The sequence below is a fragment of the Thamnophis elegans genome, chromosome 1, assembly GCF_009769535.1.
Source record: "Thamnophis elegans isolate rThaEle1 chromosome 1, rThaEle1.pri, whole genome shotgun sequence".
Taxonomy (NCBI): domain Eukaryota; kingdom Metazoa; phylum Chordata; class Lepidosauria; order Squamata; family Colubridae; genus Thamnophis; species Thamnophis elegans.
The window spans coordinates 50925567-50986514 of NC_045541.1; the positions used below are offsets into that span (position 1 = coordinate 50925567).

At 40.3% G+C, this 60948-nt stretch overlaps 2 protein-coding genes across 2 annotated transcripts; one reads left to right on the forward strand and one right to left on the reverse strand.

The window, feature by feature from the left end:
* The first annotated feature begins 7727 nt into the window (after positions 1 to 7727).
* Positions 7728 to 17754, forward strand: TMEM37 (transmembrane protein 37). Its single transcript, XM_032234957.1, has 2 exons — positions 7728 to 7982; positions 14505 to 17754. Exons 1-2 carry the CDS (start codon positions 7962 to 7964, stop codon positions 15075 to 15077), a joined length of 594 nt encoding a protein of 197 aa, XP_032090848.1. The 5' UTR covers positions 7728 to 7961; the 3' UTR covers positions 15078 to 17754.
* Positions 17755 to 22333: 4579 nt separating this feature from the next.
* Positions 22334 to 60270, reverse strand: SCTR (secretin receptor). The gene is made up of 13 exons (XM_032208904.1): positions 60169 to 60270; positions 50275 to 50404; positions 46426 to 46536; positions 45306 to 45424; positions 41918 to 42015; positions 40318 to 40453; positions 38460 to 38613; positions 37733 to 37793; positions 34046 to 34112; positions 33731 to 33822; positions 27188 to 27326; positions 26457 to 26498; positions 22334 to 22516 (listed from the first exon to the last, which is right to left on the reverse strand). The coding sequence occupies exons 1-13, from the start codon at positions 60268 to 60270 to the stop codon at positions 22334 to 22336; spliced, it is 1434 nt and encodes a 477-aa protein (XP_032064795.1).
* Positions 60271 to 60948: the final 678 nt, after the last annotated feature.

Here is a 60948-nt window from a genome sequence, read left to right on the forward strand (position 1 = left end):
TATTAGCTTTTAATGATCTTTGTGCATGCGCGCAACCATTAACAGCAAACTGCACATGGGCAAGCAATGTGCAGCTGGCACGCCGCACATAAGAGTGAACCAGTACTTGTTCACATAGGAACCCACCCCCAGTAATACTGCATAAAAGTAACAAGATAATGAAATAAACATACTGCATTAATCATAAGAAAAAAATCAGACAAGCATGCAGATCTACTATTTTAGAACAACAACAAAAAGAGAATGGCCAATTCTGAAAGAAAATAGCAGAAAATAAATGCATTATTTATGGCACAATTATATGCATATGTATTCAGGACTCTTCCTTGGGCTAAACTACGGTGCTGTCCACACTTTCTTGAGCCAGCAGAAAACTATCAAAACTGAACATTTGCTAATCCCAGTGACAATTCCTATCCTGCCAGCATAACATCAGCAAGGGCTGCTGCTGTATGTATTTATGGTGTAGAGGAGACACCAAGAGAAGGGACTGGTGGATCCACCTGGTTTTGTGTTCCTCCTCTGTTATTGGATACCACTATCTGGCAGAAAAACATCTACCAGTCACTCACCTTCAGGTGGGAATCTTGATAGGTAGCTAGGTTGTCAGATTCAATTTTATTCCACAGAAGCACTAAAATCCATGTTGCAAAACTGCAAACTGATAAAGAAGATTGCCGCCTGAGACCTTGCCTTCTTCTCTCCCACTTCTACTTTGCTGGGCAGTTCCTTTCCAACTGGCCAGCTGCAGTTCCAGTCTGCAAACTGGGAAGAGCCCAGTTTGAAAGAATACAACTTTCCACACTGCCCAAAGCAGAATGGCCCCAAGTACCTAGGGATTGGAGGAGAATAGTGGTCAATAGATGCTAGACTCATTCCACCCTATATGGCCCACCAAGCTGTGCCACTGACAAAATGCCTGGACAGTGCATGAGATGGTAACTAGGGATAATATAAGGTAAGGATGAGCTAAGGCTTTCTCCTGTATGGGCTGGGCATCCCTTGAAGACAACATCACAGCAGACATAAAAATTTGGAAGGGCATGTTGGTGCTGACATTAGCTGCCAATGAGGAAATGTTCTCATATACATTCTACTGTAATATAATTCAAAGGTCACAGAATGTGAAGCTCATGTATTTTTCATCACATCCACATTTCATTGCCGAAGTCAGATGGAGGGGGAAGGGTTGTTTCCTTTCTTCTGCACAAGATCATTGAGAAGGGAAGTGAAATGTGAATCCACATTCAAATTCTCATTAGTTTTCAGGCCAGCCTGGCTTAGAAGGTTCTTCTTAAAGAGGATAAAATGAAATACTCCACATATCCTACCCCTATATTCCCCCAACCAACCCCTAATGATTGGTTTAAAGATATGCTTCCCAAGATAATAACAACAACACTTAGACTTATATATCACTTTACAGTACTTTACAGCCCTCTCTAAGCAGTTTACAGAGTCAGCATATTTCCCCCAAACATCTGGGTCCTCATTTTACCACCTCAGAAGATTAGATTAGATTGTTTATTTGTATGCCGCCCTTTTCCCTGGGGGGACTCAGGGCGGCTCACAATCCAAAGGAAGTGGGGGAAAACAGACTTTTACATATAAGACAGTACATGATTAAAACGCAACATTCATACCATTCGTGCGGGTTACAATCTTTAGCCCCAGGCCTGACGGGATAACCAGATTCTAAGGGCTGTGCGGAAGGTCTGGAGGGTGGTGAGGGTACGAAGCTCCACGGGGAGATCGTTCCATTGGGTCGGGGCTACCACCGAGAAGGCTCTCCTCCGCGTGGTGGCCAGTCGGCATTGGCCAGCGGATGGAACTCGGAGGAGGCCTAAATGATGAGATCTAATGGGTCGTGTGGAGGTGATCGGCAGTAGGCGGTCTCTCAAGTACCCAGATCCACTACCATGAAGGGCTTTATAGGTGGCAAGTAGCACCTTGAAGCGTATGCGGAGATCGACAGGTAGCCAGCGCAGCTCGCGGAGGATAGGTGTTACGTGGGTGAAGCGAGGTGCACCCACAATCGCTCGCGCTGCTGCATTCTGGACTAGCTGAAGTCGCCGAATACTCCTCAAGGGCAGCCCCATGTAGAGCACATTGCAGTACTCCAGCCTAGAGGTCACAAGGGCACAAGTGACTGTTGTGAGAGCCTCCCGGTTCAGGTAGGGGCGCAACTGGTGCACCAGGCGAACCTGGACAAATGCCCCCCTGGTCACAGCTGACAAATGGTGTTCGAAAGTCAGCTGTGGGTCCAGGAGGACTCCCAAGTTGCGGACCCTGTCTGAGGGGTATAATGTTTGACCCCCCAGCCTGAGAGATGGAATATTTGCCAAATTGGCGGGAGGGAAACACAACAGCCACTCGGTCTTATCCGGGTTGAGCACGAGTTTGTTAGCCCTCATCCAGTCCCTAACAGCTTCAAGTCCCTGGTTCATCACGTCCACCGCTTCATTGAGTTGGCACGGGGCGGACAGATACAGCTGGGTATCGTCCGCATACTGGTGGTATTTTATCCCGTGCCGCCGAATGATCTCGCCCAGCGGTTTCATGTAGATGTTGAAAAGTAGGGGAGACAGGACCGAACCCTGCGGCACCCCATATGTTAGGGGCCTAGGGTTCGATCTCTGCCCCCCAACTAACACCGACTGCGACCTGTCCGAGAGGTAAGAGGAGAACCACTGCAAAACAGTGCCTCCCACCCCCACCTCTCGCAGTCGTCGCAGAAGGATACCATGGTCGATGGTATCGAAAGCCGCTGAGAGGTCAAGGAGAACCAGGATGGAGGCATGGAAGGTTGAGTCAACCTTGAGCCAGTGTGATTTGAACTGCAGCTAGCAGTCAGCTGATATAGCCTGCAGTGCTGCACTCTAACCACTGCACCACCCCAGCTTTGATGATCTGAGAACAGAACCTGCAGCCCAAAGGAACTCTTGTATAAATTTATATCCAAGTCACAAAGGGTGGAGAAACTACAGTACCGAGAATGGTCTTATTGTTCCATCATCATTTCATTGCATAGGCAAGAAGTGCTCCTATTTGATTCAAGCAAAATCTCCTGCTTAAGCAGAGGATTGCACTAGAACTAGATGACCTCCAAGGTCCCTTCCAACCCTATGATTCTATGTTTATTTGTTTCCTTCATTCTGTAATTCCTGGATAGTTAGTTCATATATCTAGCTCATTTTTTATTGTTACACAGAATATGGGGTAGGATATGTGGAGTATTTCATTTTATCCTCTTAAGAAGAACCTTCTAAGCCATGCTGGGCTGAAAACTAATGAAGATTTGAATGTAGATCTTGAAGGATTATGTTCCATGCACTTTCCTTACTTGTTCCAACTTGTGAGCATAAAGGAAAACGTAGAGGAATAGCAGAAGTTTGGTCAGGGATCATCTTAGCATAGTAGTGATGCCAATTTCATGGAAATTAAAAGTGATCAGCAAAAGACAAAATGCAGGGAACCCAAAATGGGTTCCAGTTTTTCCAGAGTCGCTAGAATTGCCCAAGTCCATATTTCTCTTGTGTCTTCTAATGTTATGTGTTGTGTAATTCTTGCTGGGCTTATCCCCTTGTTGAAGAGATGTTTTATAAGAAGGGATAGAAATTGGTAACATTGTAAAGACGTAGCAAAGTAAAGCTTTGCAGACTCATTCAGCTATGAAACATTTGAAATGCTTTCCTCAGTTGAAAGGTTTTATACAAATAGGTTTTGAGATACCATAAAATCTGATTTGGCATTTGCTTCATTGTTGCAGGCAAGGTATTAATAAGCCAATAAAACAAAATAAGGGGGTTAGATGCAATTAGATGAGATGCAAGAAATAATTGGTTAATTTCTCTAACTCAGCTGTCCTCCTACCTATCAAAACACATCTGCCAATAACGCTACTGCAGTACAGGTAGTAATTACTCACAACCATTCATTTAGTGAGCATCTGAAGTTACAATAGCACTGAAAAAAAGTGATTTAAAAAGTGACTTATTTTCACATTTCCGACCATTACGGCATCCTCATGGTCACATGATCAAAATTCAGGCGCTTGACAACTGGCACATATTTATAGTTGCAGTGTCCCAGGATTGTGTGATCGCTTTTTGTGACAAGTGGGAGAATGCAGATTTGTTTAACAACCGCACGATTCACTTAACAACTGTAAGTGATTCAGTTAACTGCTACAAAAAAAGATTGTAAAATTGGGGACAACTCACAATTGTCTTACTTAGCAACAGAAATTTTGGGCTTAACTGTGGTCATAGGTTGAGGACTACCTATACATATGTGGTGGATCTGCTTGGATTAATCTACCATATCTACACTCATTTGTTTGACTCCTCTTACTTCCCATTTTCTTCTTATCCAAGTTGAGCAAAGTTTTTGTTTGTTGTAAAAAAAAAAAAAAAGACAGATTAGAGTCCTGAAGGGAGCTGAGTCACAAGCAGTACTATACTTAGAATATTTTGCTCGTCTTTATCTTTGTCTGCAGACTTTGATCCAGGAGGCTGAGCTTGATTATTTGCTTGCTGATATTTCATCACCAGACTAGGTAACATCATCTTCAAGAACTCCTCAGAACTACATATATTCTCTTCCACTGAAATTTTATATAATTTGCAATTCCTATAAGACGTTGATTTCATGAAGAAAAATAAACTATTTTAAAAGCAGTACAGCTATGGATTGAGTAATTAAACTGCTTTACTCAAAGGAGACAAGTTATTAGGAAAAGGCACCCTCCACCCAAAAACAAAAATTAGTCAATAATTCTGGCCCTGGTTAGTTGAATGTAAAAAAAGGTATTTTTAAACCCAAGCTGCCATCATGAAATGTTTTTTTGAAAAAGGATGTTTAAAGGAAAACTGAAATATGGAGCACCTGAATTGGAAATGTTAGCCTGGATTGAGTCACACATTAGACCAATGTTTTGGTAAACTCAACCAACATAATTTAAATGTAATGTTTTAAGTAACAGTGGTATAGCTAAATATTTAGCACGTCTCCTATTTATTCAGGGAATTTCTGGGAACACATCTGCTATTTTTTCTATCTAACTTTGCATCAATCCCATCAGAAAAATCAGAAAAATCAAATTGAACAGATACTAAATGGTCAGACAAGCAGCTCTGAGGTTGAGATAAAATTTGCACCCAAATATTTTTATTCCCAATGTGACATTCTATCAACTAAACATTGCTGTTCCTTCGTTTTGTTCTTGTAGGATTTACACGTCATCCAGCAAAATTAGAGCATTACACAGTGTTGTTTTCACTTCCTTCAAACCTTAATTTCCACCTCCTGAGCATAGTGTTTGATGCATATAATTTAACACTGCTCATCTCATTATTACCAGGAGTCTAATCAATCAAACACTGTCAGATGCATGGCTGACTCAAAAAATATGTTTAAGCATATTCCCACCCTTTCTTTCCACCAGTTTGCAGATAATAAGTGAACAAACAAAAATGCTAAAATCAAGGCATTCCCAGAATCCTGATTTATTTTGTTTTCCTGCATGGATATTATCTCAATTTTGCTGTACTTCAGAATGGGTAGTATCTTCATGATACACCTTGTTCACGCAAAAAAAAATGTCCTGAGAATGAGAAAACAGCCTTAGAGAATAGAAGGACAAGGAAGAGAAAATGCAATTATCTTCTTGATATAATGAATAATTGAATGGGTAGGACACCGTTCCTAGCCTGACCCTATAGATCGGGGGTGTTAAATTCATGGCATCACATTGTCATCACATGATGTATCATGACTTTTTTTCCCCTTTGCTAAACCAGGGTGAGCGTTGCCAGCAGGTGACACACACTGGATCTGCGGCCGTGAGTTTGACATCCCTGCTATAGATATACAGATAATCCTCAACTTATAATCATTTGTTATCAAAAGTTATAACAGCACAGAAAAAAGTGACTTATGATCAGTCCTCGCATTTATGACCATCATGCATTCCCACGCATTATCAAATGTGACTTGGCAGAATTGAGTGCTTGGAATCCAATCTTTATTTATGACAGTTGCAGCACCCTGGAGTCATGTGATCACCATTTGCAACTTTGCCAGTCAATTTCCAACATGAAAGTCAATGGGGAAAGATGGCCTTGCTTAACCACGTGCTTCACTTAACCAATGATTCACTTAACATCCGTGGCAAAAAGGTTGTACTACAGCAATTGAGAGATGGGTCTTTATCCTACCTAATTTTGCTGGCTGGGTATAGCATTTTGGATCAGCAGGGTAGGGCAGAGCAGGCGATATCCTTATTATATTTTAATTACTCTGATATCCTGCCTTATGTAACACACTGACCCAGAAAGTAACCAGAAAGGCTGGGTTTGCACAGAACTGCTTATTAAATGAAAAGGTAACTGGGTTGTGCTTTAGAGACTCACATAACCCAGTCACTGATTGCAGTTAAAAAGCAGAAACTCTCCACATGTTCCCATTTCCACAATTAATCTACAGTTGGGATGAGGCTACCAAAAATGATCTGGAAAACTGGCAATCACTGGATGGAAAGATGGGCAGTAAACTCTCATCTCTTTGTTACCATTTGGTGACCATCTTTGATTTGGAAGTGTTTGCCTTTGTCACCAGAAAGTCAACATGGATGTGATTATACTGATTGCAAGTAGCTGAGTCTGACTGCAAGAAGATGAAATCTTTTGGGGGGAGGGGAGAGGGGTTGTGGGCTTATTCTAGCCTCTCTTCTTCTGGCCTTTAACCCTCTTTATTTGTCTGCTTTTAAAGAAGGATAAACAGTGAGTGTCACTGCCCCGCAGTTCTTTCCCGGCATTGAGTGGGATGCAGGAAATAAGATGCTACTCAGGCGTTGCAACATCCTGCTTCCATTTGCATAAGATATTAATCTTGATGAGTTTTTAACTTTGCTCAGATTGTTTGTGTTTGTTTTCTTTGTGGCAGCCTATTGTGCGCAAACCCATTCCGTGTGATTAGCTCGTGGTCTCTTGTGCAACCTTCTCAAGTGATTGGGTTAACTCAGGTTCCTTAGTTCCATTACTGTAATCAAGGTCTTCAGCCAGTGGCAACGCAGTACAACCTCGGGGTCTGGATGACCCACTGACCCGCTAACCCCCAAAGCAGCCACCCTTATATTAACTCAGCCTAGGGCAACACACACACCGACACACTGGTTCCCTTTACAGCCCAGCGTGTGGTGGCAAATCTAGGGGAGAGAGGGAGAAGAGAATGAGAGAGATAGAGAGAATGAGAGTGAGTGAGGAAGGGAGGGAAGGAGAAAGAGAATGAGAGAGAGAATGAGGGGAGAGAGAATGAGAGGAGAGAGAGAGGGAGGGGAGAGAGAGAATGAGAGGGAGGGAGGAAGGGGAAAGAGAGAATGAGAATGAAATTGAGGGAGGGAAGAGACAATGAGAGAGAGAATGAGAGTGAGGGAGGGGAGAGAGAATGAGAGAGAGAATGAAAGAGAGCGAATGAGATTGAGGGAGGGAGGGAGGGGAGAGAGAATGAGAGAGAGAAAGCGAGCACCGCCTTCTTGGAAGAAGCGGGGGGGGGCAAGGGGGATGTCTTGCATTAAGTATCGACCCCCCCCCCCCAATTCCGCGAGGTCAGCGCAGCAGGCAGCAGCCCTTCCCAGCGCGCCTTGTTTCTCCGGAGCACTCCGCCTCTGACCCCCCCCCCGCCTCTGCCCGCCTCCTCCTCCTCCCGGAGTCTCTGGGCTGCTGACTCAGCCGGAGGGAAAACTCAAAGGGCGCTCCGCCGCCCGGCTTGCCCGCCTTTCTCGGGGATGTCGCCCGGGGCCCCGCTCTCTTCGCAGCTCTTGTTCGAAGCCTTCTGGCTCTGAAAGGGACGCGCGGAGCGGCCGCGGGAGACTTTTCCCGCCAGCGCCGGGAACAAAGCGCAGCGAAGTTGCCCTCTGGTTTCCTCCTCCTCCTCCTCCTCCTCTGGGAACCCCCGTCACCATGACAGCCATAGCAGCTCAGGTAACTTGGGGGCAACGGGGGGTGGGTGGTAGGGCCGCGTCCTGGGGGCGGAAGGGGCTCTCTTTGGGTCAGGGGAGCGAGATGGGGGGCAGGAGGAGGGGGGTCCCATCCCTGCAAGCCTTGTGTCGGCCGGTCCTTTGTTCTCCCTGGTTCGTCCTTCGCCCTACCGGCGGAGCGGTTCCTCTGGGTCTGGTCGACCGGCGGACTCACCTGTTGCTCTTCGTAAATTTTCTCTCGAAACGCGGGAATGGGTGGGGGTGGTGGAGCAAGAGAGCCCTCGCGTCCCAAAATCGTAAACCCCGACCGTTGCATTTTCTCTTGTAGACAGAGGGCTTCCCTAACCGAGAGCTCAAATAGTGGAAAGTTGAAAGTCTTTGATCGTGCCACCTGTCCTCTCCCCGCTCCCCCAGAAGTTGACTTTTAAATCTGCCTTCCGAGGTTTATTATCGCCCAGGGATGACACATGTCTCGCTTCTTTTCTTTTCTTTTCTTCGGCGAGGAAGTTGCACAGCTTGGAGAAGGGTTTGAGGAGAGGGAGTGGGGAGTCGGACATGATTGAAGATGGGGCTTCAAGTAATGAGTGCCGGTGCTCATTTGCTCTAGTTCAAACTTTCTGGCAATCCATCTACTGGGTGACTCTCCCAAAAGTGAACGGAATGAGATTAAAAAAAAAAAAAAACCAGGGTGGGTGTGATGGGAGAAGCTGGCAAAAAGAAAGACTAAATTTCCCAAAAGGAAAGCAAATCTGCTTGGAAGACAATCTTTCTGGAAAAAAGACACATACACAGAGAGGGGGAGGAGGGAGAGAGGAGGCAGCTGAGAACACTGTTGTTTAAGGGTCCATTCTTAACCTCCTCTCCTAGTCACATGACCCAGGGCAGAGCAATTAAGGCAAACAAAAGTAGGCATCCTCTCTTTCAAGATGGAAGGTCATGGGGTTTAGAGCCGGCCCTATGCTTCCCAGGGCTTACATACACTAAAACAAGACAGATGCAGCATGATGGGAGAAGGTGGGGGGATGATAGAAACACAGATACCATCACCCTATATGCATCAGCCTGATAATATTCTGAGGGGGATTCAAATAAACATATGTGAATCCAACTAGTGGGGTGAGGAGAAGCATGCTGCATGCCAAAGTGATATGTTTCCAACCCAACAGAAGGTTGGAAAGAAATTCTGTAGAGAGATTCAGGACCCTGTCTGTCTACTCATGCAGAGGATATCTGTCCAAACATTGAACAGAGTTAGACTAAATCTAAGAGGGGAAGCCAACAAAAAAAGGTGGAGTTTAAAATGGGCCAGAGTTGGCCAAAGACTGCAAAGAAAGGAGGGGAAAATCTGCCCTAAGGATGATCATTTGGGTATGTTCACAGATTGCAATTAACTATTGCATTCTAAGCCGTTTTTCCTTTTCTCTCTCCTGGTCATGTGAGCAGAGTAACTGCATACACGCACACTCATGCAGACATTACACAAATACAGACAAGAGGTAAGAAAGAAATCACACTAACCCAGAGAGATGGAACATGTTACTTCACTATACAGAAGCAAGCTTCCTCTAGCTATTGTTAGTAAGGAGCTTGGAACAAATTAAATAATTTAAGCTCCATATTCTTTCTCTCTCTTTTTTTTAGGGGTGAGGCGAGGGTATCCAAGAGCCAAAGTAACTCAACTTGCTCAACTTCCTTTTTTCTTAGAATGCAATGAGTTGTTTACAAAGATCTGCAAATCTGCCTCTTGCTGACATGGTGTTCCTGATGTTTCAGCAAAGCCAGCTCATACACAGCAAGAGTGACTTTCAAAACAAAGTGCACCACAGGAATGACAATTAGGAGAAACAGAAATCTGGGGGAATATTTCTTGGTCAATACTTTTAAGAGCTAAATTTCTCAGAAATGGGACAGTGCTGATTAACTTGAGAGACATTTCTCTAGTCATCTTTAGTATTTATGTATATTAGAGTTTTCAATACCTCTAAATCCAAGGATGATAAATCATTAGTCCTCCAAATATTGCTGACCTTCAGTTCCCAGCATTCCACATAATTGACCATGACGTTTGGGAATTGGGGAAGTTTTAATTGAGCAATATCTGGAGAGCTACCGTGTGCCCATTTTGCTACAGTGCACTGCTTCTTTATTTTCTCATATTTTTCCCAAAGTGAAATGCGCAATCTCTTATCTCCTTTTCATATTTTTTGACATACAGTACATACATCTTTCCTTCCTTCCTTCCTTCCTTCCTTCCTTCCTTCCTTCCTTCCTTCCTTCCTTCCTTCCTTCCTTCCAAAGTTTTGCCATTGCTTGCCAATTACTGCTGCTTGTTTCTCTTGGTCTTCTGTTGTCTTCTTTTCATCCATCCGTGTCTATCAGATATTTAGTTCACTGAAGGTTTAGAATTTCTTTGCTATCTTCCCTTCAGCCCGTGTTCACATTGCATGTTTAACTGGGTCAAAGAGGGTATTAGGGGGAGTCATGTGAACATCATAACATAGTGAAATAAACCTCAGTCAATGTTAATGCCAAAAAGAGAGAATTAATTTTAGCTGGAAATAAGTCCCAAGTTGTTCAAAGCCAAACTCCCACTTAGCTATCTGAAGAAGGTAAGAAAAAAAAAAGAAGAGGATAAGATAGATAAACTCCACACAATATTTTTAGGTGATCATTCACTAAAAAACCCCCAAATCCCACAATAGCTGGATGACTTCAGAAATGTCCACCACAAGAGCATCTCATGATCGAGTGGTGCTATGAGTGAGTGAACTGATTGCCAGCTGAGCAGCTGTCACAGAAGTGTCATCCATGTAGATCTTGCAAAAGTTCCTTATCTTTGAAATGCCTTCTGTTGCTTCATCTCTCCAAGCTGATAATTCCAGCCAGTGGTGGGTTGCAGGCGGTACGCCCCGGTACGGGGCGTTGGAGGAATACCGTTGCGGTACGGAGCTCTGGAGGGCCCGTCCACCTGCCCGAGCTCCTTACCTGTCTTTTAAGGCTTCTGTGCACGCGCATGGTGCATACAGCACCTGTGTGATGCTCTGCGGAGCAGCTGGAGCATTGTGGAGGCTCACGGAGGCGCTAAGATGCATGCATGCCCTGCGCATGTGTGTACACGCACTGAGTGCGTCCATGTGGCTGCCGCCATGCCTGTTTCAACCAGTTGGAATGGGATCCAGAACCCACCACTGATTCCAGCATATCTCTTCATGTCGCCCTTACTTTACAACTCCATCGATTCTTCTTGAAATGAATTCTCTCTTGGTATCCCTGATGCCAGAAACTTTTTTTTTTTTAAAAAATACTTTCCTCAAACTCACCTCCCCTGAAAAGCCTTGGGATCCCTCTCTCTACCTCAATACTGTTTATGTTATGAGCAAAACCGTGTGGCCTGGGGTGGGGTGGGGTGTACCTGTTCTTTCTTGCTATTCTGTTTTCTTCTTTTTGGGGAGGAGGGTTGTTCCCTGGACTGTCTTAGACTGCAGTCCTTTGGAATTAAGGTGTTTCCAGCCTGTTGCTTGTAAAATATAAAGAATACAGGTAGTCCTCGACTTACAACCATTTGCTTAGTAACCATTCAAAGTTACTACAGTGCTGAAAAAAATGAGCACTTTTCACACAATCATTGCAGCATCCCCATGGTCATGTGATCAAAATCCAGATGCTTAGCAACTGGCAGATATGAGGGCTGCGGTGTCCCGGGGTCATGGGATCACCTTTTGTGACCTTCTGACAAGCAAAGTCAGTGGGAAGCCAGATTCATTTAACAACTGTGATTAATAACTTAATCACACATGCAGGGATTCACTTAAAAACTGTGGCAAGAAAGGACATAAAACAGGGCAAAACTCAGTATCTGTCTTGCTTAGCAGTGGAAATTTGGGATCTGGTCGTAAGTCAAGGACTATCTGTATTACAAAATGAGTAGAGTATTATGCAGACGATGGAAAGCAATTGAAAAACAAAGAATGAAGGATTGCTTCTTTGGCTCTGTCAGCATACCTTATAACAATGGCTATGGTGTCCTGTTTTATATTTGCCCCTTTTGGTTAACTACTTTTTAATGCAGTGGTGGGATTCAAATCATTTAACAACCGGTTCTCTGCCCTAATGACCAGCTGGATAGGAGTGGCTCGGTGGTCATGTGACCGTGTGGGCATGGCCAACCCAACGTCACTCACGTCAACAGGCGCTTCCCCTTAGCTGTTACAATGTAATAAGGGTTAACTGGAGAGGCAGTTTTTGTAAGCAGGACAATAAAGATTAGGCTAGAAGTAACACCATAATGTTTCCTTCCTGCCTTCCTTACAGGATTAGCCGCGTAAAGTGGAAAAAACAAAAGGAGATTTCTTCCAACAACCGGTTCTCTGAACTGCTTAGAACGTTAACAACCAGTTCTCCCGAATAGGTGCAAACTGGCTGAATCCCACCGCTGTTTTAATGCCAGATAAACATCAAGAGCTAGCACTATATTGTGGTCAAAGTGTTGGACCAGAACTAGGGAAGCCCAGGTTCTAATATTTTCTAGCCAAAGAAACCTATTGGGTGATTTTGCATCAGCCACTGTCTGTCAGTTCAACCCATCTCACAAGGTAGCGCTTAGGAATTAAAATTCAAGATGGTCCTACTGTAAGTGAAATAAATATACATAGTTGGAGGACACCAGGATGAAAAAGCTGTTGCCCTTGTGGTACATACCTGAGATAGTCCGAACAAGCTCTTTCTGGGATTCAGAATGTACTAAGGTTATTTCCACAAGAGGTGAAAGTAGAACCTTGATATTGTTATGATGAGGAAAGCTGGAGTAAAGGCAAAACATGTCTAATCCTGCAACTTTATTTCCTGTTATTCCCTTTTCAGCGGGGAAAAGCAGCACGTGGACAAAGTGAGTTGGATTGTGCCAACTCTCTTCTTCCCAGTTTTGCCTTTGTTCCATTAGTTTTCCTCAAGGATGTAGGAGGAAAGCATAGGTCTTGCATGAGGCTCTGCAGACCAAATGGGCCAGGCAGATTAAGCCTGTGGGAGTCAAGAATGTTTGCTTGAGATATTTGTAGCACAGTCTTAAGCCAAATAGTGCAATCGAGTTAATCAGAAATGCTTAGGTAAATAAATCTGTGCTATCCACAGAAATTTTAAAAGCCTATTCTGTAATGGGGGGGGGGGGGATTTCCTGTGAATATCAAGCATCAGTCTCAACTCTGTTTGCAAAATGCATGCTTCCAGCTATATCCGCTGGCATCTGTATCTTAAGACTTCTTTGAATAGTTTGCCTGTCAGGATGTATATACAAAAAAATTCTAAGAAGGAAGTCACATTAAAATCACTGTTTTGGTTGAATTTCCTTGGACAAATTACAGATAATGTTCTTTATTTCCAAATATTACATTTCTATAGAAAAACTAGTGGTATATTTACTAGTGCTTTTATTGTATAGAATTCATGAAATACATCAAAATTGTTTATTATGCATTCTTCCCAAGGCACTTTCAGATCAATTATGTATAATTGGTCTTTAAAGTATATTTAATTGACTTCAATTAAATGGTATTTATTGGCATGCCAAAAATCATGGTTTGTTCATTGTTTAAAAGAGATCCAGTGTGGTAACGTTAATACAACCCTCAGTCTGTTTTCAGAAACTTTGCAAGTGGGCAGTTTAGAGCTTCACTAAGAACAGCCTGCCTTGCCATCTTAAGAGACAGAAAAAGAAAGAATAGCAGAAAAATAAAAAAATAGAAAAGGAGACAATAAAAAGACAATATGAATGAGGCGTCCTTAGTGCTCTCTAACCTTCGTTGTCTTCTTGCAGTGTTTCATTACCCAAACTAGGTAACATAATTAGTGCACTGTAACGTTACCTAATTTTGGTAATGAAACATCTGCAAGAAAACAACCAAGCACAGAGAGCACCAAGGATGCCTCATTCCAACCGTGAGATACAGATATTCTCCTTTATCCGTAGAATATGCATGGCCTGGCTCCCTTTGGAGTTTGGCTGCACACCTACTCTCTGTCTTGGTTCCGGCCATCACAGGCCCTGTGACTTTGAAAAGATACTGTATTTTCGGAGTATAAGACGCGCCAAGGTTTTGAAAAGGCAATTTTTTAAAAAAAAAGATTTTTGCACTCTGCAAACCTCCCCAAAACACCCCGTTTTGTTTTTTTTTAAAAAGGCATGAATAGCCTTTAGGAGGCTTATAGAGTGCACCTTAGGGGGGGGGGCAAAATTGAGCAAAAAGGTCCATTTTTTGCTCATTTCTGCCCTCCCCAGCCCCCAGGAGCTCTCTCCTAAAGGCTATGCATGGCCATTTTGGTGAATGGGCGGGGTTTCGGGAGGCAAAAAATGCTGTATTCAGTGTATAAAACACACCCAGATTTTCAACCTCTTTTTTGAGGGAAAAAGGTGCATCTTATACTAAGAAAAATACGGTAATCCTGAAGCAATATAGCACTTAACAAAAATGTTCCACCTGAACTAAATCTATGTTTCTTTTTTCTGTTTCTTTTTTGGGAATTTCTTCTGAAGACCCAGTGGTTACTTACTCGTAGAAGACCAAAGAAATCATTCTTTGAGACTTTTATCAGGAGCTTAATTATCCTCTGTGTTGCAATTGCCATTGTTCTGTTGTCCGTTGCGGTATGCGATGGCCATTGGCTTTTTACAAGAGGAAAACTCTTTGGTCTGTGGCATTTCTGTACCCTTGGAAGCAACAGCACCTTGAAATGCACCACTGATCTCTCTTTGACCAATATCAGAGGGATAAGCATAGGAATGATCTATGTAAGAAGCATGGTGTCTTTTGCCGTTGTTGTTGCAATCTTTGGTCTGGAACTTCTCATGGTCTCTCAAGTCTGTGAAGATATCAACTCAAGGAGAAAATGGTCCATGGGCTCAGTCCTCATTCTTGTCTCATTTCTACTGTCATCGGCTGGAATGGTGAGCTTCTTAATCCTCCTAAGAGACTACATCACGATCACAAGTTTTACGTTAACCTATTGGTGTGAATTTATTGCAACATTCCTTTTCTTCCTTAATGGAATCAGTGGACTTCACCTTAACAACCTAACTTTTCCATGGAACAGAGTGATAAAAAATTAAACATGATGAACCAAATATCCCAAGAATATATTGCAGCTCATTAACGTTCTAGAAACCTATCAAGGGAATTGTTTTTGAGGGGAATTGTTTAGTTTGATTTTTTTTTTTTTTTTGGTAGCATAAGGTAAAAGATTTCTAACAGCTTGCCACTTTCTAGAGGATGTCTTCAAATTAAGTTGGTAATGGATGCTGAGTACTGGAAATGGGAAATTATAACCTGTTGGGATTTTAAATAATGCATCTAACCATAGTAATGGAATAGCAAAAAGCAACTTGCTTAATTTAAAACTCAGTTCATAAGCCTCAACATCCTTAGTCCAGTTCCAGTCATTATCTTTTAAGTGTCTCACTGAAATGATTAAGACAACCAATCACACTATTTTTATTTGAGTTGGGTGGGAACCAAATTCTATAGCCAGGTAAAATAAGACATATGCTGTGTGATTGGGTTTGTGCATTTTTATCACTGTGTTTTTCATATCAGTAATTTGTATCACTAGAAATATTTGTACTATGCAGGACATAGGGCAGTAACAACTAGAACTTCACTTTCTAATAGACATAAATAATTTGCCATTTCACATTGCCATATATAAGCCATGATTAAAATTTGTGCTTTTATCATATATTATTTGGCAAATATATGATTTATAAACCATGCCAGTACTGTGTGCATTTTCTACCAAAGATCCTTTACTGCTGAGAAGCAAGCTATCCAAGTAACATCTTTTTAAATGAGATTTGTGCTATTATAATTTAATGAACGATAGTGGAGAGTCAGCCCCTTCCTGTGAGCTAGAAGTAATTTTTCATAGAGACATCTCAACTCTGTATTTCTAACCACAGAATTTGTAACACAAAATGCCCAGTTAAATTTATTTCCTGATTTTCAAAATTACAGAAAATAAGTGCATTCTTTGCTAAGAATAAAGGGTCAGGCCATTATCATAGAAAGCAGTTACTGGCACATATGTAGTGGTAAAGGTGGAAGGAGGCTCCTATACTCCTTTCTGCACATATAGCTTATATGATTTCAATCCTAAGAGACACCCTGTGGTATAAATGAAATAAATTGTAAATCAGATTTGGTGTAAGTTTAGAGCATGAATTTTCTATTGTTCAGTAATAACTTGTACTCTTCTCTGTATATGTATTTCACAATATTTTACTACAACAATAACAAGTTTCATAAACTCAGGACAGTTGTTACCATTTTTAAAATTGTAAATGTTTGACTCCATCCCTATGAACTTTCTATGTCTAAATATCCTATATTATTAATCCAAATTGTTCATTATTGTCAACAAAAAAAGTTAGTAGCTTAAGAAATGCACAGATAAGCTGTCAAATTTTCTATGGAAACCACTGCACTGATCATAGTTTTTGAGAGAACCAGTGTTATTTCATTAAAGCTGCATGCTTGATTGAATTCTAGGTTCTCTAATCCTTATTTATATTTGTTTCTTTACAGCTAACCGTAAGACTATTTAGGAATGCCCTAATTATTCTACTAAGTTTTTCTCTAAAACGTTTGTAGAAGTTTCCAAGCCATTTACTTGGAAATAAAGTAAAGCCACTATGTTGGCAGTCTAGCCAAGCTTCCCCAAATCTGGTGGGGTCATATTAAATGCCTAACCCCAACCAGTATTATATAGGCTGCTTTGGGCAATGGGAGTTGTAGTGCAATATATTAAAAAGGACCCCAAGTAGAAAGAGTGCTTAATAATTAACTAGACAGGTTATGATATCAGTAGAATCAATAGATTCACAAGCCATCATATACTTTTATATGTTTACCATACCAAAAAGAAAAGATACTCCATTCCTTGTCTCTTAGGAAGATCTTGGCATGTCATTCAACTTGCATTTTTATTATTGCCTCTTATGAGTTGTTAAGACTTGCACGGTTGAAGAATACAATACGTTACACAGTGAAGTATCGCCAGACTGAGGGGTGACCTGCTATTAGCAAATCATACCTACCTGTATTGTTTTGTAGTCTGTATAAATTATTGTATGAACCTGAAGAAAGAAAGATTTGCTTGACTAGAGTTTTGAAGTTTTCATGTTGAGAATATTTTGAAAAATCTATAGTATTTTCCCCCAGTTTAGAACATTAATTCTCTATTACTGCCTATCTAGAAGTCTATTATCTTGCTGATTTTATTCAATAGTTTTCGCAACTATCTAGTGAAGAAATTTGATGTCTTCTTGAAAAAAATAATGTGCTAAAGAACTGAACACAAATTTCTGTGGATGTATCAAAATTGTGGAATTCTTGCATAGAATTTCATCTCATGTTGAGAAGGTGGAACACTCTGTCCTCATGGGCTAAATGAATGACCATCATCTTTACCTTTCAAAAATGATGGTTCTTTAGGCCTTCAAAACTATCTAACTGTAGAGATCAGTTTTGAGCTGATGTTCTATAAAAGTTGTAAATACTGTTTAGTGTTGACTCTTTTTCGTCCTATTAAAGGCCATTTGCCAGTAAATGCCAGAAAATGTTTGTTTAGATTAATAATGATTGTTTTACTAAGTAAGTTATAACATGTAAGATTTTCTAAACTTTAATAATGATTGTTTTACTAAGTAAGTTATAACATATGGGCTTTTCTAAACTCTTTTCTATGAACTATAAAAGGAAATTGGAAGATATCTAGGATCAAAATGTCAAATGTTCAATAAACTACTTTTTGAAATGGTAATTCTAATCCCTTATAAGTGTCACAGCTGGGAGACATACAGCATGTGAATATATATGCGCATACATATAGTACACCCCAGTATATTTGCACTAAATGATAGAGAAAAGGAACTAGAAAAGGTTCTCATAGAAATCAGAATGATGAGGTTGAATTAAGAAAAAAAAACCAATTTTAATTACTCCATAACTCTGTATTATGATCAGGATAGAGAACCATCCAAGGACGCTGGGAAGATGTGTGACAGCTCTTCCCCTTTCCTATCTTGGGGTCTGTTTACTGATCTGTCACCTCGGGCTAACAAACAGGTTGCTTTACTTTGAATTTCTGTTCAGGTAGCCAAGTATATCAACATAACTTTCTAACAACAAAACAATTGTACATGGCATTACCAGATAGCAGTTGATATTAACAGAGCCTAAAGCCACTAATGATCTTGCAACAAAAGCACCAAAGATAGGGGCATCATAAAGATCTTGTGACACAAGAACAGATAGCCAGAGGCCATTCTAGGGGGTAAATTTATTTCTCGCCTTTAATTTCTATACATATCTTAAGATGACAAACCCACACAATACTTCTTCCTCCTATTTTCCCTACAACCACCACCCTCTGAAGAGGGTTAGGCTGAGAGATAGAGTGACTAGCTCAAAGTCACCAAGCTGGTTTTTCATACAAAGAACGGTTGCAGGAATTGGGTTTAATGAAAAGAAGGATTGGGAGGACATGATAAGAAGCAATGGGTAGAAACGAATCAAGGAGAGAAGCAACCTAGAACTAAGAAGAAATTTCCTGACAGAACAATTAATCAGTGGAATAACTTGCCTCCAGAAATTGTGAATGCTCCAATACTAGAAGTTTTTAAGAAGAGATTGGATAATCATTTGTCTGAAATGGTATAGGTTTTTCTGCCTGAGCACGGGGTTGGATTTAGAAGACCTCCATGGTCCCTTCCAACTCTCTATTCTATTCTATTCCATTCCATTCCATTCCTGCTTTAAGATTGAATGAATGAATGAATGAACGAACGAACGAACGAATGAAGCAGCCATCTCGACGAGTTTTTTTCTCAAACTTGCCAGCACTCTAAAATGACAATTTATGGCCTCTAGCTATAAAATTAATGAGTTCATTGATGTTGGATAAGAAAAAAAATACCACTTTTAGGAGTCACCAGGGTTAATTATACAGTATATTTATATTTGAGAGTTATAAGGCTATGCAACAGTTATGCTTGCTATATACAACAATTCTCCATTGACAACTCATGTAGGTAACTTGAGGAGAAAAGCTCAGAGTAAGTTTTGATGATGTTCCCATTTTGCTTATACAAACTTTTTTTAAAAATGTGTTCCCTCTCTTCTAAGTTACTTGAGATCCTTAGTAGAGAGTTTTGGATCAGAGTTGTCCGAACTGTTTACATTATACTTCGGGCATTAACCTGTGGGAGAATGGGGCTTGATTTATTTTTATGCTTTTACTGAGTGAAACCCTGTAAAAGCCAAACATACACAAAGGAACTGGTTCTTTCACCCCCAGCATATGCAAAAGCGGGGGTCTGGATTAAATTATCTCCAGACATTGTGGGCATTAATTGGGGTGTGTGTGGAATCTTAATGGTAAAACTGTTCAGTAATGGATCAGTGGGCTTAAGACAGATTTTCTCTGCTTACTCTAAAATTTTCATCTGTTCTCCACCATAACACGATAAAAATCTATACTGACAGTTTTCAGCAGTGTAATGTGTGAACTCAATCATAGAAAACCAAAATGGGCAGAATATAGCTGTGGGCTCTGTGGGAGATGTCTAGATGTTTCAGGAACATCCAAGTATCTTGGGCAACAACTCTCACCACCATGTACATACTGGCTTGAGGTAATAATCTAACATACCCAGAGGCCACTTGCATAGGGCAAGCTGGTTTAGAGGGGAAGAGAGTCCATAAAAGTCATTGTTGGCTCTGGACACCCTCAGAAAAAAAGTTGTGGAGGGTTGGTTTTTCTTTTTTCTTTTTGCATCATATGGCCCAGAAATATTATATTTGTGACTTACTATTAAATACAATAGTACTTTCACTGAAGTGACACTTGGCACAGGCAGTGGGTAAACTAGACTCAAATTCAATAATATGAAAACACAAGCTTAACTTTCACAATAAGATGATTTCCCAAAGCCACTCAATTGCTTTTACTACAGAACAATACTGGTAATTGTCAATTCAAGCCACTGCCAATAGCAATATTCACTGATGCAATTCATCACAGCAAACAAAAGATTGACATGAACTATCTACACTGGTTTGAACATTGTCCAACCAATGTAAAACAGCTAGAGCTTTGGCACGTTTGCAGTAGCTGTCTATTTTTTGTGAAAAATTCTTTTCTTGAGAAAGAGTTTTTCACAAAAAAAGCACTGATGTGCTGATTATTACTAAGGTTTAAGTAGCTAAGAGAGCACTCTTGAAACAGTTTGATAAGATCATTGTAAGATAGTATATAATGAGAAACATTCAATGGAAGACAGGAATAAGGAACCCCCCAAATCAGTCCCAAAGGTGCTTTTTCAGGAGGCAACTGAATTTTTCTTGTTTTGTCTTTGAAGGCATTTTGCTTCTCATCCAAGAAGCTTCTTCAGCTCTGAGTGGATGGTGGGGAATGGAAGGATTTATATTCCTTGCAGACAACTGGTAATATGTATACTTTTACAGGGTTATTGAGGCACTTGGAGGTTAAACTGTGTCCTGAGGGACGTAGCCATGTATGGGATGGGATGAAGACCCTTTGAATGGTGTAAGAGTATGAACGGATTTCCAGACGGAAAAAATTGCAGACCACAGGAACCATTTGCACTATGTAGGTGACCCTTAGGATACAGAGAAACCTCCAAGGGCCTCACCTTCTCTAAAAGGATGCAAATAACCAGCTGTCTGCAAGTAATAAAATCCTTCCATTCCCCACCATCCAGTGGGAGCTGAAGAAGCTTCTTGGATGAGAAGCAAAATATCTTCAAATAAAAAACAAGAAAAGTCCAGTTGCCTCCTGAAAAAAGCACCTTTGGGGCAACCATGACCTGGATGACTAAGAATCTCCATAGACCTCCAAATCAGTGTTTTGCAATCTTGGCATCTTGGTGACGTGTGGACCAACTCAGAATTTTTGGCTCACTGGGGAATTCTGGGAGTTGAAGTCCACACATCTTCAAGTGGTGAAGGTTGAAAAACACTGCTCCTAAATTCTGTCTATTATCAGTTCATGACAGCATGGCTAATGATCAGAGATGCTTGAAAATGTAGTACCTCAGAACTGGGAAGAGGCATAGATACATAAAGCCACTTTGACACTTGGCCAATAAAAAATTATGTTCTGTTCTGAAGTAGTTAAAATGTCAGGTTAGAAACTGGGAAACTGAGTCCTTCCTTAGACATAAAACCAGCTGGGAAACCTTGAACCATTTTCTCTCTCTTAGCCCCAGAAAGGACAAACCAGTTCCAAAATCTTGCCAATAAAACTGCAGGGACGTGTCCAGGCATCACCAGGTGCCAACACTAGTTGAAGGCACAGACACACAGGTATATGCCTGGCGCCTCCCAAATTCATTGGAGCTTTGTGAATCTAAAGCAATCTCTCAAATTAGGCTACAACAGGAAATTGTGTCAGAAAAATGGGCATCTTTCTAATCCAACTTCTGTCTTAGATGAACTGAAGATACACTGCAGTCTCTCACGGAGTGAATTGCTTTTAGCTAGCTTCCAGGTGGCAGCCCCAAGTCCCACAGAGCCACAATCAGCTCTCAAGATGAAGTTGCAAAGGCCTTTGTGGCAGCTGAATTGCCAAGACTCCTAAACAGCAAATTCAAATGTCCATAGACAATGCCTAGAAAAATCCATCGATCATTTGTGGGCATGGGCTTGATACCAAAGAGATATATTTTCTCTCTGCCAAAAAAATGTACACTCTATCATATTCAAACAATGCAACAGTTACTGAAGATATATAACAAAGGGTGGGATGCTATCGGTTTGGCCCGGTTCAGGCAAACCGGTAACTCCAAAGATCAGTTGAGAGCGAATCGGTTTGCTCCGACCTTCAGGTGGGCCTGCCCCCCCCCCTGCCCCTAGGCTATACCTATCTATATTTCCTTGTTTTTAGCCCAGTTGATAGGCACCACAGAGCGCTTGCAAAGCACATGCTCAACGAAACATTTGTTAGACCAGTTGAATCACACCACTGTGTATAATCAGTTTATAAGTCAGTCATATATAAAATGGCAATATTGTTCAGAATCCTCATTCCAATAAGGAACCAAACAGAGAAGAGAAGGTAGATTCTTTTGAAGTGATAGATTCCAGAGAACAAAACCAGCAAGTTGAGAGGGATGAGCATTCCATCTGGAAATTGCTTTTCACACATCATCTTTTCACAAGAATCCACATGATAGCAAGTCAGTTTCCAGAGCCAACAACTAGCTTTTAAGTCCTGAACCACAATGCCCGATTAGGTAATGCAAGTCTCCTCTGAGTTTTATCATGTTCTTGTGTGCCGTGGAAACATTTACAGTTTGCTCAGAATTGGGTGAGAAGGTCGCCTTTCCTCCTGGGAACCAGGCTTTGTCAGCTGCAAGACTTGAGTGAGTCCGCTTACTTCATTCGGAAACAAAGAGCTGTGGTGCTTATGGGAACCGAGATGATTCCTTAAATGCCACTGCCACCATTTTCTGTGAAGCTCCTGCCGGACCTGAACAAAAAGTTTCACTTTAGTAAGAAGGCTCATGGTTTTCTTAAGAGAAAGAGGACACCCTTTCCCTGCCCAGCATAGGGGCTCAACCTCTGCAGTCAATAACAAGGATAAATCATTCTCAAGCAATATCCTGCCCTGATGGCATGTGGTCAGCCACTACTTGCCTGCAGAGGAAGGAAGCAAAGCCAAAATGTGGACAGAGAAAATCAAATGTAGTCTCGTGGGTATGCAAATAGAAAAGGGAAAAGGAAGATCGGAAAGGCCAATAAATGGAGAAATGTGGTGAAGAAACAAGTAGAAGAAGAATGGGCTGAGGTAGCAAGAGAAATGCCCTGCATTGTAAAGATTTTAAAGACTTGACAATCTGGGACCCATTAGATCACCCTTCCAGAGATACTTTCTTATTTAAGCAGAGATGGAATGATCATAGGTAGGGCAAAACAACAGTGGGAATAGAAGGGACTTCCAATTTCCTGCTGGCTTCCCCATTGATACTGCTTTTGTAAGAAGCTGGCAGGAGGTATCAGAAATCATTCCTCCTCTTTCTCCTTGACTGGCACTTGGAACTGCCTACCACATCTGGGAATAAAGGAATAAAAAGATTTGTGGACTGATAGAAAAATGGCACCCTTGCTTCCCATTCCATTCCCGAGGGCCCCCTTGCTCCAGGGAGGAAGAATAGCAATAGCAGTTAGACTTATATACCGCTTCATAGGGCTTTCAGCCCTCTCTAAGTGGTTTACAGAGTCAGCATATCGCCCCCACAGTCTGGGTCCTCATTTCACCTACTTCAGAAGGATGGAAGGCTGAGTCAACCTTGAGCTGGTGAGATTAGAACTGCTAAACTGCAGATAACAGTCAGTTGAAGTGGCCTGCAGTACTGCACCCTAACCACTGCGCCACCTCAGCTCTTCCTAAGGCACACCCATCAACTGCTGGAGACCCCAAACTAGCCCTACTTGCCAACAGGCATCCAGATTGCTCCCTCACCTTGTTGTCCACCATTATTAAGAGATTTGAGATTTCAGCCTCAGTTCCAAAGCAGCCAATTGCCACTTACTTGTTGGGACTTGCTGACAGCTGATTGGCTGCAGGGACCAGAGGAGGTGAGAAAAAGGGTGGGGGTATGGCCCTCCGATCTTCTCACTTTTTCTCCACACAAACATACCAAGAAAAAAAACTAAGATCAAGACTATTCTGGATGCTGAAAGAGAAAACTAAAATCTTTAATCTTACGAATTTTCCCTAATCCCAATATTCCACTTTTCCTTCCTGTTTCCCTTAGGTTCCCTCATAAGGCACATTATCTAGTGAGACAGTCTGGCAATTCAACTAAACTGATCCAAGTTCTGCTTTTAGGAGGGAGTATGAGGCAAGAACTCCAGCAAATGAGAAAACAAAGTGTCCCCAAGCCCCCGCTCCCGGAGTTTCAGAGATGGTTTGACCATTTGATCGTTAAGATCCATGGTGGCCCAGTGATTAGAATGCAGTATTGCAGGCTAATTCTGCCAACTGCTAGCAGTTCGATCCTGACCAACTCAATATGCTGACTCTGTAAACCGCATAGAGAGGGGTATAAAGTACTATGAATCGGTATATACCATGTTTCTTCAAAAAGAAGGTTGGGTCTTATTTTCTTTTGACCCCTGAAAAAATGGCTAGGTCTTCTTTTTGGAGGGTTCTAATTATTGACTCACCTCACGGCAGTGGTACCAACAGCCCTGCCCAACAGGAGCCCACTGCTGGCCCACTTCTTCTGTGACTACTTGCCACCATTCACATGCATTGCCTTGGCCTCTGTTTCGCCTGCATGAAGGTAGCTCCACCCCCTCATCCCCACCCTAGCTTATTTTTTACCAGTGTGCCTTGCCCCACCCCCTGCACTCCAGGGTGGGTGTGGTCTTAATTAGGGCTAATTTTGTGGGTGGGGCTTAATTTGATTGCATGTGCTCAAAACTATGATAGGGCTTCTTTTCAAGTCTTTTTCGAGAAACACGGTAAGTCTAAGTGCTATCACTATTTCTCTTGTTTGCTGCTGATGGCTGGAATTAAATCAACAAAGCTACCCAGCACAAAGGCTGCTGTGAGAATATAGCTGCTTTCAAAGGCAGGCAGAAGCCTCTGTGGAAATCTCCACAGCTCCTCCCTGGATTCTTGGCTTCCTGATCTGAAAGATTTGTACAGAAATAATCCCCTACCCCACCACAATTTTTTCCTCAGGAGATGCCAGTCAGCTAGAGAGATGCTTGTATAGAAAAATCTGGGGCATAATTCCATATCCCAATCACTGTACCTAAACATTCTTCTGGTTTGAGAAAAAAGTTTCTTTCCCATCAACCAGAATGACATTGATTTATCAAGCACTTTAAGGAGAGGCAACACAAGAAAGGAGAAAAGAAAAGAGAGGGAGTCCCTCCATTTGATTTGCAACTGGAAGGAAGGACAGATCTGAATAAAAAAATTCAGTAGCCTGCAGTGGAGTCCATTAAGAAAGATGACCTTTGAAAAGGCATTAACTGTATATTGCTAATGTGGTCCAAAAGAGCAGTGGAGTCACCTTTTTTTTCAACTAGAACGGGAACTCATCAAGTTTGCAGACAACACAAAACACATTAAACACACACATACACACAATCCCCACAGAAGTCCTGAACCCTGCTGGGTCATCTAGAATTTTGAAAGCATCTTAGGGCATTTTCACAAAATGACTTTGGTGGTGGGAGCAATAGTAACTCTATGACCACGAATAAAGTGATCACACCATTAATCACCATCTCTACCCTCTTAAGATCACTATCATTTCCATTTATTTCTTTTTCTTGGACAAGTGGACTTTCCTTATCCCTGACTGATTTTATTTTCTAAAGCTATTTTGGGATATGTGTGGGACTTGAAAGTAAACTAAAGCTGATGTTTGAGATGAACACTTCAGATTGCAATATACTAGCCTCCCACTTATTCTGTTTGTTAGAAGGGTCAAAATCAATAATATAAAAATTAGAGCCCAAGAGGCATGCTCATAGCAAGAGCAAGAGCATGTAGACCTTTATACCACTTTGCACTGCTTTACAGCCCTCTCTAAGTGGTTTACGTAGTCAGCATATTGCCCTCAACCAGGGGTGGATTGCTATCAGCATTACTGCCAGTTCAGCGCGCTCCGCGTGCGCGCACAATTGCCTGTAAATAGGTCTGTGCATGCACAGAACATTTTAAAATGCCCCCCAAAACATGCCGTGATGACCAAGGAACCAGTTCGGAGGCATGGCCAGCCTGGGCAACCCAGGTCAACATTCCACTACTGGTTCACCCGAAACGGTGTGAACTGATAGCAACCCACCTCTGCCCCCAACAATCTGGGTCCTCAGTTGACCGACCTCAGAAGGATGGAAGGCTGAGTCAACCTTGAGCCTGAGGGACTCAAACTGCTGAACTGCCAGCAGCTGGCAGCCGGCAGCCAGCACTCAATAGAAGTAGCCTGCAGTACTGTATTCTATCCACTGCTCCAACAGTTCTTGATGTCCATGGATACCATGTTGGTAATCCATTATTTAATGCCATGGGTGAACAAGGACTTAAACTAGATTCATAAGGATTCCTTGCTCCTATTTTTAAAAGTTAGATGTTGCCATTACGTGGATTAGTAGCTTTGTTGCATGTTCTCCATTACGAGAATGATAAACAGATAAGAATAAAATGTTGAAAACTACATAGGGTGAAGCTAACTATTTGCTCTTATGGCTATATATTATATCTATCTCAGTATCAGAAATAGCATGCCCCTTCATGCTGATTGATGGGGAACTTATGGTGAAAAGTGCTATTGTTCTCCAGCCCTGCATTTGGTGGGCTGCCATGGGAAACAGGATGCTGGGTTAGACAAACGTTTGATCTTATCCAGCAGGATTCATGACTAAATCTCAGTCCATGGGAAGCTCACCTCTCCATTAAGAAAACAGTAAAGCACAGCCACAGCCAAACCCTGAAACAAAACAAGCAAATTATTCATTATGAAATACACAATAGCAAATGGCAGACTGCCATTCCAGAAGATGGAGCGTCATTTTTTTTAAAAATCACACTGAAATGTGATGCATGTGGCGAATGGAGACTATTTTGTCGCTTTGGTGGTTCCAAAGACCAAGGTGGAGGATGGGATGTTTACATTAGGCTGAACCTGCTGGTGGTTTGCAGCATCCTACATGTTCTATATACAAAATACCAATTATGCTGGCAAACACATTAGGAGGTTTGAAACCAAAACAGCATGAAGTAGTTTGAATCAGAAGATAGGAGTTATTCCAGTACTGACCTGAGTGTGAACTTGTAAACATGGTAGGACAGCCTCACCCCCACCCCCACCCAACATGCACCATTCTAGAAGTTGTAACCCTAACACATTTAAGGGTTACTGGCTTGGGTAAGGTGGCTTCACTACTTTTGTGCTTACCTGCATTCTCTGAGATCCTAATTTAAGTTCCAATCGAAGGTCCAATTTCATTTTAAATCGTATGTTATCCAATTCCATTTCAAATTGTTTTTATCAGATTTTAGTAATAATTTATGTCTGGAACTCTGCACTTTGATATGGCCCAAAGTCTAATCAATAAAGTAAACTAATTAACTAAGTATCTAAGGAATTTTTCATCAGAAGAACTATACCCTTCTTACCTGGAAAGATCCTAGGGCTTTTTCAAACAGAGCTTGAACTTCCATGGTGCCATTTGTGGTATCAAAAGGGAAAAAAGCAAAAAGAATGTAATGGATTCCAAAGAGAGGGATGAGCACAAGTGTTGATTTAGCAAGCCTCCTAAGAGCAAAGAAAAAGAGAATGACGATGATGATGATGATGATGATAAACAGTGATATCCATTGCCATTGGTACCACATCCAAGATTTTTACAAAGTACGTAAAGAAATTGCAGCTTCCTGCAATAACACCAGTGGAACTACAAAAAACTGTGCTACTAGGAACATCATATATTTTAAGAAGATACTTGGATGATACATAAGACACTGGCAGCAACCCGTATCAACCATTAGCACCAGTCAATGGTATTTGTGACACATCTTTAAATGTTCAGTTGATTGTGTTTCATGTTTAATGAATAAAAGAAATGATGATGATGATGATGATGATGATGATGATGATGATGATAAATTTATCAGACTTGAACATTCTGATTCTACAAAAAACAACCATACTTGGAACAGCTTATATCCTCCGACGTTACCTTAACAGTTCCTAGGCCCTTGGTTAGGAATCGAGCTGTTGAGCTACCAACCAGCCCCAAAGGCTGTGAATCCCACCAAAGATTTGATGATGATGATGATAATGATGATGATGATGATGATGATGATAATGGAGGCCTTTTAAAGACAACTAAGTCAAAAGCTGAATATAAGAAATTGAGAAGCGAGCTGAAAATTGGAAAAACAAAGCTATGCATAGCCAATACTTGATCAGAAGCACTGAAAAAATAAACAGAAGGCTTTATTTTGGCAGCTCAATAACAAGCCTTAGCCACAAACTGCATGAAGGCAAAAATTAAACATGTTACCACCAATAGCAAATGAGAAAGACGAAACAGTCGAACACTTGATCAGTGGGTGCAGCAAAATTTTACAAACTGACTACCTACAATGCCATGACCGCGTTGCTAAGATCATTCACTGGAAATTGTGCCAAAAGTTTGGATTTGAGTACAGCAAAAACCACTGGGAACATCAGGTTGAGAAGGTTTTAGAGAATGAGAAAGTCAAAATCTTATGGGAGTTCAGAATCCAGACTGACAGACACTTGGCCCACAACACGCATGACATAACAATAGTTGAAAAGAAAAAAGTATGGTTCATTGACATTGCAATACCTGGAGATGCGCGAATTGAAGATAAACAGCAAGAAAAAATCACAAAGTACCGGGACTTGCAAATTGAGGTTGAGCGACTGTGGAAAAAGAAATTGTGTGTTGTCCCGATTGTAATTGGAGCCCTTAGAGCAATACCTAAAGGGCTATCTCGCTATTTGGAAATTCTAAATTTATCAGACTTGAACATTCTGATTCTACAAAAAACCACCCTACTTGGAACAGCTTATATCCTCCGATGTTACCTTAACAGGTCCTAGGTCCTTGGTTAGGACTTGAGCTGTTGAGCTACCAACCAGCCCCAAAGGCTGTGAATCTCACCAAAGATTAGTCACATAATAATACTGCAAATTGAAGTTGAGTGATTGTGGAAAAAGAAATCAAGTGTTATCCCGATTGTAATTGGAGCCTTGGAGCAATACCTAAAGGGCTACCTCGCTATTTGGAAATTCTAAATTTATCGGATTTGAACATTCTGACTCTACAAAAAACCACCCTACTTGAAACAGCTTATATCCTCCGACGTTACCATAACAGTTTCTTGATCCTTGGTAAGGACTCGAGTTGCCAACCAGCCCCAAAGGCTGTGAATCTCACCAAATATTAATCTAATAATAATAATAATAATAACAACAACAACAACAACAACAATAACAACAACAACAACAACAACTGGGCAATACCAGTTATAAGATACACAGCTGGTATAGTTAACTGAACACAAGCTGATTTGGACATTTTGGACCGAAAAACCAGGAAACTAATGACAATGCACTACAGTTTACATCCATGTGGTGACACTGATAGACTGTATCTGCCCCGAAAATCAGGTGGCAGAGGATTATTACAAGTGAAGCAAACAGTTGAAGAAGAAAAACATGCACTGGCTGATTATTTAAAAGAAAGTCAAGAAGATCTATTAATCAAAGTAAAGAACAAAAATCGACTGAAGGCCCAACAGACAAAACAAGAATACAGAAAAGATGTGATAAAATCAAGAATGGAGAGTTGGCAAAACAAAGCATTGCATGGCCAATTTCTGGAAAAAATAAAAGATAAAGTGGACAGTGAACAAACTTGGTTATGGTTAACAACAGGTACATTAAAGAAAGAAACAGAGTCACTAATCCTGGCTGCGCAAGAACAAGCTATCCGCACAAATGCCATTAAGGCCAAAATCGAAAAATCCTCTGATGATGCCAAATGCAGACTTTGCAAAGAAGTTGATGAAACTGTTGATCACATACTCAGCTGCTGTAAAAAAATTGCGCAGACTGATTATAAATTGCAGCACAATTCAGTAGCACAAATGATCCACTGGAATTTGTGCAAAAATTATAATATTAAAACAACAACAAACTGGTGGGAACATAAATCTGAAAAAGTCACCGAAAATCAGATGGTCAAGATCTTATGAGATTTTCGTATACAAACGGACAAAATACTGGTGCATAATACACCAGACATCACACTGGTTGAGAAAAATAAGGTTACAATCATAGACATCGCAATACCAGATGATAGCAGGGTCACCGAGAAGGAACATGAAAAAATCGCGAAATACCAGGACTTAAAAATCAAAATTCAACAATTATGGTACAAACCAGCAGTGGTAATTCCAGTGGTAATCGGCACACTGGGTGCTATTCCAAAAGTACTGGAATTACATTTAAAACAGTTAAAAATTGACAAAATCACCATCAGTCAAATGCAAAAAGCCGCACTGCTTGGATCTGCACATATATTACGAAAATACATTATGACATCCTAGGCCCCCGGCTGGGGCCCGACTAGTAATCAATGTCAAATCCGGCGAAACAACTGGCTGCTGTGATACAATTCTGTTGTGATGATGATGATGATGATGATGATAATACAAAAATTGAAATATTAATTGAATTAATAATAATTGAATATTAATTGAAAGCACAAAAGAATTTAGTCAAGACATTGGCTTGCAGTTTGGAATTGACAAATGTGCAACAATGGCAATCAAAGCAGACAAGGTCATAGAAGATGATGGAATAGAACTTGAGAATGAATAAAGGCAGCAAAACTATAAGAAGGTTACAAGTACTTGGGGATTTTAGAGGCCTCTGACTTATGCATAATAAAGTCAAGGAATCAACTTCAGCCAAGTACATTCAATGAATTCGCAAAAGATTAAAGTCCAAATTGAGTGGAGGAAACATCATAAAAGCAATAAATACCTGGGCTATACCTGTGATACGATACTCTGCAGGAATAATTAACTGGACCCAGATGGAGTTGGACAATTTGGACAGAAAAATAAGGAAGCTTATGACAATGAATCATGCCCTGCACCCTAAAAGTGATGTTGACCGATTACAGGTGAAACTCGAAAAATTAGAATATCGTGCAAAAGTTCATTTATTTCAGTAATGCAACTTAAAAAGTGAAACTAATATATGATAGACTTATTACATGCAAAGCAAGATAGTTCAAGCTGTGATTTATCATAATTGTGATGATCATGGCTTACAGCTCATGAAAACCCCAAATCCACAATCTCAGAAAATTAGAGTATTGTGAAAAGGTGCAATATTCTAGGCTCAAAGTATCCCACTTTAATCAGCTAATTAAGCCATAATACCTGCAAAGGGTTCCTGAGCCTTTAAATGGTTTCTCAGTCTGGTTCAGTAGGAATCACAATCATGGGAAAGACTGCTGACCTGACAGTTGTGCAGAAAACTATCATTGACACCCTCCATAAGGAGGGAAAGCCTCAAAAGGTAATTGCAAAAGAAGTTGGATGTTCCCAAAGTGCTGTATCAAAGCATATTAATAGAAAGTTATGCGGAAGGGAAAAGTGTGGAAGAAAAAGGTGCACAAGCAGCAGGGATGATCGCAGCCTGGAGAGGATTGTCAGGAAAAGGCCATTCAAAAGTGTTGGGGACTTTCACAATGAGTGGACTGAGGCTGGAGTCAGTACATCAAGAGCCACCACACACAGACGGATCCTGGACATGGGCTTCAAATGTTGTATTCCTCTTGTCAAGCCACTCCTGAACAACAAACAACGTCAGAAGCGTCTTACCTGGGCTAAAGAAAAACAGACCTGGTCTGTTGCTCAGTGGTCCAAAGTTCTCTTTTCTGATGACAGCAACTTTTGCATCTCATTTGGAAATCAAGGCCCCAGAGTATGGAGGAAGAATGGAGAGGCACACACTGCAAGATGCTTGAAATGCAGTGTGAAGTTTCCACAGTCTGTGTTGATTTGGGGAGCCATGTCATCTGCTGGTGTTGGTCCACTGTACTTCATTAAGTCCAGGGTCAATGTAGCCGTCTACCAGGAGATTTTGGAGCACTTCATTCTTCCTTCCACAGACGAGCTTCATGGGGATGCTGACTTCATTTTCCAGCAGGACTTAGCACCTGCCCACACTGCCAAAAGCATCAAAACCTGGTTCAATGATCGTGAGATTACTGTGCTTGATTGGCCAGCAAACTCGCCTGACTGGAACCCCATAGAGAATCTATAGGGCATTGCCAAGAGAAAGATGAGAGACATGAGACCAAACAATGCAGAAGAGCTGAAGGCTGCTATTGAAGCATCCTGGTCTTCCATAACACCCCAGCAATGTCACAGGCTGATAGCTTCCATTCCACGCCGCATTGAGGCAGTAATTGCTGCAAAAGGGGCCCAAATCAAGTACTGAGTACATATGCATGCTTATATTTTTCAGAGGTCCAATATTGTTCTATGTACAATCCTTGTTTTATTGATTGCATATAATGGTCTAATTTTCTGAGATTGTGGATTTGGGGTTTTCATGAGCTATAAGCCATAATCATCACAATTATGACAAATCATGGCTTGAATTATCTTGCTTTGCATGTAATGAGTCTATCTCATATATTAATATCACCTTTTAAGTTGCATTACTGAAATAAATGAACTTTTGCACAATATTCTAATTTTTTGAGTTTCACCTGTATATCTACCAAGAGCAGAAGGTGGTCAAGGACTCCTACAAGTAAAGCAGACTGTGGAAAAAGAAAGACATAGCTTGAATGACTACATCCAGAAAAGTGAAGAACCAATGATTAAGGAAGTAAATAAAGGAGGCCTTCTGAAGACAACTAAGTCGAAAGCTGAATACAAGAAACAAGTAATTGAGAAGCGAGCTGAAAATTGGAAAAGCAAAACTATGCATAGCCAATACTTGAAACGTATTGAAGGCAAAGCTGACCAAAAGCTAACTTGGAACTGGTTAAGATCAGGAGTACTGAAAAAAGAAACAGAAAGCTTTATTTTGGCAGCTCAAGAACAAGTCTTAGCCACAAACTACATGAAGGAAAAATTCAGCATGTTATCACCAACAGCAAATGCTGCTTCTGTAATGAGAAAGATGAGACAGTCGATCAGTGGGTGCAGGAAAATTTCACAAACTGACTACCTACAATGCCATGACCGTGTTGCTAAGATCATTCACTGGAAATTGTGCCAAAAGTTTGGATTTGAGTACAGCAAAAACCACTGGGAACATCAGGTTGAGAAGGTTCTAGAGAATGAAAAAGTAAAGATCTTGTGGGAGTTCAGAATCCAGACTGACAGGCACTTGGCCCACAACACACCTGACATAACAATAGTTGAAAAGAAAAAAGTTTGGTTCATTGACATTGCAATACCTGGTGATGCGCGAATTGAAGATAAGCAGCAAGAAAAAAATCACAAAGTACCGGGACTTGCAAATTGAGGTTGAGCGACTGTGGAAAAAGAAATTGTGTGTTGTCTCGATTGTAATTGGAGCCCTTAGAGCAATACCTAAAAGGCTACCTCGCTATTTGAAAATTCTAAATTTATCAGACTTGAACATTCTGATTCTACAAAAAACCACCCTACTTGGAACAGCTTATATCCTCCGATGTTACCTTAACAGTTCCTAGGTCCTTGGTTAGGACTAGAGCTGTTGAGCTACCAACCAGCCCCAAAGGCTGTCAATCTCACCAAAGATTAACCACATAATAATAATAGCCCATTTAATATTGGCTGATGCTAACAGGGTAGGTTCATCCCCTCCTATAGTTTTATGATGTACACTTGACATTTAACCTTCTACCAAGAGTTGCAGTTCTCTGTCACTTAGCTGGATCTCTAATTCCTGTTCTATTCTCTGCTCCTAATAACAGATGAGCATAAGAACAGGTGCCTTAAATAGAAACATTGATAGGTTTATCACTCTTCACTATAATGGGGCAATCATCCTTGAGGCAGTTTTCTAGACAGATCCATGGCATGCAAGCAAAGAAAACCTTCGCCCCCTGGTCATTTTGTTTGCTGTTGGTTGTTTATTTGTGAGGCTGTTTAAAGAAGCCTTCTTACTTGTATTGACTGGAGTCCTTGCCTCTTCCATCTGGCCATCGCAGTTTGCTCATCAGAATCCTTACAATATTAACAAATAGAATGAAATTGATCTACAAAACAAGGAAGCACAAGTGAGATGGAGGTAGTTCTTCACTACACTCATCCCATTCGTCCACCAGCATTTTATTACATCTTCTAGGATCACCCAGCCATTGTTGAGCGTACAAGCTTTATCCTAGGTGACACTAATAATCTCAGCACCACAACATACATTGCTATAACTTGGTAGTGGGGAAATAGTTTATCTGGGAAATTACTGTGAAGTAGACTTACTGCAATAGAAGCCACCACCGGGCCTTGAATGAGCCACAGGGCATATGTAAGATGCATATCCCAGCACCTGTAAAAACAACAAACAAACAAACTTGCAATTGTTGAATGAGTAAAAGGGTCTCATTTAGAAAAACCGGTGGATGAACATCCTAGAAAACTCTGTTCTGAAATAAATATTTCATGGAAGGATGTAACCATCAGGTATTTCTTACTATCTGTCTATAGAAATTTACAGCAGGCACATATAATTATTAGAAAATTCAAGAGGGCACATTGGGAGGGTGAAGCAGAGGGACAGTCTTGTTTGTACTAGAGAGTTTGGTTCTAAGGGAGATTTGAAAGGCAGATGAACTCAGGAAGTTGCAGTGATGCAGCAAAGCAAGGAATCATTACACTACCCAAGGTTTTCACTTTTCTGTTGCTTGGTAGAACTGAAGGCTGGTTCACACAGGCACACGTACAGGTATGTCACAATTAGTATGAATCGAAAATTATAAATGGATACCAGGTTGCATTTAATGAAAGTCAACATTCAGTTAATGTAAGACTGGTGGCCACACCATTGCCATTAGGGTTTTTGATGCTAATTGTTGTGTACAGAACAAGAAAAGGAGATGCTCTGTTTGGGGAAAGTTCAAAAAAGAAGGGGCTCATTTTGGAAAACCAGAGCAGAATATAGGAGATAGCTTTGGATATGGGCTTAGACTCTAGCTTAGCTTTTGTCCACTTGATTTATTTATTTTTAATATTTAAGGGGATTATTGATCTACAACATAGATAGGAATGATATTTAGTAACCTTGTTAAAGTTTGTTACCCTATTTTGGCTAGGTTTAAGCTGGAACCAATTACTCTGTTTTCCATAGAAATATCACTTTGAAAAGTGTGAATTCGAATAATGCAACCATTTTTTTATTTTTCATGATCAGCATTAATTGAGACCAACCTGTAGTTACCCCCTTGATTGTTGTGACACCAGAATATGTTACTTTGGATGGCCAAAGTAACCAAACACTAGTGGCAGAATTTTACCATCAAGCAAAGTAGAGTACTTATCAATGAACTCAATTCATAAATCCCTCACACACACCATCTTGGGTAATTAGATTTCCACAGAAAAGATTTTTATTTGTAACTTTTTTTCCCAGCAAGATGCCACACTCCTTTATTGTACCTTATGGGACTGTTGTGAGAACAGAGGGAAATTCTTTACATATACCTCCTCCTCTGCCCAAGAACCTATATCTCCCGTGAGATTGTTTTCCAAACTTTCTGGAGCCCTAAAAAAGGTAAATTATGTGTCCTGATTTGATCATAAAAACTTAAGCTAAAACAGCTCTTGGGGGAAAATAACTTTGAAGGACTTGCCAAAATGCAATTTCTTTTATTTCATTTGCTACATTTGATTCATTTCCCAATTTCTGAACTGGAATGCAGCCTCCTTTGAATATGAGCATTGCAAAATCTCACCCTATTGGATGGAAAATTCTCCAAACCAAAAAACATAATGGCATGCATTGCAGTACACTGATCATGTTTTAACAGCCAGTTTAGTGTAGAAGTTAAGGCATCTGGTGGAAGACAATGAGGTCTTGTCTCACACTTTTTAGGCACAAAGCCAGCTGGGTAAACCTGGGCCAGTCCCTCTTTCACAGTCCTAGGAAGGAAGCAAAAGGCAAATCACTTCTGAAAAACCTTGCCAAGAAAATTGTAGGGACTTGTCCAAGCAATGTCCCAGAGTCTGCGCTGACTCGAAGGCACAAAGTAAATGTATAGATCATATTTTAAGGGATTTAACTGCCATTTTTGCTAAAAGAAAATAAAATAGCTGGTTTTTTTAAAAAAAAGTCTGTATTTTTATTTTATCATGCTAAGAAATGCAAATAATAACTGCTACACCTGTAATTATAGTGCAAAAAACTCCTGAAAATGTCATGTTCTCACAGAACAGTTCTAAGTGACCATAATGAACTCTATATAATCTGTTGATTCAGCTAAGGTCTCCTGCTAGCCCTGATAGCTAAATAACCCATTGAGAGCATTGCCAAATTGTGCTGCATGTTGTCAGTCCAAAATATGTGCCATGCTATCATTTGGTGTATTGCTTCTTCAAAAACTCAGGCTAAAAATCTGGGTTGATGTGTTTGGCAACAAGAAGACGGGATCTCGGCATCTGATGAAATGCTAAATAATGTTGAATCTGTTTAGCCGAGCAGAAGGATCCAAATGGAGCCAAATAACCGATTGCTTGTGCCTGGGTAGCTAGATTAATCCAAACAGAGGGTAAGATCACTATCACTGAAATAAACTTGTTATTTTACTTCATTAATAAAAGTGAGTTCCAGGACAAGTAGCTAGCAGCAGAAAACATATCTCCCTGTGGTATCTATTCAACAGATATGAAAATGCTTTGAAACCGGATTAACTTGAACATTATCCATCATTAAGAGGGATGGGAGCTGTCTTTTTGTAAAAGGTGAATTCTTAAATGAGAATTCTAGGGATTTAGACAAATGTTGTAGCCTTGTTGATAGCTGCCCAGCGTTGCCTTGAACTGGGAGGTGCACAGCATATAAATTTCATAATAAATAAATAAAATAAATGGCAGTTACTCTGTCCAACCATGGAACGTGGAACCCACTTCTTTCTGTCTCCTTTCCTTTCCTTTCTTTTCCTTTCCTTTCCTTTCCTTTCTAATCAGTCTGTATATTCCAACAGCACTTCTACAAAATTGCCACTCCTTTCTACAAAAGTTTGTTTAAAAGGCCAGTTTGGTATAACTGCACAAAGCCCATGCTTCTCCTCTATCTCACAAAGCACTCTTGTTTGTTTTCAAAATAATTATCAAATTGTCATGCTCAGAACCCATCAGAGAGAAGCAGATATGATATTCAGAAAGTGGAATATAAGAGCTGGGTTTTTTTAAATTAAGGGCTCATCTCTCTAACCGAATAGCAAAATTCCTTTCTTTTCTCAGAATCTCTGAGCACTTCACAAACAAACAAAAAAACCAGATTTTAAACCAATAACTACTCATACTGTGGATTGAGGAGAAACATGAATACATACCCTGTTTCCCCTTATTTTCTTTGGACCCCTGAAATAAGCGCTTGGTCTTATTTTCAGGGAGGTCTTATTATTTTTGAGGTGCAGGAGGTGGTGAGCATAGTCACCTCATGGCTGCTACTGTGTTACAATATTTTAAGGGAGGGCTTATTTTTGGAGAAGGGCTTATTTTAGTGCATGCGCTCAAAAGCCTGATTGGGCTTATTATCTGGGGCAGTCTTATTTTGGGGAAAACAGGATAATGTTTACACTCAGCCATAATATGTGATTTGTTTAGTTTTGGCAAACCAACATGAACCCTGCCATTCTATAACTTAAAAAAGAGTTCTGCTGCAAAACAGTCAAACCCTAAAACCAATTCTAGGTATCACAAAATAGATGGTTTCAAATATTACAGAAGTGATCCAGAAGCTGTTCTGGACAAATTCGGGCTTATTTTGAGGATAGATCACTTCCAGAATATCCAGAGCCATTTTTTTCAGGATCAAAACATTACTTGATGGCACATTTTTCACACTTGCGATACTTTAGTATTCTGCTTTATTCAGTAAATCACAGTTGGACCCAACCATGTCTTAGCATGATTTGCAAACAGACTACTGAGTTTGGAAAATGTGCTTACCCAGCATTTTCATGTAATAGTCTGGCTATGACCCATGCAATTACAAATAACTTTGGAGCACCTGCAACAGAGAAAACAATTCCGTGGTTAGTGCCTATTCTTAATGTAGAAGAAAAGTTAGCTTAGGTTAGCTGAACATTTTGAATAACAATAACAAAGTCTAATAACCTTATGAAAAGGAAAAATGGATCTGCCTAAAAATAAAAGAAGGATGGACCCAACACACCTAACAAAAAGCTGAAGTGCACAGAAATACATAACCTTTCAAAACATCCTTACCCATGAAGACAATTTTCCTGCTTTCACAGCTGAGTGTTGCACAAACAATAAGGGTGATGGGTAAAGGTGATGGGAATTACAATCCAACATTCCTCTATAGCATCATATTTGGAGGGAATGATGTATACCTGTTTGCAGGTTCATATTCAGTTATATCAGTGGCAAGAGCTTGGGCATAAATCTCATTCCCCCCTCCCCCAAGCACAGGAAAAGAGATGGAAGAGGACAAAAAAGTCCAGGACAAAGAAGAAGAGCAAAGAGGTGAAGAAGAGGAACAAACCAGAAGCAAAACAAAAAGGGGAAAAAGTGACCCAAAAGCAATGTAGGGGAGAGGGAAACTAAGAGACCACTGCCACGAAGTAGGCAAGGGGAGTAAGTTGAGGCTCTGCAATAGGTCACTGAACATCCCCAGACAACATGCTTGTCTGGTAATTATGTAGATGCTTACCCCATCCCAGAGCCACAAACCACCAGAAGAACTTTCGGTCGGAGAAGAAAGAAATGGCCAGCAGGCTGTGGAGATAAAGCCCTTCTACAAGAAGCCAACTATAATTTGCCATGATGCAGAAGTTAACAAAGGTTATGATCATCTTGCATCTGCCCTGAAGAGGAAACAAGAAATATTATAAATAAGGTGTTTTATTTATTTCCGTTTTATCTTCTTTCCAGAGAACCTGTACCCCATTGCACTTTATTTATCAGTGGTCTATCAGTTCCCTAATCTCAATACCTTAGAAGAACCATACTAGATCAGACCGTCTGCATTCTGGCATTCTGTTATCATAGCAGAAGCATAAAAGCACGTCATAATTCTGATGAAATATGAAAATCACCACCAGAGTGTTCCAGAAGTCCTCATAAGATAAAGGTAAAGGTTCCCCTCACACATACTGTATGTGCTAGTCTTTGTGACTCTAGGGGGCAGTGCTCATCTCTGTTTCAAAGCCAAAGAGCCAGTGCTGTCTGAAGACGTCTCCGTGGTCATGTGGTTGGCATGACTAAATGTTGAAGACGCATGGAACACTGTTACCTTCCCACCAAAGGTGGTTCCTATTTTTCTACTTGCGTTTTTACATTTGCATTTGCTTTTGAACTGCTAGCTTGGCAGAAGCTGGGACAAGTAACAGGAGCTCACCCCGTTACGCAGCACTAGGGATTCGAACCGCCAAACTGCTGACCTTTCCATTGACAAGCTGAGCGTCTTAGCCACTGAGCCACCGCATTCCTTGATGTCCTCATACTGGATGAATATTTTACTGCATACTTTTAAATTCATTTCCTAAGAGCTCTTAACATGGGATTTTTATTTTTCCACCAGCTATGGGCTAGTGTAGGATTTGGATCGGGTATCAATCCTGGAATCCTTTGAGTAGTAAAATTGCTTCTGCTTCAATTTCTTCTAAAGATAATCAAGATTATTAGACCAATTCCTGCAAATATTTGATCTCTTGCAGGGGATAGTGTCAGCACTCCTCCATTGAAATAATTAGGAAAGAAAACCACGAGACTCCATTGATAGAAATCAAGTGTACTTTTACTAATTATAAATGATTAGAAGCGTAGCAAAGCGAAAGACTGATTATTTAGGCGCGAAAGCGATTGATATATAGAATAACCCATTCCCCACCCCTTGGCATCCCAGTTACAGTCCAATCATAATTCTCCCAAGTGTCAGGTGTGAGATAACTTCAAAAGGCATCACCCAGATGGAATGTTGGTGCCGTTGGCCTTGGCGGAAAACCTCTTCCGCATGCGCAGCAAGAGAGGCAGCAAACTCCAGGATCCTCCTCCAGCACAATTAGTATTCCCCTCTCAAATACCATGCCCCCCTCCCCCGTTTCAATGGCAGCCGAAGCAGCAGCAAAGCAGAGGCTGACAGACAGTACCTTGAGCAAGTATTACTAATCTTGCTACCTTAGCTTTTCTAGATAACACACGTCACTTTCTTCAGTCTGATATTAACTAGGAATTAACCAAAATTGTTTACAAATAAGTTTGCCCTATGTTTCTCCCCTGAGCTTATATGACTAATTAATCTATGCTGATGATTTTAATCAAGTTGTTACTGTCACAAAATCAAGGGCAAATTAAACACAATTTATGCCACTTTAAACACTCACAATTTCTCAAACAGCAACTTATTTAAACAAGAGAAAGGTACCAGAATAAGCAATGTGGTAATAACTTTCTCTGAGTTTAAAAGAGATGAAAGTGATTTCCTGCCCGCCCCCCCCCCCATTTTTGTTCTCAAGTAGCTTTTTTGATGCTTTAATGAACGGAGTGGCTGTATATGTCTACTTTCTTACTGTATGTAATTCACAGTAGACAGCATCATCCGTGTCCTCTGACAGTATAGGGTCCTTGATAAAGTTTGCAGTCACCCTTAAGATGAAAGAAGCAAAAAGCTGTATGTGGATGTAATTCCTTGTACAGTGGAGTCTCCTATTCAAAAGGAGAAAAACCAGGCATTATGCAGGATTAGAATAGGTATTCTGATCAGCCACATGAAGGTTTAGGAAAAAGAGATCATTACTTTTTTTTAATATATTCATAAACATTTTGAATACAGTATATTGTCAGGGCATATCATTTACAAAACAGCAAAGAAAGAAGAATTGTTACTATTGTTTATACTGCTTGGAATAATTTGCTTTAATCTGCAGCAGGCTTTTCAAGATCTCAGCCAGACATCTTTCCAAGTCTTCCTGCCTGAACGGATTCACTAATGGCACTGGGGACTACATGTAAGGGAGAACATATTGCCTAGATCCCAATTATATGCCAAGATGAGCACATTGCCACTCTAGCTTAATATTTAATGTTGATTAAACATTCAATCGATATGCTGATTAAATTTAAAATGTTGATTTTCAATGCTGGACGCCTCCTAGAGTCACTCTGTGCGAGTCAGGCAGCCATAAAAATCTACTTAATTAAATAAAAAAAATTGTATGGATTTATCAGATGGCTTATTCCTGAGGGTAAAAACTCAAATGAATTCAGCTGGACTAGGGTGAGTTCACAGACACATACATATACCATATTTTTCAGAGTATAAGGACACACTTCCCTCCCTCCTAAAAGAGGCTGGAAATTTGGGTGGGTCTTATACTCCAAAAGTAGCTTTTTCGAAGTTTTTTCTCAGCCCTAAAGAGGTGCTAATTAGTGAAGTGATCCTCCGTGCTTTGCCTGCTTTTCTCATTGGTTCTCTCTCCAACGATCAGCCCTGCTTTAGAAGCTGTTTTTTAATCCCCAACCAGGGGATAAAAAGCGTGCTGAAAACCAGCAAACTTATGCGCTGAAGCTGACCAGACTAAGGACGCTAGCCAGATGAATACCTGGTAGACAGAATTTTTTTTCCCTATTTTCCTCCCCAAAAATTAAGGTGCGTCTTATACTCCGTAAAATACAGTTTGCCACTGCCTACTTTCAGGATTTTTTTAAAAAAACCAATTTCCCAATTTAGCCCTGGAATTTTCTGGCAGTGTCACAGCCAAGTACTCTTTGAATCTCAACCCTTCTTGAGATCATATGAGCTCTGCTACATCCTGCAATCTAGTTGGGCATCTGTATGGTAAAACTGAGAACTGTAAAATATGTTACTTTCTTGCACAAGGGAAACATGGTATAAAAATACAGAATCCACTCAACAAGTTAAATGCAGTATCATACGATCAAGTAAAAGCAGATGAAGCAGTATGATGGCACATTCTGAACATATCATGGGAAAGCATTGTCAGATCTCTGATTCTCATCATTTCTCCACTCCCAACCTCACCAATAAATGGAACAAGATTCACAGTATCTCAGTGTTTCACATCATTTAATACACAGAGGCATATTCATGTGGGCTATTAAACGATAAACAAAGGAAAGGGAAGAAATATATGGATAATTCTTCCTCACCGAAAAGAAGCTAAAATGCCCAAGGCTGCTGCCAGAGCTATGAGGGAGATGCTGCTTCCAACAGTGTACACGGTCTCCAATTTCATTAGAAAAGATACCTGTAAGAAGACATCCAAGGATAATTTTTTTCAGATAGGAGTTATATTCATGCAAGCAGCTTTTCAATGTTGCTTTAAAAAAAAAACAATCATAGTAATGTAACTTTTATTTGCAATAAACTGAATTGAGACAAATGACTTTCTCTGCAAATTCTCTGGCAGAACTCAGCTTGATTGAAAATATGGGAGGAACAAAATGAAGAAATATCCCCAGCCAGGTGTATAATTCCTTTTAGCATATGTAAATCAGGAGTGGAATATACATATTACACTAGACCAGAATCATATATCTGTTGTTGCATTACGTGAATTAGATGTTGACTTTGAGGCAGATGCGATATTCAGCAGGTTCTGACCACTTCTGGAGCACCAGTAATGGAAATTTTGAGTAGTTCGGAGCAGTGGTGGGTTGCTCTTACTGTCGCTACCGGTACGCTACTCACGGGGCCACACGTCCTGTTTGTGCACACACGCTGCACATGCATGCACAATCTACCACACCTGAGACACCCAGTTGCTCGTTGGGGCTCGTGCAAGTGCCACATGCTGTGCGCACGTGCGCAATTGGCTGGTTGCTTTAAAAACAGGTATAGAAAGTGGGCAGGGGGGCAGGGGGGGCAAAACAAGCCACTGTACCTGTACACTGTCGCTGCTCCCAGCTAGTACCGGTACGGCCGGACCAGGAGGAACCCACCACTGGTTCAGAGAACCGGTAAATGTCACCTCTGACTTGCCCCGCCCCATCTATTCTCTGTCTCCCGAGCCCCAGCTGATTGGGAGGAAATGGGGATTTTGCAGTAATCTTCCCCTGGAGTGCGGTGGGAATGGAGATTTTACAGTATCCTTCCCCTGCCACGCCCACCAAGCCACACCCACCAAGCTATGTCACGCCCATCAAGCCACACCCACAGAACTGGTAGTAAAAAAAATTGAATTCCACCACGGCTTTGAGGGTCGTGTGAACAACATGCCTCATATCATTGATTCCTACTGAAGTCACATAAGTATTCATCCATGTTGCTAGACCATGATTAGCCATGGTGTGTCAAAAAAGCCAAAGTGACTGAGTTTACACATAACTCTAAATTGTAAACCTTGGCTTACCAATCATAATGTCATGTTCACACATTAAATTGAGCCCCAAAGAAATCACATTCTGCCATTCCAACATTTTGAAAGGGCATGTATTAAAGAGGCTGTTGAATTGTGCAGTACTAAATTGGATCACTAGGTGTTGCTATTTACAATTATTTTTCTTACATGCAGCAGTTCTATTGTCTCTGAATCCAAGTAGCCAAGCAGAAGGAATAAGCACTTATAGACTAAAGATGAAAGTAACCCCCAAAAATACATTTTCTGTAATGATAATAAAATATCTTTGTTCCTTGGATTTTATATCCCACCTCTCTACACCTATTTAAACGGAATATAAAATGCTTAGCGCCTGTGCACAACAATTGCAAAGGAACTTAATTGCAAAATAAAATCAGCCTCTTAAAACACAACCACTGAGAATAAAAGAGCCCATTAAATGACTGCAAAAATAAAACTCTCTTGGGCCTGCTTAAAAGAGGGCAAGGAAACAAATGATGATGACATCCCACTGTTTGTATATTGCACTTCTGATCTCAGTCTGTTGGCAGCATGCTCAAGTAACTTAAATTTTCAGGCAGTCTGCCAGGACAGCCCTTCATGAAAGCTGCTGTAGTAATCTATTCTGTAATTAAGTAGAGTGTCAAAAACAAAGGCTTGATCCAATTCCTCCTTCAAAGGGCATAATTCACTAATGAGACAAAAAAGAGAATATGTATTCCTGCCCTTCCTGTGTGACCTACCTATCCATTTGCACATCCGTGTTTCAAACTTGTAGGTTTAGGGAAGTTGAATCCTTCTTCAAAGTTTGAGGAACAGATATATGGGTGCCCCATGAGCTCTTAAATTGGTGAGTTTCGAGCTAAATTGGTCAGGTTGGCACTCTATTTATCCTTCAGTGTGTTTCATTGAACCCAATTCTTCAGTGCGCCAAGAGAAAATCCAGTTCCACGAGGTCAACTGAGTGCAATTGTATCAGCAAAAACAATATATTTCAGAGATATAGGACATTTCCAGGCAAGTAGTTTTTCTGATCTACCAATCCTTCTGAACCCACTTTAAAATGCACCTACTGAATGAGATGGCTTCAAGCTATTTTCAGACCTATACAGAATATTAGGTAGTATAGGGCAGTACAGAGTTCACAGAGAATCTCCCATCAATTACTGCTTGCTATTGTCCAATAGCTGAGCAGAAAAAACAGTCAGCCAATTAGAGGTCACTTGACAGCCAATCACTGACTGCCTACATCCTCTCTCCCTCTTCAGATCCATGCCGTTCAAAAAGTCTGTGTTTGCCATGGTGGCAATCCTTGTGGCCTTCACCATTCCCAATGCCGATGTGATAATAAGTCTGCATTTGGAGTTCTTCCAATCATAACAGCATGGTGCTAGGATCTCAGATCTTTATGAGCCTTGCTGACGCATTGGTCAGAATGCAGTATTGCAGGCAAACTCTACCCAGAGCCTCCTGATGAGACTCAAGGTTGATTCAGCTTTCCATCCTTTTGAGGTTGATAAAACGAGGACCCAGGTTGTTGGGAGCAATATGCTGACTCTGTAAATTGCTTAGAGAGTGCTGTAAAAGCACTATGTGGTGATACATAAAATCTAAGTGCTATTGCTATGAGAAGATGGAAAGCTGGAAGAGCCAAGAATATCCCTCCAATAGAGCTGAAACAGCAACACTATCTTTTTCTGAAGTTGAGTTTGTTGTCTTGAAACAGCAATTTTGCATCCGTGGTGATATTACTGACGTAGGTACAGAAGTATTCTTCTTATGTTAACTTTCTTCTGTGAATGCTAAACAGTGGCCAGACCTCAGTATATGTACATGCCATTTTTTGCATATTCAGAGCTAATTTATACACCTGAAAAATTTGAATATGCTTTTTACACATTCAGAAAATATTTTAACTCCCCCCCCTTTTTTTTCCTCTTTTTTTTTTTGTTGGTGCTCATATACCAGTGATTGGATTCAGCTAGTTCACACCACTTCGGGAGAACCGGTTGTTAACTTTCTGAGCAGTTTGGTGAACTAGTTGTTGGAAGAAATTATTAGGGCAGAGAACCGGTTGTTAAATTATTTGAATCCCACCACTGCTCTACACAAGGATCAAATATTAGACCAATTTTCGAGCTTGTATAAAGGACTTTCTATCACATGCAGAAATATTATAGCTGAAGAGGTGAACTCACCTTAGATTCCCACTCAGTTATAGGGGCATTAAGTTGTTTGGCATTTAAGCCACAAGCAATATATGGTTTGGGATATTTTTCTGACCAGCCTTCTCTGGTGCAATTACGATACATAAACCCTGTATTGCAACAAGAAGAACAGGGAAAACCCCCCGATAAATTACGGTAAGCAGTGGACTATAAATAAGAGGAAAGTGTAGTTTTCAATATACAATCTAAATTATTTGATTTTATTGTTAAATTAAAGCAAATATTGATTATAATGTGATAAAAAGGTCTAACATTACTTCCCATTTCCTTTGCTAAGGAAATTATTTTCTTAAAAATAATCTACTTTATTTTATTTTTTTAAATAGGAATCCAGAGCTAAAACAAAGATACACACAAGACCACACAGAAGGTTTACAGCTGTGCAGTGGCCTAGACAACTACCAAGAGTCACTTTGAGTCTTGTAGGAAATAAACAAGCAAGAAAGCAAGCAAATCCTTGGACCTGTTACTGTTTTGCTTTTTTAATGCAACTCTCAGAGCGCAACCTACAGTGTTTTTGTGCCCAAAATGAGCAACTATGGTGTCCTGGGCTTTGGGGATGAAAAAATATACTTTATATAAGAACAGAAGTTGGTCCAATACAGTTTGAAAAGTAGGCTATGTCAATTCTGAAGTGAGCCTGGCTGAAGCCATCTTGTCCTGCCTCACAGTTGCCATGAAGTCTGAGAAAGAAGGGGAGGGGGGAAGTAGATAGCCCAGCTTGCAGTCAAAATAAAAAGTTTTCCTGTGGGAACAAAGGTCATCATAACAGGTGCCTTGTGAAGGAGGAGAGGAGCTGGCCAGCCATATTTATTGGACAATGTGACTGATGACACAAGGGAGGGGGGTATTATTCTTTTAATTAGGTGAAAACCATGGGAACTTTCAGAGTTGGTTTTCACCAGCTGTGCTGATATGATGTATCCAATAAACATATCCTTTAGGGAATCTACTTGCCTTGGAGTTATGCTTTCAATGGGTGCGTTACTCAGAATGCTGACAGCCTAACTCCTTCAGTTCCAAAAACCTAAAGTAATTCCCCAAACCTTTGAAAATGTGTGTGACCATTAAATCATAGTTTTCATGTTACCTGTTTGTCCAGTGACTATTTGAAAGGCTTGGGGACAGGGTGCACTAACAGTTTGTCCAATGGAAGTAGACAGCCAACAGGTAAGATTATCCCACATGCCAAGGCATCTGCCTAAGGTACAAGAACACAAACACATCAAAATAGTAAATAAATCCCACAGAGAGGGGGAGGGAAATCGCACCACAATCCAGATGCTGCGCTTGCATCAACCAGTGTGGGGAAAATCAACTTCTAGCACTAATGATGTTACCTAGTTGGGTAATGAAATGCCTGCAAGAAATCAGCCAAGGTCAAAGAGCATCAAGGGCCCGCTGTTTCGGTCCTGAGTTACAGATATTCTCCTTTATTGATAAACCAGTCTCTATGAAGCAGAGTAGAAGTAAGCAATAGCCTCACACCATGTTCTTTAGCCTTCTTCTTTCTGATGTCATAAGTATTTTAGAGCTTATAAAAATATATTAAAGAGTTCCTCCTATTTACTCTGCGTCTCACAATGCACTTGCTGTAATTTCAATCATTTTTATATGATCAATCATTTTTATATGATCGTAATTTTATATATAAATCAAACAACACAGGTTTTGGCAGACTATCAGCCTCCATTAACTAATGCCAGTAATCACAAATCATGCCATCCCAGGAGCCTTTATTAATGGACTCCTGAGTGTGCTAAGAAGAAAGGGAGAGTTGAATTGGTCCTCTTATCTTCTACTAAAGATCTACCTTTACTTAGGTGTTCAGAGCTGTGTGAGATTAGCAAGGGAGGGCAAGGAGCAAACATACACTCTAAAAGTAGACATGAGTGGGACAGATATTTCTGAATTCAAGGTACTGATTAATAAGGCATGCAAGGCCATTATTTTGTTTAGACAAGGGCTGAGTAGGTCAATGAAACCTAATTAATTAAAACCAGGAAGAAGTGCATTCATATTAGTCTTCAATCAACCATTGTTCCAGAAATCTTTTTCCCAGAAGGCAGCTCTATTGCTAATCCTCCTGAATATTTAAGTCTACTTCATCATATCATGGGACATAAATCCACCAAACAGATCATTCTTTTTACACAAGGTTTAATTATATTCTAACTCTTTTGGTACTGTTGCTCTCTTTAGGGAGCTGGGCAGTGTGCTTTCCATCATTCAGAAGAAATATAAAAAATAGTAAAGAGGTCATAATATTTAAATCTTTATTTTCTAATGTCCAATATAGTTACTGTGATAGTTCAAAATTGTGGCATCAGAGGAAGGTTTTAGAAATTTGAGGCAAGTTAGAATTGAGATTTTGACAAACAAACTATTCCCAATATTGATTTTTGAAAGTTAATCTCAACTCTTCTTCTTCAATGGAATTGGAATTCTTTCATTTTCTTTCATTCCTCACATCCTTGCTCCTATAGGACATCAGAAATTTAAGCTAGATCTATACAACACACCATGGTTTTCTGGATTCACAGGACATGCTGAACCATAAACAAACCATAAATTAGCTGAACCATAGTTTACCCAAGTTACACAAACCTATCCTTAGCACTAATCCCTAGTCTGAATAGGCAGCTGCACTGGTTCTGAAAGAGTCTTTTGCCTCTTTATATCTATAAATGTAAGTAGAAACAAAGACAATAGATAGATAGATAGATAGATAGATAGATAGATAGATATAGATAGATAGATAGATAGATAGATAGATAGATAGATAGATACATACATACATACATACATACATACATACATACAGTGGGGAAATCTAAAAATGTTCCCGACTGGTTATGTGGACGTGGCTTGCGACATGGCTTGGTGATCATGTGACTGGGTGAGCTCAAAAAACAACTTTCAAACTTCACACACATAAACAACACAAAAATCACACATCTGACTCATACACAATACAAAAGCACACAAAATGGTCCCTGCAACAACAAGCAGGAACCTCACAGAGCCACAAAGAGCTCAAAAACCAATTATCACACTTTACACAAAATTAACACAAAAGCTACACAACTGACTCTGACACAATGACTTACACACAATGCAGAAGCAGTAGGACTTCACACAAAATGGCCCCTGCAAGAAGCCTCAACGAGTCACGGTGAGTGAGAAAGAGAGAGAGAAGGAGGGAGGGAGGGAGGGAGGGAGGGAGGGAGGGAGAGAGAGAGAGAGAGAGAGAGAGAGAGATTTACATACATATATATGAAAGGCAGAGGCAGAAGCAGAGATATACAGAGAGATAAATTAACAGTTTAACTTTCCAGCTTCTCTACAGGATATTCTTCCCTGATCAGTATAGCTACAGAACTAATTACAAATTAGTGTTTGGTTCCCCCTTAATTAATCTTTTATTCCTTATATGGGATTATTCTGATCTTTCCTTCTTCCTTTCTTATAATTCTCCACTTCCAGAGTACTTTATAAAAATAAAAAATGGGTAAAGAGAAAGAGAAGAACTATGGATTAAGCGTACTGATGAATATTAAAACAGTACCAAACAATACCAAAATAATGTCAGCAGATAAAGTGAACTAGTATAAATAAACAGAGAAAAGGTTATGTAGTAAAGAGATGATGACTATAGCTATAAAATAAGAAGATTTTGATTCTTGGAAGAAAATCTAGACAATACACAGACACACAGATGAAGCTGTACCTAGGCAAGATTTTAATGTTTAGAGATGTTATGCTGATAACTAAGATACATATTATCAAAGCCAGGGATTTCCAATTGTAAATGAAACTGGACTAGAGGACTCAAAATATCGAAATACTCTCGAGAGCTTTGAATTGCCAAAAGTAAAATTTTATTGGATACACCATTTTGGTATTGAAGAATCAAAACCAGCTCTGGTTTTCCCATGCAAATACTTGCTTAGTTAAACAATAGCTTCCTTCCCCCCCCCCCACACCCCACCCCAGGATGTTCACACTGTCCAGTTATGAGACATCCTTTTGTTATGGGAACCATTCACCTCCTTCTCAAGCATGTGCAGTGGTGACCTTGATCTGTGCACCAAATCTCAGCATTCTATTCCTTCCCTCCCTCCAGTTCATTGGCAAGTTGAATAACAATAAGATTGGAAAGAAGCAAAGCAGTTCAATCTTGACAATGAGTTTACAAGAATACTAAGAGACAATTTTTAAAACTGTCCCAGTGAGTCCCAAAAAGCAACAGAATTCCTGGACACAACAAGATGTTTACAAGACATGGTAACTGAATATACAGCTGTTCTGCAATTTTAGGTAATCCAAATTTCTCTTGCTAAATTTCAAATAGTTTAAGCTTCTGTTTCTCAATCTAAACAAGTGTAGGATGTATGGATTTCAATCCCCATGGCTAGCTGCGGAATTCTGGGAGATGATCCAAATATCTTGAAGTTGCTGAGGCTGAAAGACTGCTTTAAAGCACTGATAAATAACCTTGTCTGTCCATTAAATTTATTTGCAATTTTCAAACGTATTCCAGATTCATATTATTTAAGTGAATAACTTATTTTCTTGGATCTCATTCAGCTGTCACACAATCCTACCCCAAACTGATCTCTGGTTATTTTATCAGCATAATTTACTGTGTACCTATTACCACCTTTTGAATTCTTATTTTAATACAAGTCCACAATGATCTAGATCAGAGGTCAAGATCAGGGCTGTCAAACTCCTGGTCTGTGGGCCGGATGTATCACTTGCCTAGTTTAGCGAAGTGGGGGGGGGAAGGGAAGTCCCGATGCATCATGTGACGCTGCTGTGACGACATGAGTTTGGCTGATTGAGGAATTCTGGGAATTGAAGTTCACAATTCTTAAAGTTGCCAAATTGGAGACCCCTGATCTAAATGGCATAAAATTCATACTCTGGAACATACCTGCACTCCTCAATGATTCATTTCCAGCTGTTCTGTTTGCTTCTTCCTGGGCAAGTGCTGAGGTGCACAGTTCTTCTTCCATCCTCATGATTTTTTTGATTTCGCATGATGAAATGAAAGCTGCAATCTGCTATATTAAAAAGTATCATTTTATTACTCTTTTGTTACTCTGATTACAAAATACTGTGGCTAGTTCCTTTTTTATATAGTTATAATTTCAGCATTTTAAAGTAACACAGTGACTTGTTTGCCTTCTGAACTCAACTAGAGCCCAAACTCATTAGAATTTAATCCCGGGATTTGTTTGCAGAAGTGGGGAACCATTCCCCCCCACAATTTTTTTTAACAATCCCATAACAGTTCTGGACAGGATATTCAAACTTAAAGACAAAATGGTTACTTAAATTCCAATGTAGATAGATCTTTTTTTAATTGCTTTTCTCAGGTTTTCATGTTACACCTAACTCCAATCAATGAATCACATAATTCCAGATGAAGCTTATAGCACAGTCAAAACCATGATGAGGTTATTCCATCATGGTTGTCATAGGCATATACTTCAAACTGGGAAGGCAGAAAAATGACACACACCCCAAAAATGCATTCTCATATCATGATGTAAATGCTTAAGTTCTGGGCATTATGTTGTGACATGACAATGCAACATGTTGTGACATCACAAAAATCCTTTGTGTCTTTTGCCCTCTTGGGAGGTCTCCTCTGATAGTTGTCCCCATTCCATTCACTATCAAGGCCTCTTTGTATTCTTCCAACCTTTTTTGCTTAATGCAAATAGTGTACAACACAATCTAAATTGAAATTTATTTACTCATGAGCTCTGTTTTGGGGCTTTTCCTAAGGAATTTATTAAGTCTGGTTTTGTACCACATGCTGTATTCAAATGTGATCGACTAGTTTGCGGTTTAGTAAGTCTTCCAAATGCAACTACAAGGCAGCTACTGTGTCTTTTGATGAACTGGATGAATGGAAAGTTGAAAGTGCCCCCATTTCTCTATGCCTGCACAATTTAAGCACTACCAGTGGAATTAAGATTGTAAATTGTATATTGCTAGTAGGAAGATCCTGGGCAACCTTTTGCAATTCCAAACAAGCAGCCCCAAGAGATTTACAACATTCTTGGCAACTGCCTTATATGGTAGTAAAGCATAGTTGGCTTTGCAGTTCAGTTTATGCAAGGCTGATTTACATCAACCCTGCCTCTAGTGCACAAGAAATATCTATTACTATAAGTGTAGCTGGGTTAATCTACTTTCACACATGATAAAATCGCCATTATTGGGGCCCTGATTCTGCTTCTTCTATTAAAATCAATTATGTATATAAATTAGAAAGTTTTATGCAATAGATACCCCAGAATTGATGATAACATTGTTTATCTTGACATGTTACCTCTTGCAAAGGGTTGTTGGATGCTGAGTGCCCACAAGGCTATGTCTCACCCAGCCATTCTTTTTTTTTTTTTTTTAGAATAGAACTCATTATTGGCCAAATGTGATTGTACACTCAAGGAATTTGTCTTTGGTGCATATGCTCTCAGTGTACATAAAAAGACAAAATACATTCATCAAGAATCATAAGGTACAGCACTTAATGATAGTCATAGGGTACAAATAAGGAATCAGGAAACAATCAATATCAATATACCGTATATACTCGAGTATAGGCCGACCCAAATATAAGCCGAGGCACCTAATTTTACCACAAAAAACTGGAAAAGTTATTGACTCGAGTATAAGCCTAGGGTGGGAAATGCAGCAGCTACCAGTAAATTTCAAAAATAAAAATAGATACCAATAACAAATTATTATCACACAATACCGGTGTATTCAATGAAATACTTCACTCACCTCATGATGCTGATGTCCCGCTGTGATGATGATGTCCCGTGCAGCCGTGGGAGCGATGTCCCACCTCCTATGACACACGGCACAATGATTCCTATCATTGGATCACTGTACCAGAGGAGGTGGGACATCGCTATGTGGCTGCTTGCCATAACAAGGAGGAGGTGGGACATCGTTGCAGAGCGGCAGGAGGGGGAGGAAGGGGAATCGTAAGACAGCCCTGCATTACATTAGAACGTGAGGAGGGGGGATGGTGCGGTGCGCGCTCCGCGGCAAACTGACACAGAGGGAGGGGAAACTCACAGGGGCGCCGGGCCATTCACGAGCGTCACCCAGCGGCATGGCCCCACCCCTTTTTCTCCTCCATTTCGGGCAAATTTTTCACTGACTCGAGTATAAGCCGAGGCGGCTTTTTTCAGCCCAAAAAGTGGGCTGAAAAACTCGGCTTATACTTGTAAATCGTAAAGATTCACGCAAAAAGTTACAGTCCTGCAGTCATAAGTGGAAGAAGATGGGTGGTAGGAATGATAGAAGACTAATAGTAATAGTAATGCAACCTTAGTGAATAGTTTGACAGTGTTGAGGGAATTATCTGTTTAGCAGAGTGATGGCGTTCGGGGAAAAAACTGTTCTTGTGTCTAGTTTGTCTTGGTGTGCAGTGCTCTATAGGGTCGTTTTGAGGTTAGAAGTTGAAACAATTTATGTCCAGGATGCGAAGTGTCTGTAAATTTTTTCATGGCCCTCTTTTTGATTCATGCAGTATACAGGTCCTCAATGGCAGGTTGGCAGTAATTGTTTTTTCTGCAGTTCTAATTATCCTCTGAAATCTGTGTCTGTCTTGTTGGGTTGCAGAACCAAACCAGACCATTTTAGAGGTGACAGACTTGATGATTCTTCTGTAGAACTGTATCAGCAGCTCCATGGGCAGTTTGAGCTTCTTGGGTTGGCGCAGAAAGAACATTCTTTGTTCATATAGGTTTCTATTCCTTTATTTACTTTTGAAATTCTAATTCACACGCCAGTTTATGTTACAGTAAAATTATTGCCTTTTAAATCAGATTTCTTAATCCATCTATTCCTCTCTCTACCTGTATGGAGTTATGTCCAGCTAGATAAGCTATTCAAAAACCTAAGGGAAAGAAACATTGGTTCAGAAAGAGCAACTGTAGACACAAGGGGAAAAGCATTGGATGTTTAGCACATCAAACACATGCAATTTCTCTATCAAGGAATTACAAAAGCTATTGCATAGCTAGACCCAAGTCAAAATTTATTTTATAGAGCATTTCTTTTAGGGTATGCAACAATCCATCAGTTATATATTAGGAAGACTTTCTTTTTATGCAGCTGAATCATTTATTTGAGAAAGAACTGTAACTCTTATTGGAATTAAACTTGCACTTTAATTTATGAGACCTTTTAGAATATGGCTGTAACTCAATCAAAAACATTTCAACTTGATTAACCTAACATTATGGTTAAGTAACTACATAGGTAGATGTTGCATTCAGATGCTTGGCGTCTGCATTAGATATGTCACACAGAAAGCAAAGATGGTCATCTCTACCATAAGGAGACTATCTTCAATCCTGGATAGGTGAGATATAAGGCTTCCACTATCAATGAAAAACAGTCATTGAGGCTTTTTGCAAATAATTTAGGAAAGTTATATAACATAAGCGGATATTTTTATACCAGTCAAAACTATTTTGTCCACCAAGCCAGTACTAGATTTTCAATTCTGACAGGCAACTGCTTGCTGTGTTCTTAGGGGAAGTTCTTCTTTTTCTTCTGTTCTTTCTGAACAGAGATGCTAGAAATTCAGCCTAACATTTGAGAGGTCACATTTGGATTTTTGAAGACTGTGGTAAGGCAAGGGTAAAGTAGGGATACCCCATGAAAAGCTCTTATTTTGCTTTAACTGTATCCACTTTTTGGTGGTGATTTTTCCACTCCCATCCATTTTCTCACTTTCTCTTAAAATTGCATTTAATTTTATTTACTTACCAGTAATCATAAAGAGTTGAGGAGGAATATACAGAAAATATTCTTAATGCATCTTGAAGATATACAACAATATTGACCTCCATATGGGAGCTAGGGCTTCAACTTCTCATATGATCAGATGATGATGGTAGTTATATGTTCACCCTATCTGGAAGTGCTGAAAGAAATGTCCTTCTGGGTTCAGCTCCAAGTGGGGAAAAAGAGACTGGAGACATGGAGGCTGCTTGGAAAGATGGTTTATTGGTGGATAGGACCACATGGCTTGAGTCCTGAACAGAAAAGGTGATCTCATGCTTCAATGTTGGTGGAGAAGAAGTGAAGGGCTGAGGAAGGGGCTAGCTAGGCTTTTTATAACCTGTTCAGTCCCACCTCTCTGTTTCCTGTTCCTGCGTAAGAAATGTATTCTTATTGATTGTCAGACTCCCATAGGGCCATGCAGGGGCAACTCTCTAGGCTGCGTTTTGAATCCAGGTTTGGTTGAGTTCTCAGATGCCATGTGGTCAGTTGAGTAAAGAGCCAATATTATCATGGTTTAATCCCATCTCCCCTGGGGCTGCAGTGGAGAAGCCTTTATTATGTAAAGGGACTAGCTTGGCCGTCTTAATGGCCCATTGACAAAGGGGGTGGACAGGAAGCTACAGGCAGCTATTCTGTCTTTTAAACATGTTTCTTTCTTTTCACATCCAGAGAAATATTCTGCCTTTTCCATATTTCCTAGGATATTTCATTTTTCTGGGAGAGGGCTGGATGATAACTTCCCACAGATGAATGTAACTTTCCTACTTGTAATCTACCAATTGACCTAACCTTATCCATGCTGATGGAACAATGACTAGACTCCAACAAAAACTGGAAGTTTCTACTTGAGGTGGTTTTTCTAATTGCTATACATACCAAAGACAGTAGCAACTTCAGTTAAGATGAGAGCCTATTATTGATAGATATTGAAGCAAGTTGTCAGTCATATACAGAAGGATCACGTTTATACAAGAGGTTTTTTTTTCTCCTTTGTCCTAAATGGCAAATGTTGTATAAAATTGATAAGCATTGTTTTGGAAAAAGAAACCTACAACAGAAGGCATCAATTGTGAAACTTAGCGGTACCATATCAGATCTGGAGTGTAGCTTCAGGAAAATCACTCATGGAAAGACAGACAAACAGAATGATTGCCCAGAGTTTTGCAGCCTAGATTCAGTAGCCCTAATGAAGTTTGAGCCTTATAACCACAATCATAAGAAATACAGGACAGCAAGTTAAAATTCTTCTATTTCAACTTGCAGAAGTAAATCAAAATTGCCCGAGATAAATCAGGACTGGCAACAGGTTTTCAACAGAAGATGTATGCTGTCTTTCAAGAACAAAGCAAGACCTTTTCCCTCACCTTACTTAGAGGATGTACCGGTAAACATGTCAGAATAAGTAAACATCACATACGGCTTCCTTAAATGATTCAAGGGCTTGAATTGGTTTCCATGCCTGATATTCTAAATACCAAGTGGTGTTTATAAATGTGTGTGAAATAAGTTTCCTGAAAAAGGGAAAGGCATGAAACAGTGCTGCTACAGTTACTCAGTCAGTAACTCGTACGTTTTGTAGTAGGTACAGATCAGAGGTGGGTTGCTGCCGGTTCGGCCTAGTTCAGCCGAACCCGTAGTGGAATTGAGGTCTGGGTCGCAGAGCCAGCAGCGACCCAGGCCTGCCACGTTCCCAAACTGGTTCCCTCACCACTGCTGGGCTGCCACCATTTTGATTTTTAGCGACTGCACATGCACAATTCACTGTAAATTGTTCTGCGCATGCACGAAGAACAATTTACATTGAACAGTGTTGCGTGCGGGTTGCGAACCAGTAGTTAAACCAGCAGCAACCCCCCCCCCCTTGGTATAGATAGCACATCCTTATCACAAGACAGTCCCACAATTGCTGAACCTGCTTATGTGTATGATATGGGGAGCGGGGAGAATTATAGAGGAAACCATAATGTAGTGGAACACTGTGCAAAAGATTTAGAGGTCCCTCGGCTACTATCCTCTAAATGTTTTGGACCTCAACTTATCATCCCAAGCTATCATGGCTGAGGAATTAGGAGAGTTCTTGGAGGGTACTAAGTTAGGATGGTCAGCCCTTCTCTACTTGGGTTCTGCAACAGGTCATGACTAAAAACAACCAAACATCCCTTTTTAAATGTTGCATACCACTCAATGCTAGCACTGGGAAAGGGGAGAATGTCTATGCACAACTCAGTTTATTTATCACCCTGTGCTGTACATATAATACATTTTAAAGAAGGGGTCCCTGAGATTGGAAAATTATTTCAAAGGGCTTCAAGGGTAAAAAGCTTGCGAAAGACTAATCTAGTCAGTCATTCTATATTGAAGCTCTTATTAGTGTCCCAAATGTGCTTTTTCAAGAAGCAACTGGACTTTCTGGTTTTTCTTTGAAGATGTTTTGCTTCTCATCTAAGAAGCTTCTTCAGCTCGGACTGGATGGTGGGGAATGGAAGGATTTATACTTCTTGGACACAGCTGGTCTCCAGGTAGCCTCAATGACTTGCTAAAAGAATGCAAATGAATGCATCCTCCACATGAATGTGCGCAGCGTGCACATGTGTCCTTACCTCCTGCAATGCTCCAGCTGCTTAGTGGAGCATCGCACAGGGACCATATTCTCAATGAGCGGAAGCCCCGAAGAGCTCAAATACAGGTAAGGACGGTGGGTGAGCAGGTGGGCCCTCCGGAGCACCGTACCGGAATGGTACCCGGTGCTCCTGGCAGGCACCGATACCCCCGTACTGGGGCGTACTGGTCATAACCCACCACTGGCGTGAATGTAAAAACAGATGCCAGGTTCAATTTTCTTCTTATACAATTTACCATAAGTTACTATCCTTCAGAGCCATTCCAAACACAGGGGTTGTATACAAACAGTCCTCAACTTACAACTATTCATTTAGTGACTGTACGGAGATACACTGAACGGCATTGAAAAAAGTGGTTTATGACTGTTTTTCTCACACACAACCATGACAGCATCTCCATGGTGACATGATCAAAATTCAGGTACTTGGCAAGTGGCTCATACCTATGATGGTTGTAGTGTCCCCGGACCATGGGATCACGTTTTGCGACCTGCCATATGAAATGGTGCAGGATCTCCTGCTTGGGTGGGGTCGGGGGGGTTGCAGAGGTAGGTTGCTCCTGGTTCGGCCCAGTTCAGCCCAGTTCGGTGGAACCGGTTGTGGCAGTGTCGGGAGGCTCCTCCCACCCACCCGGACACTTTTTGGCATGCGCGAGAGCGCTCAAGAGCATGCGGACACGCACAAACTAACCGGTAGTAAAACCAGTACAAACCCACCATTGGGGGGTTGGACTAGATGTCCTACACAAGATCCCTTCCAACTCTGCTATTCTGTTAAAGTATTCTAAAAGTATGTATTCTGACATTTCCTTAAAAACTATGTTACTTACTTAACAACTGCTGTGATTCACTTAACTGTGGAAAGAAAGGTCATAAAACAGGCCAAAACTCACTTAACAACTGTCTTGCTTAGGAACAAAAATTTTGTGTTCAGTCAAGGACTACCTGTATGTCCAAAATCATTGCTGTTACAGTACTAAACGTCCCACAGGAAAAGTTACCAAAATATCATACAGCTTCCCAGGGTCTTCAGGAAATGAGTTGAGTAATCAATCACTCCTCTCTTTTTTCCCCAGAAGAAATGCAGCAACGACAGATTTGCTACATCTCCTCTATAGCTGCAAGGCATTTCTTCCTTTAGAGGCAAAGTAAGAATGTCTCAAAAAAGTGCAATCACTTTTTTAAAATTGAAAAAAGCAATGTGATGCTGAATTTAATTGGGGCTATAATTTTGCACAGGGACTTGTATCACATCTGAAGCTCAGCTTACTCTTAAACACGAGGCCTTAAAATTTAAGATTTTGAGAATAATAATAAGCACTCTTAGATTAGAAGGTACTCTGATTAATAATTGTTAGTATTTTGGGTGCCTTTGCTAAGGATTGACTTGATTTTAAAAATAAATTTAAAATACTGAGGTCACCTTTATATACAATACTGATATAGTATTACTTTGAAAATTCTTATTTAATTTTATATGGCCTGGAAATCTTTTACCTTGTCTCTTTCTGCCCCTCTCTGTGTGTGTGTGTCTGTCTGTCTGTCTGTCTGTCTGTCTGTCTGTCTGTCTGTCTGTCTATCTATCTATCTATCTATCTATCTATCTATCTATCTATCTATCTATCTATCTATCTATCTATACACTGTATACAGACACACACTTATGACAATTGAGCCCAACATTTCTGTTGCTAAACAAGACAGTTGTTGTGAGTTTGTTCCATTTCATGACTTTTCTTTGCCACAGTTGTTAAGCGAATCATTGAAGTTGTTAAGTTAATAACACAATTATAAAGCGAACCTGGCTTCTCTATTGACTTTGCTTGACAGAAGATCTCAAAGGTAATTTCATGACCCCAGGACATTGCAATTGACATAAATATGAGTTAGTTGTCTAAAGCGTCTAAATTTTGATCACATGATCATGGAATGCTGCAATAATCCTAAGTGTGAAAAACAGTCATAAGTGAACTTTTTAGTGCTATTGTAACTTCAAATGGTCACTAAATGAACGGTTATATGTTGAGGACTACCTATATATGCACATTCATACATAAACACCCACACTCTTTTCTTTCAGAGATCCGCAGGGAAAGCGATTCTCCACAGGAGAAACCTTCTGTCTTGTTTCAGTTCCTAGCATTTTGCTCTCCAAAGAAGCAAAGTCACAATTGCCACTTTGTCAATGGGATCATTTTGCAAATAGGACAAAATTATGGAAGTTAACATCTTAGAACCACAGTGCCACATCACAACCCTATTGCAGCTTATGCAGGACTAAGGCACAATTACATCAAAAGTCACAGATTTTGTAAATAATGTTAATTATGGCCAAAATATCTGAACAGAAAAGTCACAGATGACTTCTGATAATTATTATTTATCCAAAGCTATCATAGCAAAACAAATTATCTGTAATTTAAAACTTATAAAAATGAATGCAATATTTTATTCCATTCATTTTTATTTCCATTTACTATTTAGCTTCCCTTAAGTGTTAACCCTGTGTGAATAGAAAAAAATCAAAATGAATGCTTCAATAAATTGCTATAAACTGAATAATAATTCAAACTTTATATAAATGTTTGCTTATTCCACTTTTTTATTATTAGAAACATAATAATTTCTATTTATTTATACCATTATTTGCATGCAGTTTCACCTGCAACTATTATTCATATTTTTAATATGTGCTTGATTATTTATTTCATTGCTATATTTTGGGCCTCAGTTTAAACCAATCATTCTAGCCCATACTAAGCAATATTTGAACACGAGACAAGGAGCAAGAAATAACCTTTTAATCAGACATACATTAGCACAGTTCTTAATTTTAGAGTGAAATTAGTGTATCAATTACAATAAATTATTATACAGAACACAATAAAATATTTATGTTTGATTAGCAACTGTCTTTATATGCTCCTTGACAATCCAGCAAATTGCTGTCATAAATTATATTTTTACAGACTGTGTAATGAGCTGATTGTCCTGTCATTATAATGCACAGTGCTTGTGCATTTTGGTCTCTGAAGCACAACGAGACAAGAGTTTATACAACCTACACATTTTAACTTTGATCAGGGCAGAGTGGATTCTCTAAAGCGCATTCTCATACTTTTTAATGATCCCACTGAAAGCGTTCTAAGATATTTTAAGCAAATCCAAATTCCAGTTTGGATTTCCCCCTCCATTTTACATCACAATCCTATATAGATACTGCCTCAGAAACAAATGTCCTTGGATTTTAAAGAAGTTGTTCTGTATAAGTGCACACGGGGCTGCTCCAATATCCCTCTCCCATATTTTTCTCCTTTTAAGTGGGTGGACATTTGGCTTCCTTGCTACCATACACGGTATTCCCTGATCAGTTACAGTCCTTACCGTTAGCTCCAGAGACGTGAAGACAATTAATGTAAAAACCCACATGGCTGGTGCTTGTTTCTTCCTTTCATTCCTTGCACACAGATCAAAAGTTATCTCCATGGGCTCCTAGGTATTCTTCCCGCTCTCCCGGATAATGTGGTTGTCTGCATCTTGCCGGCACTGTTATATCTGTCTCTGAATACCAGCAGGATGCTACACCTCCAGTCACAGGCAATGTTAGGGTTTGTGCAGTCGAGATATTTCCACTCTCTCTTCCATTACTCATTGTTATCACCTTGTGTCAAGAAGAAAGATCAATCCTTTGTGTTCCCATGGATAAGGGAATACATCTGGTTATGGGATAACTGCATTCATTTCACCAAACCAAAGATAAATCTGTCAAGGCATGGAAAATAACAGAACTTGTTCCAGAACCTAGAAGGAATAAAGTGGTGGCACAAACCAATTTCTGGCAAGAGAAAAGCCACTATCCATGGGGTGATTCATCTAGGTTGAAACACTCTGCTAGTGTCTTCCCTGTGCAAACTGCATTTCCCAGGAGCACAGGTATCCAGAGAGTATCTTTGACAGACAAAAATGTATGCTCCATCTCACAGGGTGGCTGTTGGATGGAATAGTAGGCACTCTTGCCTCCTTACTTGGGCAGAAAGCAACACCGGTACTAAGCCATCTATTCTGCTATGACAACTATATAATTCTATCTATACTAATATGATTCTCTAAACAAAAGGGAAAGACAGGATATAAATTTCATAGATGCATAGCAAGAAACTTTTT

What these genes read in the sequence shown, in the direction of transcription:
- TMEM37 (XM_032234957.1), top strand. Translation starts at nt 7,962, where the DNA reads ATGACAGCCATAGCAGCTCAG. An exon ending in TGACAGCCATAGCAGCTCAG is followed by an intron (nt 7,983 to 14,504) that starts GTAACTTGGGGG and finishes TTTCTTCTGAAG; the next exon opens with ACCCAGTGGTTACTTACTCG.
- SCTR (XM_032208904.1), bottom strand. Translation starts at nt 60,270, where the DNA reads ATGGAGATAACTTTTGATCTGTGTGCAAGGAATGAAAGGAAGAAACAA. An exon ending in GGCATTTTAGCTTCTTTTCG is followed by an intron (nt 40,454 to 41,917) that starts GTGAGGAAGAAT and finishes CCTTTTGAATAG; the next exon opens with GAGACTCCACTGTACAAGGA. An exon ending in CTATTACATGAAAATGCTGG is followed by an intron (nt 34,113 to 37,732) that starts GTAAGCACATTT and finishes TTGTTTTTACAG; the next exon opens with GTGCTGGGATATGCATCTTA.